Source organism: Prunus dulcis, chromosome 2 (genome assembly GCF_902201215.1).
Source record: "Prunus dulcis chromosome 2, ALMONDv2, whole genome shotgun sequence".
NCBI classification, from domain to species: Eukaryota; Viridiplantae; Streptophyta; class Magnoliopsida; order Rosales; family Rosaceae; genus Prunus; species Prunus dulcis.
The window spans coordinates 10657004-10727116 of NC_047651.1; the positions used below are offsets into that span (position 1 = coordinate 10657004).

General features: G+C 37.5%; 7 protein-coding genes and 1 long non-coding RNA gene across 14 annotated transcripts in view; 5 read left to right on the plus strand and 3 right to left on the minus strand.

Moving 5' to 3' along the window:
- LOC117617758 (NAC domain containing protein 50-like) overlaps positions 1–4529 on the plus strand; it is a 6033-nt gene extending 1504 nt beyond the window's left edge. The window contains exons 3-4 of the mRNA XM_034347282.1: positions 1–587; positions 3621–4529. The exon at positions 1–587 is cut by the window's left edge and continues 160 nt beyond it. Of these exons, the coding sequence (XP_034203173.1) occupies positions 1–587; positions 3621–4265 (1232 nt within the window). The 3' untranslated portion in view covers positions 4266–4529. The remainder of the gene's footprint in view (positions 588–3620) is intronic.
- Positions 4530–22725: 18196 nt separating this feature from the next.
- On the plus strand, positions 22726–24753 carry LOC117618096 (uncharacterized protein At1g32220, chloroplastic-like). Its single transcript, XM_034347720.1, has 8 exons — positions 22726–22912; positions 23075–23195; positions 23435–23490; positions 23577–23632; positions 23877–23970; positions 24058–24137; positions 24343–24385; positions 24665–24753. The coding sequence occupies exons 1-8, from the start codon at positions 22726–22728 to the stop codon at positions 24697–24699; spliced, it is 672 nt and encodes a 223-aa protein (XP_034203611.1). The 3' UTR covers positions 24700–24753.
- Positions 24754–26787: 2034 nt separating this feature from the next.
- LOC117617272 lies at positions 26788–27323 on the plus strand. Its single transcript, XR_004584320.1, has 2 exons — positions 26788–26980; positions 27085–27323. It is a non-coding gene; the product is annotated as an uncharacterized LOC117617272 (long non-coding RNA).
- Positions 27324–28124: 801 nt separating this feature from the next.
- Positions 28125–32060, plus strand: LOC117617068 (NAC domain-containing protein 78). 2 transcript variants are annotated; one of them, XM_034346316.1, is made up of 6 exons: positions 28125–28535; positions 28637–28914; positions 29017–29244; positions 30283–30864; positions 30949–31063; positions 31252–32060. In XM_034346316.1, the coding sequence occupies exons 1-6, from the start codon at positions 28379–28381 to the stop codon at positions 31662–31664; spliced, it is 1773 nt and encodes a 590-aa protein (XP_034202207.1). In that variant the 5' UTR covers positions 28125–28378; the 3' UTR covers positions 31665–32060. The 2 variants fall into 2 exon arrangements, with proteins under 2 accessions (XP_034202207.1, XP_034202206.1); XM_034346315.1 differs by having other exon boundaries at positions 28160–28535; positions 30946–31063.
- A 531-nt stretch (positions 32061–32591) lies between these two features.
- Positions 32592–38300, minus strand: LOC117617069 (malate dehydrogenase [NADP], chloroplastic). Its single transcript, XM_034346317.1, has 14 exons — positions 37820–38300; positions 37651–37747; positions 36616–36702; positions 35761–35845; positions 34962–35143; positions 34789–34859; positions 34588–34678; positions 34411–34485; positions 34226–34327; positions 34003–34125; positions 33586–33654; positions 33434–33502; positions 33025–33078; positions 32592–32938 (listed from the first exon to the last, which is right to left on the minus strand). The coding sequence occupies exons 1-14, from the start codon at positions 38200–38202 to the stop codon at positions 32885–32887; spliced, it is 1542 nt and encodes a 513-aa protein (XP_034202208.1). The 5' UTR covers positions 38203–38300; the 3' UTR covers positions 32592–32884.
- Positions 38301–44117: 5817 nt separating this feature from the next.
- Positions 44118–46499, plus strand: LOC117619233 (4-coumarate--CoA ligase-like 5). Its single transcript, XM_034349142.1, has 4 exons — positions 44118–45524; positions 45798–45865; positions 45950–46055; positions 46142–46499. Exons 1-4 carry the CDS (start codon positions 44118–44120, stop codon positions 46268–46270), a joined length of 1710 nt encoding a protein of 569 aa, XP_034205033.1. The 3' UTR covers positions 46271–46499.
- On the minus strand, positions 45564–50036 carry LOC117619232 (protein ROOT PRIMORDIUM DEFECTIVE 1). 5 transcript variants are annotated; one of them, XM_034349140.1, is made up of 3 exons: positions 46948–50036; positions 46510–46860; positions 45564–46381 (listed from the first exon to the last, which is right to left on the minus strand). In XM_034349140.1, the coding sequence occupies exon 1, from the start codon at positions 49671–49673 to the stop codon at positions 48411–48413; it is 1263 nt and encodes a 420-aa protein (XP_034205031.1). In that variant the 5' UTR covers positions 49674–50036; the 3' UTR covers positions 45564–46381; positions 46510–46860; positions 46948–48410. The 5 variants fall into 5 exon arrangements, with proteins under 5 accessions (XP_034205031.1, XP_034205030.1, XP_034205032.1 ...); XM_034349139.1 differs by having other exon boundaries at positions 45564–46149; positions 46239–46860; XM_034349141.1 differs by lacking the exon at positions 46510–46860 and having other exon boundaries at positions 48260–50036.
- A 641-nt stretch (positions 50037–50677) lies between these two features.
- Positions 50678–58760, minus strand: LOC117619805 (acyl-CoA-binding domain-containing protein 4). Of its 2 annotated transcripts, XM_034349842.1 has the most exons (15): positions 58544–58760; positions 57522–57567; positions 56894–57019; positions 56521–56598; positions 56330–56443; positions 56140–56206; positions 55956–56017; positions 55429–55568; positions 55217–55343; positions 54393–54507; positions 54167–54255; positions 53326–53409; positions 51591–51908; positions 51456–51515; positions 50678–51334 (listed from the first exon to the last, which is right to left on the minus strand). In XM_034349842.1, exons 2-15 carry the CDS (start codon positions 57525–57527, stop codon positions 51152–51154), a joined length of 1569 nt encoding a protein of 522 aa, XP_034205733.1. In that variant the 5' UTR covers positions 57528–57567; positions 58544–58760; the 3' UTR covers positions 50678–51151. The 2 variants fall into 2 exon arrangements, with proteins under 2 accessions (XP_034205733.1, XP_034205734.1); XM_034349843.1 differs by lacking the exon at positions 57522–57567.
- Positions 58761–70113: the final 11353 nt, after the last annotated feature.

Sequence of the window (70113 nt, forward strand, 5' to 3'; positions counted from 1 at the left end):
CATTTATTATAGGAAATGGTCATGCTGCATGTAGTGAACAAAATGCTCATGCTGCATGTAGTGAACAAAATGTTCATGCTGCACGTAGTGAACAAAGTGGTCATGCTGCACGTAGGGAACAAAATGGTCATGCTGCATGCATTGAAGGAAATGATCATGCTGCATGTAATGGAGAAAATGGTCATGGCACATCCGTCCAAGGAAATGGTCATGGCACATCCATCCAAGGAAATGGTCATGGCACTTCCGCCCAAGAAAATGGTCATGGCACTTCCGTCCAAGGTAATGGTCATGGAACTTCCGTCAAAGGAAATGGTCATGCAACTTCATTCGTAGGAAATGATCATGGAACTTCAGTCGAAGGAAATGGTCATGACACTTCTGTCAAAGGAAATGGCCACGGCACTTCTGTCAAAGAAAATGGCCACGGCACTTCTGTCAAAGAAAATGGTCATGTTACTTCTGTTGAAGGAAATGGCCATGGCACTATAATTGGAGATGATCATGGAACCATTAATAAGGGTAACAGTCTGGAAATGGTGGAATATGGTCCTGATGTGCACAATGCAGGAAATAATTTTGAGCAGGTTTGTGCTTTTCAGTTTATTTCTGTTTTCCTAAGTTTATTCACATAAATATTGGTGCTCTTTTATCGTCTAGGCTGAGTTTGCCCATCTGTTATGCAAATAGTGATTTCTCCACTTTATCATTAGTGTATCATGATGATTGTGATTGATAACAAGACAAACAACTATTCATTAGAACAACTCAATCAAAGCATGCAATCAACCAAATGAAGCATGCATATTGTTTTTGTTTTTGTTTTTGACAAACATGCACCTTGTTTTGATTGAAGGTCCTTAATTTAGGCAATATGGGATATTTAATCATTTGTAGGTATTAGAAATTTCAATGAAACATGCAAAATAATAAAATGAGGATTATACTGTATGCTTAGAAATGGGAGTAAACATCCAATATGCTGCACCAAAAGAAAGGATGTTACTACATACTCGGAAATGAGAATTTTTATTTATTTATTATTTGTTCCGTGGACTGAATTCACGGATTGCTAATTCAACTTCTCAATCTTCTTGTGGATTGAAATTTTCTAAACTGAATCATTTATGTTTTCTTCTATGTATTTGTTCTTTCCTTGAAGAGGTTTTTCACAAAATACTGACTAATTTATTTAGATGATAACCTATGGCCCCCTTGTTTCTATGCCATCTCTAGATTTATCATTTTAAAGGTGTCATCATGATATCATTACAAACTGGAATTGTTACATAATTTTGAAATGGAAGTTTGGAAGACAATTTATGGAGGCTTCCTTATGTGGAAAAAGCTGCAATGACTGCTTGATGAAATTGTAATTAGTCTGACAAGGTACTCTTTGAAGGATGGAGTATTCTATGTGTCCCTGGTTTGGAATTAGAACATGTGGTTTGTGAGAACTTCCTATGATTATGTGGCTAGGGTTTTCTGTATTATTTGCCCTTGATTTAGGGTAACTATATTTTATGTTCCAATAATCAGCAACTGTTTTGACCGTGGTCTCTAAATGAATTGCTCTTCAGATATGGCTTATAATGTTGTATCTCCTATCGTGCTAGAATTTGGCAGTTTGAACTTTGAAGTCTTGGAGAGTTCTCTTCCGAAAAAGAAGAAGAAAGTCTTGGAATATTATTCTGTTTTATGGATCTGTGGCCTAAAATTGGTTTTTTGAGGATAAGTAAAATAGGATGGTACTTTAGATTAGGGATTGCTGTAAAATAAGTAAAGTACCTTGAGAGAAAGATATCAGAAGGTGGTATAGTTAAAAACTCAGTAGGCTGTTGATTTTGTTGGATTTTATGTGAGTTAGGGATAAAGGGCAAGGATGTTGCTTGTTCTGTAGAGGAGCATATGCATAATTGGAAGGTTTATAGGTTAAAGTTTGAGATCAAGTTGTAGAAAGAAGTTGACAGCATTTCTTGCCGAAGGTGATAACAAAACGATGATTCTATTGACATAGACTGTAGCTTGTTGGAATTTTTGAAAGACCAGGTGGTGAGGAAGAACTCTTAGAGCATCGAAATGGTAACTACGATTTAGGTTCTGATCCGATGACTGTGGTGTTTGTTAACGATCTTTTAGCATAGGTGCTGGATTTATGAGGCTTTTGCACAACAATCTATCTTCTTGATACCTAAGCAGGCCAAATGGTGAACATTCAAGTTTTGCAGTTCCCAAGATTTTTTAGTATGCCAAACAATTATTCTAGTTAATACCTAAGTCAACTTATGGATGGTACACCGAAGGAACTTAAGCTTAACCAGGCGATTGTTCAAGTCACTGGTTTACTAGTTCAGCCTGCATTCCTCTCTCCCCCTCTCTCCCCCTTATATCCTTATATCCTTATATCAGCAGGTGCCTGAAGCTTTGTTTTGCTGTAGATTGTGTTTCCATGTGTAGAGTCTTGATTTGGGAAACTATATCATGGCATATATGACTCGCCAGTCTATTTGTTTTCCACATGAAAAAGGTTGTGTTTTTAAAAATCAGAAATATGGTTAAACTAAGGTATTGCCATACCCTGAAGAAAAGCCTGGGATGGTGACTATATGTCCATCATTTGTGCTCTCCTTTTCTTTTTTTGCAGAACTTTTGGCTTTCTTAAAGTTAATTAATAGATCCTTCTGCTTTTTAATCAGATTTTGACGGTCTTAATTAGCCCATTATGGTGAGTAGAAACATAAGGATCTCCATTGAACTCCAAGTATTAACTATGATGTCCTTACATGGCTCTAGATAAAAATATTAGATAGAACTGAAGAAAAACAAAGAAAATTATTAGAAGGTAATTTTTACCACATGTTAAATGTTCTTTTGAGTTTTGTTTTATTGCATTGGTCTGTAGAAATTTATGTCACATACAGCTGGAAATCATTAAATCCTAGCCTTAGAATAATATGAAACCAATTTTTATTTTTATATTTTTATATAAGTATTTTTAAACTAAAACCACTACTTAGATTGTTCATAATGCTACTTTCTGGCACTGACACCACAGTATCAGCTACTGTAAGTTGTCTCTTTTTGACCTGTATATAGAAATCATGGATGCAAAAAACTGAATGAAAGATACATATGCCTTTCAAAGAACCATACTACCCGACCATATTTCTGAGTATTGCAACTGTATTTCAAGACTCTTGAATCATTATAAATCTCTCAATTTATTTTTTTAACTCTATCTTTAAACTCTAATCTTTTGTTGAAACTATCCTTGCTTGTGCAATTTAGATTTAGATTTACAGGTTATCATCTATTATTGTTGCTGTGTTGTGTGCATCATATCAAAAGTTATCATGTGAGTGAATATACACCAAAAGAAGTAGATAATGACATGCTATTATAAGCAACCAAAGTTGATATCATGTTATTTTGTGTACAACCAACCTGACCTGTTTGAAACATTCCCATTAATATTGTTCTTTTTTACCGTATATCTGGGTTGTACCGCATATATGTATTGGACTTGTTTGTTCATTGTATTTGACTTGAAACTTTCCTTTGTATTTTGCAATTCACCATATATCCACAATTTGCTTGTCTATCTTGGTTGCTCATTTCAGGATATTCAGCCCATCGGCAATGCTCTTGTGACTGATGCTGAACTTCCAACAGAGAATGAAAATGATTTACCGCTTTGCAAGACAGAGAGAATGGATGATTATCCCATGACATGTGTGGTTAATCGGGAAGAGAGATTGGATGATTATCCATCACCAGGTCCTGATGATGCACAACCCCTGCTGTCTTTGTTTAATCGACATCCTGGGCAACTACGCCAGTATAAAAGAAGGCGGCATAATGATTCAAATTCTAACCATTCAAATGCTTCTGACATTTCAAGTGGGATGACACATGACCCTTGCTCATCCACAACAACAACAGCGTCAACTGAGGCATCGATGACCACGACAACAAGAAATTTTCTGTCTGCACTGGTGGAGTATCAGCTGTTAGAATCCCTTGAACCCAAAGATACTACTCCACCACCACCGCCTGAATTCAGTGCTGCTTTGCTTCATTCATCTGTGCCTCCTAGCTGCTTGAAATATGTAGAGACTCTGCAAAATGAAATCCACAAGATCTCTATTGAGAGGGAGACATTGAAATTTGAAATGATGAGTGCCCAAGCCATGATTAACATTCTTCAAGCACGAATCGATCTTCTAAACAAGGAGAATGAGGATTTGAAGAGGAACAATGTCTGAGTCGCCTAGTGGTTCGTAGTCGTATGTACTCGTAGTGTTCTTTGTATGAGTTAACGGCCCCGTATGGGCCGTGTTGAACTATCTACAGTGAGTATGTTTTCCTTAATAGAGTCGGTAACTGTCTGTTGTTAATTGAACGATGTTGTAAACTGTAGCAAGCTTGTTGTACCAGTAGCAAGCTGAACTATGTTGTATCTTTATGGGCTTGGATTAGCCTGTCATCGAAATCGGCAGTTTAGACCTGAATTATGTTAAATTTCAACCTTTTTGCCTTTGTTAGATAACCAAAGTATTTGTTTAGTCAGTGCATAGTTGAATGTGGCAAGTACCACTCTTAGCTAATACCTCAGTTTTGCATAAGAATGACTTCGCAGTCTCTGTGCTTTACAATTAAATTGGGAGCAAGAGATTATCTGGATTGTGGTTGATGGTATTATTCTGTCTAGAATGCTTTAGGGTCTGTTTGCATAACAATCAATATTGATAAACACTACATTATTATACAAACGATTGATTACTAATTGATTTGACAATTTCTATTTGCTGTGAGTAAATAAGATCTAAATTCGAACGAGAGAGGAAACAAATGAAACAACTTTCAAAAATTAAATGCTGAAAACTGACTCACGCTCGCACACAGTGGAGTTCAACCCCTCTCCACTCCGAAATCAGAAGCCACTTAACCACCATGTTGGTCATAACTTTGTGATTATAAACTATGAAATCTAGTATATATAATACTTACGAGCTGTTTTTCAAAATAGAAATTAACAAAATTACTTATTATTTTATATTGTTGATCAGTTACTTAATTACTTAATATAATTTATTTCTTTTCTATTTAACCCATTTAATGTTATTGATTATTTTATTATTCATTATAAGTACTTACATTACTAAATTCTCCTTCAAATTGTTGCTTAATTACTTAAATCTCTATAATCATTTTCATTATTTACTATTTAATTCTTCCTTGGATAAATTTATTTATGTTCTTCGTTAATTTTCAATCTTCACTATTATTTTTTAAGCATGGTAAAGTGCTTAATTTTCATGAAAAATCAAATTGGTTTACATCTTTAATTATTTTTCAATTTTTGATAAACAATAAATATAAGAACGCGTACCATGTCCAGTAAATAACGTGAAATAAATTGTTGCTTAAGCCCTTAAATCTCTATAATCATTTTCTTTATTTCCTATTTAATTCTTCCTTAGATAAATTTATTTATGTTCTTAGTTAATTTTCAATCTTCACTATTATTTTTTAAGCATGGTAGAGTGCCTAATTTTCACGACAAATCAAGTTGGTTTACATGTTTAATTATTTTTCAATTTTTGATAAAATAATAAATATAACAATGTGTACCATGTCCAGTGAATAACGTGAAATAAGGTTACTCATGTATCTTATCATGCAATTTATAAAGTGTAAAATATTTTACTAAAAAATGATAAATAAATTACTAAGGGATGTTTAATTCTCTTTCATTAATTACTCCAAATTTTCTAAGTCACAGAGTTTGTCAGCTCGCAATATAATAAACTTAAATCACTCAAACCCACTATGCAATGCATTTTCTTCCAATTTCTTTGTGTCAAAATAATAGATGATTGACTAAATAAACTTCTTCTAAAGTTTCATTAAAATTTTCCATGTATTTATCACAATTTCCGTGGTTTTTATCCAATTTTTATCGATATCGATATTTTCCCGATATTTCCATTGATATTTCCGTGTTTTTGAACTACCGATATTTCCAAAACTATCGATATTTAAGACCTTCGTCAGCTCCAAAAGATATATTTCGCAAGCAAGATCAGGGCTTGAGAGCTATTGTGTGGAGAGATGCTTGTGATAGAAGCCTTGGGTAGAATTAGTGCAAACTGCGATTTAGAATTCCTATACTAGCTCAAGAACTATTTTGAAAGAAAAAAAAAAAAGGTGCAAAGCTCGCGTAATTTCTTGGGTTGCTTGGATTCTATTAGGGATGAAATTTTTTTTCCCCAGGTTAGGGTTTTCGAGAGGCTTTGCCCCTAACAGGTCAAGTATGAAAGAAATCGAACGTCGCGGTGAGGCAAGGAGGGTATTCGAATCCCCGATCCAAATCCTTCCCATTTAGAATAATGTTATTTATTTTTCATATGAATATATTGTATATTAGATTAAATTGGATTATATTACATTATGTATTAAATAATACATTAAAAAAATTACGAGTGTATGTTGTCATAGTTGAATAATTTCTAACTTTTGTTATAGGGTTGGGGGAACTTATTCCCGAATGAAGGTGGGAATGGAGAATTCTCAATTTGAATATTGTAGATGGAGATAGAAACGTCATGCCTAGCTCCAATTCACCACGTTCCTATGCCTACACCCTATGGGAAAATCAGATATATATAACTTGGACAAACACAAGGAGGCTTTATATATATCTTAATGAATCTGGCCACGCCCCTAGGGCTGAATATTCTATTGAAATTTTTTACCGTGGGTTTGAAAAGAAAACCTCAAACCCTAAACCAAAAATTCATGTCTATGCGAATAATTGTGCATCAAATACATTCCCAAATCATGATAGAAAAATTCCAAAGGTGGCTAAAGGTATGAGATTCCCTCATATGAGGGTTTGACAAATCCATGTGGCAGGTTTCATATTCCAATCACTCGTTTTATCTAACATGGGAATAGTTTCACACAACCTTTCTCAAGACTTCTAATCAGAAAACCAAAGGGAAAATATGTTTTCCCTTTAGCATGTAAACACAAAAACAAAGAAGAAAAAAAAATGCACGTTTTGGCCAAAATTAGGCATAATGTATTTTCTTTACCATTGAGAAATGCTGTTTTGACACGCGTATCAATTTGAAGTTCAAATCATATGCTATTTCATTAGAATCTACGTACTCCTTCAATATGAGTACATCCTTGAGCTACTAAACTTGTTTTATTTCTTTGAATTTAACCTTGATCAACATTTTTATTCTTGGATACGCGTTTAGTACTGATGGCATTATTATCTGCCGGTCTTGGAACTACATCCCAAAGTTCATTTATGGTAAACTAATTCAGTTCATAGTCTCATCTAATCCGATTTGAATCTTGAACGTTGGCTTTCTTAATAGCAAAATTTGTGAGCAATGTGTCCCAAGACTATTTTCTATAATTCTGTATGTTTTACTGATCAAATATAACCACTAATACCAAACCAAATAAATGTATCTCAGCTTGGAAACTAAACCCTTTAAGCGCACCAGGGATGGCAATTTGTTCCCATTTCCTGCTAAACTTGCGGGGGCATGCCTTACTGCCTAGGGATGGGAATACGATCTTCGTCCTCGCCTTGCTTTCAGGTTTAAGTTCATGAATATATATATTTTATATATATATATCAGTCCTGATCTCTTGGACCCCTGTAGTCCAAGAGATTTATGGTCACTCACCGTTGGATGTAAATTCAACGGTTGACTTGAATCGGGTAATAATCATTTATGTCATATTGCATTTATATATATCATTTTGAACCATTGGATTAATATCCAACGGTGGGTGACCACAATCTCTTGGACTCCTGTGGTCCAAGAGATCGGGACTGATATATATATATGTATATATATATATGTATATATATGTATATGTATATGTATAATATATATATTTTTTCTAGCTAATTCACAATTTTAAGTTTTAATTTGTGTTTATAATTTTACGTGTAGTTACTTAGTAGCATGATTGTAGAATCCTGGTATATAAAATCGTATTTGTTAGCATCTTTATGCACTACATTATGAGATTTTATTATTTTATTGGAGAAATAATTTAATAAGAAAGTAACCGGGGCTCCAAATCCCGTGGTAATGGCATCCTAGGTTCCAACCCTCCTAGTTACCATCCCTAATGCACGCCTATACTTGGTGATAGGAAGAGAGAATGTAATGCCCAAATTTTGGTATTTTGTAGTGTAATACTAACACCAACACACTGTTCACCCGTTTTTGGTTTTAATCCTGTGAAGGTAGGATGAAATTTCCTATTGACTCGAAAACCATTGACTGGTCAACAAGCCAACTTTCTTTTGTGTATGAGCGTGCAACTGCAAGCAATAAAAACCCTAGTAGACTTTGAAAACAGATAACTTGCTCCCCAAGTTACTGATTCTAAACAAACGATGTGAATTTGGGTAGGGAATATCTCCCAAGTAAGTTCTTTTTCTGCCTCAGGCTGGTGAGGACTTTCACAATTTTTCACAGTACAAAAACTGGTAATTCTGGCTAGAATAAATGATAAGAAAGTGAATTGTTTTAGGCATAACTCCCTTTTATAAAGCTTAGAAAGGGAAAGACCAATTCTAAAAAGGACAAAAGAGCGTTGAACTCCATTTTCTGCCTGGATAGCTGCTTTTGATCCAGACTGAAATGGGTATGTCTGTGCTGGATTGGACCATCAACACCTTCAACTGTAAATCGATATCAATGTTCGAGTTTGACAAAGCTTTAATCTATTTCAAGCCCTGGAAGGCTTTTTAAACAGGTAGAATTGGAGCCTCTTCAGTCTAAAAGGGGCAGAAGTGGCTGGATTTGATAATTACTGAGCTGGAACTGCACTATAGTACCTGTTCTGCTTGATCAGGGCTTTCCATAAATTTGTTGAGGTTTTCATATTTGTACCCGGACTCTGCTTGATTTGGCTTATGCTTAACCAAATTTGTAACAAAATTAATCTCGCTTTGTAGAACTATTTCTCTGAACTGAATTGAAATAAGAGACTTTTGGTTATAGCTGACTTGTTTCTTGTGGCTCAATAAGCTTTGGTTGCTTCAATGTTTGAAGGCTTTTGAGATTAAGTGATCATTTTGAGTTTGTCATTTGTGACCTTGAGAGTTTTTGTTTTGATGTCTTTATCTGTTCATCATCTCTCTTATTTTATAGGAAATGCTGGAATGAGGTTTTTAATCTTTGAATAATGCGCGGCAAATATTTTCAAAAGGTCTTTCTTTTTAAAGGCCACAAAAATGGGAAGTTATCGATTCTGGCAGAGAAGAACCATCAACAGTCAATTGCCATGGTGGTCTTTTCCTTGCTTTTCTCAAAAAAGAAAATCAACCCCTTTTGCTCTCTGTTTGTTCCTTTGTGAAGAAGGAAAGACACAATCTGTTATGATGGTCAGTTTGCTTTTTCTGTTTGAACAACCCCCTTACTTCCTACTTATCTTTTGAGATTGTAGTCTGCTTATCTCTTGGAAAGGTCACCTGCTATTGTGCAGAATTTCTCTGTATATAAAAAGGGATTTTGATCTTTTTTGGTTGCAGAAATTTGGAGAAGTCTTCCTTTTATATCCAACTTCATTAACTCTCTATCAACTCCTCTGTGATAGTTGAAATTTTTGACTTTTTCAAAGTCAGGTAGTCATGTGGGGTCTTCTGGGAAAACCATTTTTTTAGTAAGAAAAGATCTGCTGACTTGCTTTTGAGATCAAGTGGTGAGAATTCTTCAAAAGCTGAGCCTAATCCAATTTTTTTAGAGGTTTTTGTCCTGCTTGGTGATGAATTGCCATTTAATTGGCAATTGATTTATTTTACTTTTTTTATATTTATATTCTTAAACTTCTGCCATTTTTGAAAAAAGATGTGGGCCTCTAATATTGATTGGGTTGCTTTCCTTTTCTTCAAAGCCTAAGACTGTTTATTTATCATGGGTTTGATAAATTCTAGGCTGGGCTCGCAGAATTTTAAGAAATTAGTCTGGTCTTTCTCTAATTTGGGCTGCTCTTTAGCTTCTTTTAAATATCAAGCCCAGGCTGTGCTCCATGCTTGTGGGCTGCATAAATAGGCCGGGCTCCAAGAATTTAGGCCCAAACACACACAATCTCTCTTATAAAAGTTTATTTATTTATTTACAATGTTTTAGAATGCTTCATAGATAAATTTTTAATTTTTAATCTTCATGGCACCGGATTAAAGAAATTATGAGTCTCACATGCGCGCAAATTACGAACGAAAATGTTAATGTAATTGATGTCTTCGACTCAATGTTACCTATGTTTCAAATTTTTTTATTTTTTTTTTGGTGAATAAGGGAGGGGTAAGAACCCCCAACAACCAAAGAAACTAAACAACACAAATCATACGAGGTTTGGACAACCCCAGCACGTCATCCACCAACACAGAGCCAAGCCAATCAGGAGCCTCATCAAGCATATACAAACCCAAATCCAGGTTATGATGTAATAACCCAAACCCAAAATTCATAATTAAATGAGTAATTTATTATGGAAAAAGACAATTTTGCCCTTGGAATATTTTATTAAGGAAAAGTTGACTTTTTGATGGAAATGAATTTGACCATTCCACAGACACCTTGCGTAGAGCACGGTGAAATGAGTTCATAGACACGTAGTGGGCCCGAATCGGAGTTGTAACGAGAGAGTTATGGTCAAAAGAAACTCAGTGGCACAATCGTAAATATTTTGAAAAGGGATTTTATAAAATCAGATCTCTCTCTCTCTCTCTCTCTCTCTCTCTCTCTCTCTCTCCTCCCGCGAGTTCTCTCTCTCTCCGCGACGACTCACTATCTCTCCTTCGGAACTCCGGCCACCGGCCACGGGTGTGGACGGGGCCAATACCAAAACGACCGGGACGACGTCCTCTTCCAGCCCCGGCCAGCTCCCGCCTCCAGCCTCCGCGGTTTCGCCTGAATTTGGAGGAGAAGCGGCTGACGTCCCCCGATCTTCACAGCTGCCGATCTCCCTCCTCCGGCCACCGTTTCAGTCGAGCCAGGTATGAATTTTGAACCTCTCGAGCTGTTCTAGCTACCTGTTGGGTAGGAATTGATCGATTCTTAGTGTAGCTATTGGATTTTTGAACTTGACAATTTTGCCGAGTTTCGACCTCCGTGATTGGCCACTTTCGGTTAGTTTTTGGGGTAGGTCCAAGAACAAAAGTGTTTCCAAATGTGGTGTTATACCTAGGGTAGGAGTTTGGAGCCGTAGTTTTGAGTTTTTCTGGCGAGGTGTAATCACTTTGGACACCCATCGCTGCCGACGCGTGCGGCGGCGCGTGGGTGAGGATAGGTAGTGGCACTGTGTCTTGTTGCGATCCTTAGGTTGTCACGAGCGCGTAGGAATTCGCGGATCTCAATTTGGATACCGTTTGAGCCTCGAAAGGATTTTCCATATTGTGCGATTTCCTGGTTCAATATTGTTGAGCCGTTGGATCGTACTCAATTTCAGATATGTTGTTCTAGATAGTTTCAGAATCGTGTAGGATTCGACGGATTATGAATCAAAGTTTCGGATACTCCGAAATCGCGAACCCTGGGGCTAGGGTTTAGAAATTATACGATTACACGATCGTGGTCAATCCGATCGTCCGTTTCAAACCAGACTTGCAGGACATGGTTATTTAAATGTGAGGAACCTATAGGAACTCTCAGATTGGTAATTGGAGGTCGTGGACCCCACGAGGTCCGTATTGACCAATATGAAAATTTATCGCTTAGTGAAGTCTCGGGTCCTTTCAGACAGTTCTAAACATCTGAAATGCTTAAGTGGGCATAAGAATGACTTTAAAGTTAGTGTACGCACTTCTAGGAGCCGAGGGTCAGGGTTTTAATTAAATATTTATACCGAGTAGTTTTATTAATTAAATATTCATAGTGGTTTAACCAGGTACCTGGGGCCAGACAGACCCGCATGAGGGACCTTTAGAAGGTCTAGCTAGCTCGGACCAGGAGTGAGTGGACTTTTCTTTTATAAATGATTGTACGCAAATGAATTTCATTATTTGATCTTGAATAAGTTTTACTGAGTATGAAGTTCCTAGCATGTTTTGTTGAATTTAAATATCTTTATTTATATGTTACCTAGATAAATTGCTAAAGAGTTATAGAAAGCAGAGTTTGAGCTTTATATCAGATAAAATGGCAGCAGAGTTCTAGATTGAATAAAGATTCAGTTATTCATCAGATCTTTTAGAAATATTATTATATTTATATATTATATTTTCTCAGAAGTTTTATATTTTCTTAAACCGTCGTGGGTACCCAGTTACAGAAACAGGTTGCCTTCAGTATATGTTGCCTTTGGATATAATGATGTCCACGGACATCCAGTTTACCTTCAGTTTGTTAGTGCACTTGACATTTGCCTCATGAGTTTCGGGGACGCCCAGACCGTGAGAGCCAGGAATGCGGATCAGGCTGGCTACGGTCCCTTGAATCCTGCCAGTTTGCGGCTCGGGTTGACTTTGTGTCACCGAGATCCACCACCGGGCCATTTCTCCGTCTTCCACGCCTTTCTTTTGTTTTACAGAAGTTTTGTTTCGTAAAAAGATTAACTCATATGTAAACTATTAGAATTACTCTGATATTTGCCCTAGATTGAGAACTGAACTATTGAATTGTATATTTACGTATACTGGCAGTTGGTTGCTTAAAAATACTTGCTCGTTTTGACAGGTATAATTTTTGGGATTGAATAAATTACAGGGGAGACTCTGCTGAATTTTCAGTAGAAGTCGAGATTAAATTGAAAATCAGTTTTATTTGGAAGGGCAAATAGGTCAAGTGCACCAGACAATCACCAAGTGTCGGACACGCACAGGGTCCGACTCAAATTCCAAAGCAGAATTTGGATCGGGTCCTGTCAATTTGGTATCAGAGCAAGATTCCACTTCCTGTAGACTTTGCACCTTGTGCATTCTCGTTTTTTTTTGAAAATTCGTTTCTCGTGACAGTACAGTTGGGCCCTAAGGGTGGTGGTGTCCGTAGGGGGACTAGGCAGGAACTGCACCGGTATCTGAACTGGTAGAGTAGTCTGTTGTTAAAGGCTCGTCAGGAGCCGTACCTGCTGTGCCTATTATGCAGGGAGATCCTAACTTCTAGTAGACTTTGGAGTTGTTGGCTCAGGCTTTAGCCAGGATGGGCAGCCTAGAGATCCCTCCGTGAGATATGAGGATCAAGTAAAGAGGATTGGGGGGCCACTGATTTTGATGGTGATGGTACCCCAACAGGATGGAGCAGATCATGGAGGTCATGGCTGTTCCGCAGGACAGTAGGGTTACTCTGGTCACCTTCTTTTTGATCAGAAATGACAGACATTGGTGGGACTCGGTTAAGAAGAGATACCGGGATCCTTTAACTATTACGTGGCTCCACAAGCCTACCAGAATGTGAAGATGCAAGAGTTTTTACAGCTGGACAAGGGATAATGACTGTATCAGAGTACGAGAAAAAGTTTCATCTGTCTAAGTATTGTATTCCACTGGTGGGGAGAAAAGCAAGACGTACCACCTTTTCACGATGGGGTTAAAGGCTCCATCCGAGGTATTGTGATCAGTCAGTGGTTGATTAACTTTGGTGATGTGGTGATGTCGGCCTCAGCCAGATAATGGTCAGACCACGGGGTGAACTCCGTAGGCAGCAGTTTCACATAGGTGGTCCTAGTGAGGTATCATCGGATCATCTAAGTGAGGCGGTTACAGTTCTGGATCATCGAGTAGTCACAATTAAGGAGGCTACCGACCTGGATTTAGTTCCAGCGGAGACTCCAACCAAAGTAGCAGTTCTGGAAACCGCTCTTGGGTTAGTGCAGCTAGAGGTACTGGAAGACAGTTGTTGTCAGGATCTGGCAGGAGGAGTCGCCCCTAATGTGCCAGGTGTGGTAGGTACCATTCTGGACCTTGCCAGTAGGGCACTACTGGATGCTATTATTATGGACAGTCTGGACATTTTCTAAAAGGATTGCCCGCTGTTCCTTCAGAATAGAGAGACCACAGCTGTATCAACTCCAGAGACAGGTATGCAGTTTAGATCACAGGAGATACCACAGTCTGTGGAGGCTTTGTCCAGTGGTGGAGCCAAGACTAATGTAGCCAGTCGAGGCAGCAGTCAGCCAAGGGGACGTAGTGGAAGTTCTAGGGCCACAAGCAGAGTGTATAACATATCCCAGCAGGAAGCACATGCATCACCTGATGTAATTACAGATTTAATCCCCTTCGGCATGGTTGACTTGGATGTCATCTTAGGGTTGGATTGGTTGGCCAGACATCGTGCCTCAGTAGATTACGCAGAAAAGGGTACTCAGGATACATAGCACATGCAATTGATATCCGAGATAATGAGCTGAGATTGGAAGATATTCTAGTCGTACATGAATTTCCAGATGTTTTCCTCGAGGATCTTCTTGGATTACCTCCTCATCGGGAGATCGAGTTCATTATTAAGTTCGCCCCAGGAACAGAGCCTATTTCTCGGGCACCGTACAGAATGGCACCAGCAAAGTTGCGGGAGTTAAAGACTCAGTTACAAGAGTTGGTAGATAAGGGATTCATTCAGCCTAGTTTCTCTCCTAGGGGTGCTTCAGTGTTATTTGTTAAGAAAAAAGATGTCACCATGAGGTTATGCATTGATTCCAGACAGCTGAACGAGATCGTAGTGCAGAACCGATATTCATTGCCTCGCATTGATGAATTGTTTAATCAGCTGATAGCTGACCCTAGCTCTTATCACCTCGATGAGAAAACTCCGACCCTATTTTCAAGCTCATACGATCACTGTCCTAACCAACCAACCGCTTCGGCAGGTGTTCTAGAAACCTGAAACATCTGGCCGATTGGTCAAATGGGAGATCAAGCTGGGGGTGTTTGATGTACAATTCAAACCCAGACCAGCCCAGCAGAGCTAGGGCGTGGCTGAACTAATGCCCTCGACAGGATCAGCAGACCCTGATATAGATAGGTTGTGCCTACTGAATGCCAAACGCTTCAACCAATCAATCCCAGTTTGGATCCTGCATGTAGATGGTTCAGCGAATCAGCAAGGATGCGGAGCCGGCCTAGTATTGACTGCTCCTGATTGAGTCAAAATGGAATATGCCCTCCGATTCAACTTCAGAACATCCAATAACGAAGCAGAATATGAAGCCCTTTTGGCAGGCCTTCGGGTAGCCAAAGGCATGGGCGCCATACAGATCAACATCAATAATGACTTCCAGCTCATCATGAACCAGGTGACTGCCGATTTCTCAGCCAATGATGTATCCATGTCAGCCTACCTATCAACGGCTTATTAATTACTTCAGAAATTCTTGGCCTACGAGATTCGACAAATATCCAGAACAAAAAACAGTCATGCCTACGCACTCACTAGATTAGCTTCGGCCATCAATGACAAAGTCGGCCTAAGGGTTCCTGTGGAGATTTTGTCTCAACCGAGTACGGCAACCTCTGAAGTATGTGCCGTACGATATGAGAACACATGGATGTCTCCAATACACGCTTACTTGACGAACGGTACTCTGCCCGTTGACAAGTTCCAAGCTCAAAAGCTGCGTTACCGGGCCTTGAGATACACCATCATCAATGATATCCTTTACAAACATGGGGGAATATGTCCTTCGGGAGATCCACGGTGGAGACTGTGGCTATCATTCTGGATCCTAGTCGCTAGCACACAAGGCTTTTCGGCAGGGATATTACTGGCCAACCATGCATCAAGATGCAGTTACACTTGTGAAGAAGTGTGACAAATGCCAACGATTCAGTAACGTACCCTATATCCCTGCAGAGCCATTGACGCCGATCGTAAGTCCATGGACTTCTGCCTAGTGGGGACTCGATCTAATTGGCTCAATGCTTCAAGGTAAAGGCCAAGTAAAGTACGTTGTGGTAGCCGTTGACTACTTCACCAAATGGGTCTAGGCCGAAGCCCTGGCGAAGATTAAGGTAGCAAGAGTAGGAGACTTTGTCTGGACCTACATCTGTTGTTGATTTGGTATTCTCTATGCATCCATAATTGACAACGGCATGCAGTTTGATTCGGACCTCTTCAGATAGTTCTGCACTCGCCTCAAAATCAACTTGTTCTTCGCTTCACCAGTTCACCCACAATCAAACGGCCAGGTAAAAGCCATAAATAAAATTATCAAGGGTGCCTGACTGGATAAGCTTTTCGAAGCATTTTGGACCATCCGGACATCCTTCTAAACGTCTGCAGAAGAGACTCCCTTTTCTCTAGCTTTTGGATTGGAGGCTGTTGTCTTAGTAGAAATGAGTGAGCCATCGTACCGAATGGAAAGTTTCGCGGCCAATATGAACGAGGAAGTGCTCGCACTGAACCTCGATTTGATTGATGAACACCGAGCACAAACCAACATTCGGAATGAAGCTTACAAGCAGCGTGTGTCTCGGTACTATGACTTGAGGGTAAGGCCGCGCTATTTCAGAATCGGCGACTAGGTCATGTACAAGGTCCAACTACAAATCCAACGGAAGGAACCCTCGGACCTTCCTAGAAATGACCCTATGAGGTTATCGGCATCCTCCGATCTAGAACGTACCGACTGAGAGACAACAATGGTAAAACCCTCGGTCATCCATAGAATGTCGAACATTTCAAGTACTATTTCAAGTAAGTCTCCTAGCCAACGACAGGTTAAAATTGTAAAACGATGAACTACAATACGTATCTTAGCCTTCGGCAACATTTAAATGAAAAGGTCCACTAAGACAATTGCTATCTTAAATATTTATTTAGCCTTTGATGATTAAAATAATACGGCAAAGACCATCTATCGACGGTTATATTACTTGGCAAGATTCTTAAACAGAAAACAAAACATTCGAAAGATCATTTTCGATTATTTATTCTGCCTTCGGCAACTAAAATAATATGGTAGAGACACCCATTAGTTATTTACCGTTGGTCAGATTACTATAGTCATTTTCTCGGCCTTCGGTGATTAAAACATTTACCAATAGAAGTTTCACTTGAAATATTCACCTTTTATCTTAAGCCCTCAGCAATATGATAATTAGTATAAGCTTTAGGTATATTCATGTCATTAGAATTATGTCTTATTTCCTTTTTATCAAGACCCGACCCTTGTTAACCTTCGGCAATAAAGAGAAGATCGGTAAGATTCATTCAAAACCACAAATGAAAAATATTAGCAACATCGAAAAGTTAAAACGGTAAATAAAAGAGGTCATCGGAATCAAGATGTTCAAAACAAACTGCCTTATGGCAGTTATAGATCCAAATAAAATAAAAAACTACTACAAAGACAGAGAAGTAATCAGGCTTCAGCATCTACGGTGCCCAGAACATCACGACCTTCGGCATTGGGTTCGGCTTCGGGACCCGTTTCAGCAGGACCCTTATACTCCTCGATCATTTCCTTCGTAAGCCCTTCCGGTAGAGGAGAGGGATCGACAGCAAAGTTGAGGTTGAGTTTTTGGCCCGGGTTGAAGTGCTTGAATCGGTAGATCAAGTCCATCATCTCCAAACTCACCTCCTTGTCTAAAAGAATAGTGAATTCTTCAGATGATCGGTACAGATCGATCGCCTGACAAACGGTGGCCTTGGAGCTTTCAGTTTCTTCTAGAACCACCCTAACCGCCTCCTTGGTCGTCTCAACCTCCTTTGCCGCATTCACCGAGGCCTCCAAGGCACCCTTCATTTCGGCTAGCTTATCCTCTAAAGCCTTTAGTTACCGTTCGAGGGCTTCCTTGTCTTTGAGAAGGTTGGCATGATCTTGTAGCACCTTGTCGACCTCGACAACCTTGGAGCGACCATTATCATAAGCCTTTTTGGCACGTTCTGTAGCGTTGACGGCTCTTCTCATGCACAGCCACATGTCCATGGACACCTACCACAAGTCATGCAGTTAGGAATGAAGGTAAATTGTGAAGTGCAGAGGAAAAGTAAGAACAAAACTTACCGATGCCTGCAAACAAAAGGCGCGACCTGCTTCCTCCCGAAGGCCTCTCTTCAGTAGCTCATCGATCTTAGATAAGTCCATTTGCGAACCTATAATCATGTGGTTCACAAATTGAACTGTCTTCCAAGGACATGCAATGGTAACCGGATCTGCTGCCTAGTTGTCTTTGTCTTCGACGCTGAAGACAACCCTACCATGAGCCGGCACCCGAGCCCTCTTCGGCCCAGCAGGAGCATCCAGCTCAATCACTAAGGGCCGCTTACTGGTAATATCTTGATGAGCCTTAGATGTGGCGACCAAGTTTTCAGAACGACGGTTCTGTCCGTCCAACTGCCGAAGCCTTTTCGCCAGAATTTGATTCCCCATGTCGGCCTCTGTCAGTTCTAGAGCAACGACTCTTTGAGCCGAGGAGCCTTTTCTCTGTTGCTGCTGCCGTTGCTGTTTTTTCGTCTTGGCTTCCAGCAAGAGGCACCTCCTCGAAACCTCAGATTACTTCCTAGCATCAATCACTGAGAAAGAACACTTATGATCGGTCAGTAAGATTGTATGTAAAGAGAACCTATGCCGAACGGTAATGGATTGAAGACTTACTTTTAACTGGGTTGACGAGGTGAGCTTTTACCAGGTTGATGGTAAAGAGGAATTCTGAATAAATTTGATCAACAGCCGGTACCTTGCTCTTTATTCTCTCCACCTTCTGTATGTCCGCTCTGGTGGGAACAAGCTGTTTCAACTTAGCTGCAAAAATAGGTACATATAAGAAACGGAAGAAGATATACATAAAATGTGCCGAATAAGAACCTAAAAACCTACCTGCCTTTTGAAATGTGGCGGGTAATTGGAAGCGGACGAGTCTGTCTGAAGGTGACTCCCAGTCACCTGACAGAAGAACCCTCCAATTCCTCTAGGACTTCTGTGAGGTGGGCACTGCCCTCATGAAGTGGCCCCGTTTGGACGCTTGCAAGCAGTTCGCTTGGACCCAACCTCCATGCCCAGTGCACTTTGACTTCGTGATGCTGTAGAGGTATGAGAACTGCTCATATGTTGGCTCACCTTCCTCGGCAAGGCCGAACGCCACAGTTACACCCATCAAGGCCACCCATAAATTGGGGTTGTATTGACCGGGGGCATAGCCTAGATTGGCCAGTATCCGTTTAACAGAAGGCTGCAGATGCAAACAGAAGCCTTGCTTCAAGACATCCGTGAAGAAGACAACCTCATCGTCTTTGGGGTTGCTTACAGATTTAGTAGGCCCAAGGATCCTCAAAATTTGGCTAGCTCGACTTCGGTGATCAAATTATGCCCTAAATAATCTACACCGAACAGAAGCTCCTTAGGTTGACCTAACGGTACTCTAGGGTTTCCCTATAGAGCTATAGTCACTACAGGGTGAGATGAAGACTCGGCGGGGATGTCGCCTCGGGCAGAGGTAGAGGTCTCTGAATGATAGCTGACATGCCGATCTGGCAACTGCATATCCCTTGTCAGAAATTCGCAGTATTGGCTTGTGCTGGTACAAACCTCTCCGCACGGCACCACAGCCAACGGAACCACCTCGTTCGATTGCACAACTTTTCCCCTGCCAAAGGACGGCACGACCTTAATTCTCTCACTGACAAGCTCCACTTCGTCTTCCTCGCTATCGGCACTGTCGAAGCTCAATGCCACGCTACCAGATTCTCTTTGATCATCCGAGGACTCGCCGTCGAAAGCATTAGGTTTGGTATCGTATGCAGAAGGACATCTACAAACAAGAAAAGGAAAACTAAATGCCATGCAAAAAGATAAATCTAAGATTTCCTATGGCCATCACTACCTACGACAGCTAGACTACCGAACGTTCTTCGTGTTCATGCATGTTCATAATCTAGATCAAGCCATAAGGACACTTTTTAATTGAAAAATATATAAAGGGAACATAAATACCTTGTTGCTACGGTGTCGGAAGTTGTCGGAAATTGCTCCACCACAAAGAAATTGCAGGAAATCGCCTTAGTTGCAGAATGAATCTCGTCAGAAATCGCCTTTAGAGAATGCTCTCAAGTCGCTCTCACAACACAAGTGAGTCCTTCATCCGGAGTCACTCTTATTTATAGGAGAAGGAATCAAACGGTGCACCTTGAAAAACCAACCGGCGCCATGATGGCACTGCCTCGCGTGCGCACTCTGACACATGGCACCAATCACATGCGAGAACAGACTGCGTGCTAGGCACAGAAGACTAAGTGTCATTCTGTCCAAAACGGTTCCGCTTCTCCGATGAGGATACATCCGGAAGCTCAAGCGACGACAAATCTTCCGGAATTTACATAAAACAACGAGCCAGGCTCTATTGATCGGAAGGGCATGTTTACCGAACGGTGCAATGAGATTTGGTGACCCTTGGGATGCCTGGAGAGGGCCTTGTGCGGAGAGATCATACCCCCAAAAGATACCCCGGCTCCTCAGCTCCATAGATGCGCCGAACGACACCATACAAGCAAACTGAATGTTCAACATTTTCCCGATGACTCATGGGTATCGAAGACAAAAGCAAGTCCTTACTGAGAATCCTTCTCAATTAGGAACTTGGGGAACTCTTGTTTATACCAGAATCAATAGCCAATAAGTGCAAGACACGTGCACAAAGATAGCATCAGCAGGGAAGCCCTCGGCACCCAGGTTTGCCGATCACTCGATTAGGGCAAAATCATCCTTTGGACACGTGGAGCATCCACAGTGAATGTCAACGGTCCCACATCGAAATTCTACACAACATGCACACCTCTCAAGGCTTATAAAAAAGAGCACAAGTCCCAAAATAGAGATAACTGGAACTTTTGGCATTCTAGCCATAGCTCTATCCAGATTACTTACAAATTCATACTTACTTAAGCATCAGAGAGCCTTCGGTCGGTACCACACCGGTGCCCTAGGTCTTACTGAGCATTTCTTATCTTGCATATCAGGCGCTCTTGCTGAGGCCCAGAGCATTCCGAAGGCCTGGACATCACCAAGTTGGTCCCAAAAGTGCCGAACCACTTTTTCGCATCAACAACGTCAAGTTGACTTGATGAAGCACTTATGGGCACTGAAAGGCAATGACGATCAATGAAGTCAAGTTTAATGCTTAGTTTTTAATTATGCTTTGTGTTGCTGTATGCTCTGTTTGAATTATGATTTGTTTCTGTTTTGTTTTAAATTATGCTTTGGTTGTGTTTTGTAATGTATTATGCGTTCTTTGTATTTTGAATTGAATTATGCTTTGTTTGATGTATGCAATGTGTTACATAAATAGTTATATTATTGAATGCTTTCTTTATTCCATAGAAGACAAGCAATAAAACTAATTAAATAAAAGATAAGCAATACAACCTAATGGTTTTCATCATTTAACCAATCCGTGTTGCTAGGTCCATCATCACAGAAAAGTCTTCTTCTCATAACATCCCTTTGTTCTAGCTTCTAAAATGACTTTGTTTCAAGGGACATATGGCTCGTATCCATGGCCATGGTTTCCTGATCCTTCTTCTCCTTGTCTTGTTTGCTTGCATACTCCATTTCTCTTGCAAATGTTTCATATCTTGCCTTCTAATCCGCATCTCTTTTCATGTCTCTCTCAATTATTATTGTGCTGTTTAGAGCAATTTGCTCCAAAAAAATTTGTAGCATCATTGGTGGAATTACTCTGTCTCTAGGCCTTTGCCGCCTTTCTCCCAATAGGCCTCGACTCCCTTTGGATTGGTGAGTCTTGATTCATCAGGGAATACAATGGCGAATTTGACGTCGTTGAATCATGGAGTGACGTCTCATTCAACACAATGGTTGGATCCGTGGAAATAATTTTGAATGTCGAACAATTTTTCACCAAACATTGGTGATTGTTGAAAGATTTTTTGCCTTGGCCAATGACACCAAACCACATTTGTGCTTGCATAATTTTTATATAAAAAAATAAAAATGCAAGAAAATTTCAAAAAAATAGTACATTAAATTTAATAAAACAACAATTACAAATATTTTACCTTGTTGCCAAGATTTTCGCCGTTTCCAATGTTGTCCCTCGCTTTCGCCAGCACATCTCTTTATTTCCTCAACTCTTTATTCAAAATTTTCTACTACTAGCCAAGGCTATTTCTGTACAAACCGAACCCGATCTTTCACAAAATTCGAAATTAATTTTTCTCCACATATGAGAGAACTTCATCTCATTGTCCGTGATCGGGCAATGACCAACTTGGACCTACTCACACAACAAAACATCTTCCATGGTTGTCCACGACCCTCCGGCTTCAATGGGAAGATGCCATTTGTATTTTTTTACACAAATGAAATTTGAAAAACTGAAGAAAATTTGGTGTGGAAAGTGAAGAATATTGGGAGATATTTATAGAAAAAAATTTCAGAATTTTTTGGTATATTTTAAAATTTGTTTTGAATTTTTTAAACAAAAAAATGGCAGTCATTGGATTGGACGACAAATGATGATCGGACAGCCTAGGACAAGCCATGCGGCTTCTAGCCATTGGCCAAAATCAGGGCTGACACCAGCTGGCGTCATCGTTGACGTCACATGTCCTTGGGCAAGACCTTGTGCTCGTTTTGTCTTTGGGCTTGCCTGAGTTGGTGGCCTCCACCTGTTGCCGGGGCTGTTGAAACCCACTAGAACCTAGAAACTGAGCTTGGGCCCCCTCATGACTGGGTTGGCCTTGCGCCCTCAAAGTGCTCTAAGAAACACCAAATAAAAACAAATGAACATAAATGTTTGGGTGGGCATATGAACCGAAAAATCGGAAAACAGAACCGGACCAGATGAAAAAATCGGAAAAAACCGAGTTGACTAAAAAGTCAACAAAATCGGACCGAATCGGACCGGACCGGTTCAAATCGATTCCGGTTTCGATTTTACACAAGACAACACCGGACCGGATCTTACCAGACCGGTCCAGTATTAAATATATATATTTTAATATATTATATATAATATACAATATAAAAAATATTATTTTATTAGGCCAGTTCTATTTTGTTAGAATAGAACTGGCCATATCTGATTACAAAGAAACAGGCCCACTTTAGTTTACACAAATTAGGTTTTCTTTTCCCTCAGTCTCGACCAAGCTGCCGCTCCTCTTCTCCGTCTCTCTCTGTGTCTGCTTCTCTTCTCTCAGACCAAGCTGCTGCTCCTCTTCTCCGTCTCTCTCTGGATTGTCCGTTGCTAGCCTTAGCAGGTATGTATTTTCTCTATACAATTGTTAAGCTGCGTCACCTATTGATGCTTAGGAATTATTCATCAGCGTTGATCAGTTGGCTTGTATCCGATCTGAATGCTTCCTATATCAGAAGGGAATAATAATTCTGTAGCTGCCTATTTACTAAGAGGAAAATACTACACTTCCATCTCCATATATTTGATTATTCTGTTTGATTGAATATCATCCTATTTGATTATTCTTGTTTTCCTTCTCAGGTCTGGTAGGTCATCATTACATGATCCATGGGCCAACAATGTGACCTGGCATAAAGGTTTGCTTTCTTGTGTAGTCTTTTCTTGATGACCTCACTTTTTTTTGGGTAGCAGTTTCTTAAATAAAAAAAAATTCATTTTCCAGGAAACCTTCTATCACCTGAGTCATTGAAGGATGCTCTCGATGGTGTCACGTCTGTTGTATGCATTCTCTTCATGCTCTGTTTTATTTGACTGTCATTAGCCAATACGTAGCAAAGACACATGCACACACTGACACTTTCTCTATCCATGTAATGTATTGTTCCCCCCTTCCATTTGTAGTTCAAAATGTGCTTATTGTATGGATTATAGAATGAAACTCTCTCTTACTTATCCTGCCACTTAGCTTTCTTTCCTGGGTGATATGTTTGATTTGTCTTCCTAATGAGTTTTCTTGTCCTAGATATCCTGTGTTGGTGGGTTTGGCTCCAATTCTTACATGTATAAGATTAATAGGACTGCTAATATAAATGCAATTAGAGCTGCTTCTGAACAAGGTATATATTCATATATGTTTCAAATTTCATTTTTCTATTGGCAACTTCCTTAGTACCTCTATTAAACTATTGCCATTGATCCTGCAGGTGTGAAACGATTTGTGTATGTCTCTACCGCTGATTTTGGTGTGGTAAATTACTTACTGCGAGGATATTATAAGGGGAAGGTACCATACTGAATGATAGCACCTATTTGCTTTGTTTAAGTTTTACTTGTACGAGACATTTTAATGCTGGGACTCTTTTCTTAATAAACGTTTGTCTTTTACTCGTACCCATTTCACCATGCTCTAGTATTTTTGCTAGGAACAATTTTTAATGTTTTTAATGTTATCTGACACAAATTCCTTTGCTGCATCTTGTTCAATCTAGAGAGCTGCAGAAACAGAGCTACTAACCAAATTCCCTTATGGAGGTGAGCTTTCTTACTATGTCAGATGAACATCTTATACCTAGCTGTTCATTTATCAGATAAATGGCTAAGATCTGAGAGATTAATAAACTTTCCTGGAAATTTAACAAGTTGTTACATATCCTGTCCCTCTAATTTCAATCAATATCTTCTTTAAAATATTAATTTACTATGTTTCTTGAAACTAATAACGAGTGACTAGAGTATTAGTTATAAGGACCGTTTTTGTTTTGTATAATAATGGAATCTTCTATTACATGAAATTTTACTTGTGCTTTTCAGGAGTGATTTTGAGGCATGGATTGATAAATAATTAGGTGCTGATTTTTAAATATTAAAAGAGGGATGGACCAATGTGAACAGTTGCCTAGTAATAGCAATGAAGTATGCTCTTCTTCTGCATCTGCGTCCGCTTCCGCATCATCCCCATCACCTACTATACCAATAACCCAACATCAAGCCCAAACACCTCCTCAACATAGTGGTCTTCCACCATTACCTCCTTTAGAGACTAGAAAATCATCAAGAGAAAAATCGGAGGTGTGGGATCACTTCGAAAAATATGATGATGTGGTTGAGACCGTGAAGAAGGATGGTAGCAAATCTTTGACATGTAAAAAGAGAGCTAGGTGCAAGTATTGCTTTACTAGTTATGCCACGGACCCCAATTTGAATGGGATGTCAAGTTTGAAGAAGCATATTGAGTCTACATGTAAGAAATATCCTGGGGTGTTGGAAAGGATAAAAGGCAAAAGACTTTGTCGTTTGACCAAGCACTTGGTGGTTTATCAACAACCGGGCATACTAAAGAAGATTGGTTAAGGTCTTGTGTAGAAATGGTAGTGATGGATGAGTTGCCTTTTAGTGTGGTTGAAGGTAAAGGGTTTAAGAGATTTTGTGAATCATTGAACCCTCATTTCCAAGTGCCATCTCGTAGGACACTTGTAAGGCATTTTATGGTTATGTATGAAGAGATGAAACAAAAGTTGAAAGGAGAATTAGCATCACATAGAGTGTGTCTCACAACGGACACTTGGACAAGTGTTCAAAACGTAAATTACATGGTGATCACAGCACACTTTATAGACGGTGAATGGAATTTGCACAAAAGAATTTTGAACTTTTGTGTCATTGCTAACCACAAGGGGAACTCAATTGGTAAACTCCTCGAGACTTGTTTGCTTCATTGGGATTTGAAGAAGATACTCACAATCACGGCCGATAATGCTTCTTCAAACACGAAGGCAATAGATTACTTGAAGTCAAAGATGGGTCATTGGAAGAATGGTAGTCTTGTATTGGAAGGAAAGTATATGCATGTGAGGTGTTGTGCTCACATTGTCAATTTGATTGTTCGAGATGGCTTGAAAAAACTAGAGAAAAGCATATTGGCAATAAGGAATGCGGTTAGGTATGTAAGATCCTCTCCACAAAGGTTAGAGGAATTTAAAACATGTGTTTTGAAGGAGCAAATTGAATGCAAAGGGCTTGTGGTGTTAGATGTTCCAACTAGGTGGAATTCAACATATTTGATGTTGGATGCCGCTTTGAAGTTTGAAAAAGCCTTTGTAAGAATGGGAGAAGATGATGATGCCCCATTTGCGTCTTGGTTTGGTGAAGATGAACCGGTTGGGGAAGATGAGGGTGTGGTTGTATCTCATAGGCCTAAAAAGAGGGTAGGGCCACCAACTAAGGAAGATTGGAGCAATGCTCTTACCTTTGTCAATTTTTTAAAGGTATTTTATGATATGACATTGAAGATGAGTGTTTCTTTGCATCCGGCTTCTCACACCACCTTTCATAATTTGATTGCAATTGAGGGTGAAATTGGTGATTTGTTCTTTGGAGAGCAATTACCAAGTGAAACTCACACCTCCACGGTTTTGAAAGATATGGCATGTAGCATGAAGGTGAAATTTGAAAAGTATTGGGGTGACCTTGATAAAGTGAACCAACTTTTGATGGTAGCACTTGTTCTTGATCCTCGGTACAAGTTGGGGAATTTGGAGTTTGTATTAAAGAGGAGGTTTGAAAACCCGCAAGATGCTACTAAGAAGAAAAATGAAGTGAAAGAGCTTTTAATGAAGCTTTATGAGGAGTATGCTATCCCACCACCTCCTACTCAATGCACTAGTGCTAATGGTAATACTAGTTCTACTAGTAGTATTACTTTAACAAGTTCTAACAAAAAAGGAGGAGGAAAGCACCTTTGGGAAATGGAAGAAGGTTGGATAAAAGAATCTCAAGCAAGTAACACCATGATATTGGAGCATGAAGTTGATAGGTACTTAACCGACCCAATTGAAAAAATGGTTCCCAACTTCGATATTTTGAAGTGGTGGAAATTGAATGGGGTTAAATATCCGAGTTTGTCACTTATTGCAAAGGATGTGCTTTCTATTCCCGTATCAACCGTGGCTTCGGAATCATGCTTTAGCACGAGTGGTCGAGTGATTAATTCATTCCGTGCTTCTTTAACTCCTAAGATTGTGGAGGCCTTAATTTGTTCTCAAAATTGGTTAAGGTCCGACGACATCTCCGTTATACAATATGAGCCAACCATTCAAGAAATGGAGTTTTATGAATCCATTGAGTCAGGTATTTGTTTTTAGTTTTATGTAATTTAATTATGTATACTATTACTATATATGTAGTTTGCATGTTTGCCTAATGTTTTAATACGTTTATATTTTTATTTGTAGATCTTACAAATTTGCCGGCACCAACCAACTCAAGTCCTTCTACGTTCCAATGATCATTTAATATGTGAAGCCTTCATTGGTGTTATGTTTTAATTTTTGGCTTATGTTTCGAACTTCTAATTTGGTTTGTAATTTAATTATCAATTTTTACATTGGGTTGTATAATTCTTAAGATTGTATGTTTGGATTGGATAACCATGTTTTGTATGTTTGGATTGGATAACCATGTTCTGTATGTTTGGATTGGATGACCACATTTTGTATTTGGAAGTTAAAATGCACATGTTTGGGATGTAGAAATTATTTAAGTTTATGCCAAATTTGTACAGGAATCTGAAACAGGGGCTTATATCTACTAAAGCCCAACACAAACAGACCTTAAAAAAAATAAAAAATAAAAAATAATAAAAACCGGCCAAAACCAGAAAATCGGACCGGACCGGACGGTTCGGTTTTGGTCCAATTTTCCCCCTGTTTTTTCTAAGAATCGAACCAGACCGGACCGGATGAACAGTGCCGATTTTGGTTCCAGTTCGAGCTCTAAACCAGACCGAACCGGACCATGCCCAACCCTATTTCAAGTAAAAGAGTATGGGTGTAAACTATCATTTCCATTTCTTTCAAGCAAATTAAAATTTTTTTCTTTAACACATCCAATTTTGAAAAAATGGTTCTGGATTTACATCTATTCAAAAACTCATCTTAATTTCGAAATCTCCCAACACTAGTGTGTGAGTAAAACCCCATCTCTTTTATAAATATTTTTTTTTTAAAAAAAAAGACTATTTCCTATAGAAAAAGAATTGTTTTTTTAATCTTGTAATTAAAAACTAATAATTATCTCATATTTCCTACATATCCATTTTTCAAGTGTCGTTGTGGGTAACTAGACGGATGTAATTACATCAGCCGTATTGTAATCAAACATCCATGCCACTTGGAACCTAAACAGCACCACCACATCAGTCAAATATTGATGTCGGTGAGAGAATCATAAAATTACTGCCTGTGACGAAGCAAAATCACCGGCAATTCTTCGCGGACTGCTTCTCTCTTAAGCAAGAATCACTATATTTACCAAAAGCTCGAGTTTGGTCGCACTCTCGCGCACCTACCCAATGGACTCTTCAACTCTCCTCCGTCGTTCCCAACTTTCAACCTTCTGATTTCGATACAATCCAAACCCTAATCTAACCCTAATTCCCAATTATTGAAATTTCTTTGTCTTTCGTAAACCCTACTTTCCTTGAGTTCTTCGACACAATTTTTCATTTTTACTGGATTTGATTCATTCATGGGCCGTAACTCCCTCGCTCCCGGGTTCCGATTCCACCCGACCGATGAAGAACTGGTCTGGTACTATCTGAAGCGTAAGGTGTCTGGGAAAAACTTCCGATTTGATCCCATCTCCGTCATCGATATCTACAAGACAGAGCCCTGGGACCTACCTGGTCAAAATCTTTTTTTTTCCTCTAAGCTTCCCATATATGTGCATATAGGTGTCCTGCGTCTATATTTTTTTTATGGGTTTTTGTTTTTTGCGTCTTAATAGGCAAGTCGAAGCTGAAGACGGGGGATTTGGAGTGGTACTTCTTCAGTTTTTTGGATAAGAAGTATGGAAATTCGTCGAGGACGAATCGGGCAACTGAAAAAGGGTACTGGAAGACTACTGGTAAGGACCGCCCGGTTCTACACAATTCCCGGAATGTCGGGATGAAGAAAACCCTTGTTTTCCATAGCGGGAGGGCCCCAAAAGGTGCCAGAACTAATTGGGTTATGCATGAGTATCGCCTTTCAAATGAGGAGCTGGAGAAATCTGGAATTCAGCAGGTTTGGGTTTGTTGTTGTTGTTGTCTATGTGTTCTTTGCATTTTTTGATGTTATTGAATTGGGATTGATTTTTGGGTTTGTGGTGGTGGTGGTTGGATCCAGAAAGATCCGTATGTGCTTTGTAGGATATTCCAGAAGAGTGGAACGGGACCGAAGAATGGGGAGCAGTATGGTGCTCCTATTGCTGAGGAGGAATGGGACGATGATGATGTGACTTGTGTACCTGGTGAACTGGCGGCTGATAATGTAGTGGTAGTCAGCGGAGGGCCATATGTTGAGACAAATGATGTCAGCAATGGGGCATATGTTGAAGCGTTTGACAATGATCAGGTTGTTAATTCACTTCAGCTTTTACATTTCATGTTTGGTAGGTGAATTGTGTCATATGGGGATAGATAGATTTTGCTAGAATTACTGAACTAAAATATAAACAGAACACGTGGGAAACCCCCTGATGTGTTGTGGTAAGTGAAAAGGTTATATCTTGATTGTGTCCAGCTATTGGAGTTTAAATATGGTAGAGAGCGCTGCATGAATAATCATGGAGGGCTATGCTCTAGTTGTTAGGTCAAATGATTGTAACTCGAATCCGACTATGCTTTACATAACTATGTAGAAAGGTCTCCATTGTAATCTAACTTGAAGGTAGTGAAAATACAAATACTTTAAAAGAGTGTAAAGTTCCGGAAGTATAGTATGCACATGCATGTATGAGTTAACCAATGTCGGCAAATGAACTTGTGCAGAGGAATAACTAAAACAGCCCACTAAGTTACTTAAATAGAATTTGAACTTCGTATTGCTGCTGCTGCTCTTCTTTTGTTATGGAGAGCAATTTATTCAGAAGAACTATCTCATTAGTTATTGTAGTGTGTTTTTCACCTGATTATATATGCTCAAGCTTTGGCGATCATCTTTTATTTATTTATTTTTTAGAATCAGATTATTGATGATCCTTTCTTTGACTTATGAAAATTGCTCCCAGTTAAGGCTGAAACTGGGCATTACTTTACTATATACAGCACTTTTGGATGACTTGCACTGTTAATTTATATCTTATTTGAATTCTTACATTTGTTTGGAGTGAGAATGTGATTGAATTACTAAATAACCTTAATTTTTGCATGTGTTATCCAACTTATTTAATTTGGAAAGGGCACAGTTGAAATTTTACCCTCTTTTGAGGGTTCCTCTTAAATTATGAGTATGGATATGAATTAGTTCCATAATACATATAATTTTCCAGGTGCCTGCTTTTTCTGCCAGGTTTTCTTGTTTAGCGTATTCATGATTAACCTCTGTACTGCCTGTGTTATGTAGGTTTTTATGCTTAGATGCTGTACATTTATAAATGGTTTCTTTTTTCAGAATTTTGACACAGGCATTCCATCTGAATGTCCTCCATTGAACTTTTATTATGGGGAGACGAGCAACTATGTTGAGCATTCTGGGGAGTTTGTTGATGATGGTACAACGGCCGTGATAGGCACTGGGGAAACTACGGAATACCATGAAGACCAGAAGTTCTTTGACTTACCAGTGGATTATGAGATGGGTGGAAAGACAGTGAAAGATGAATATTTAACTTCAGAAAATTGTGATGACTTGAAATTCTTTGACGTACCAGAGCACTATGAGGCAGATGCAAAACTAGTCAAAGATGAATGTTTCATTGAACCAAGCAATGATACGAATCCTGCTGATGTCAATTACCCACTTAATGAACCTTATTTTAACACTACTGAAAATCCACCAGTTGGTGATGGGCTATTCCTTGAAACTAATGATCTTTCAAATCCAGTGGAGTCAACTGCAGGCTTTGACATGCTTGATGAGTACCTTACATACTTTGATGCTGATGATGACATTTCTCAGTATATTGATTTTGATTCCTGTGGAATGATGGGGGTTGAAAATTCTGTCCCTGACCAATCTCCAGTTGACCAGAAGGTAGAAGTTTACTTAGAGGTTCTACCTCCTGTTATTTTGAATTTTTAAGTAGCATCTTTCAATTAACAAACTGTTCTATAGCAGCTTGGGAATGGCGAAACTGAACAACCACCAATGGGAGTTGAACATCTTGCACAAGCAGAGGATACCAATGATGCATCTTCATCGAAGCAAAAGCCAGAGTTCAAGCTTGAATCAGGTATAACATCTTAATTTGAGCAAGCAGGCGAGCATCATTCGCTCGTTTAGTAACTTATATATGTATATTAAAGAGTATTGAAAGCTTATGTTTGGTACATGATATTTTAAGAACTTTCTATATTCTGTCAATGGTCTTCTTCTCCTCACTTTCTGGGCTCATTCTTGTGTGCCTTTATTGTGGTCCAGACGTTAACTATCCCTTCATCAAAAAGGCCAGTCACATGATGTTGGGCAACATACCCGCTCCACCTGCATTTGCTTCAGAATTCCCTGCTAAAGATGCAATTCTTCGGCTAAATTCTGGTGCAGCATCTTCCAGTTCAGTTCATGTTACTGCTGGCATGATCAGAATTAGAGACATAACTTCAAGTGACAACAGGATGGACTGGTCTTTTGGCAAGGATGGGGTTGTCAACCTTGTCTTTTCTGTTCAGCTGTCGCAGAATGACGGCAATTCTGGCAATCTGGTGCCAATGGATGGCTCTCTCTCTGGAAAGACAGGATGTGTGGTGATGCGGGGCTGGTTTTTGTTTATGTTCTTCTGGGTCCTATTTCTCTCAATGAGTTTCAAAATTGGTAGCTATGTCTATACCAGGTGATGCTTCTCCAGTAAGGGTGAGTTTTCGACGGAACAGGTGGGACTATCTGGTAGTGAATATCCCGAGTCTCACTGGGGGAAAGCATGTTCTTGCAGATTCGATATTTTAGTTTAATTTGTATACCGTATACTAACTTCCGTACCTAGTTATTTATACAAACCATTTGCATAAGATGGTATCACGACTGTGTTCTATTTTGAATAGTTATATACTGAACGAATGCAAGACGGAAGTGTTGTTTTATGTAATGCTTCATTGTAATTTTTTGTTTTATGTACTATTTCATTGTAATTGAAGCCTAGAAAAACTATAATGTAGGGTGTGCTTTTACAACTATTTTGCTTATTTTTGTGAACCGTGATGTAGACCAACTCTTTGAAAGCAAGTGCGGTACACGTAATAGTTTTACCTTGGCAGAGAAGGGAGCAAATGCATTACTCATTACCACTTCAATGGTTCTCTACATCATCGCAAGATGCCACTCTGCAGGAGTTCAAATGCTTATGAAAGTTAAAATCTGTCATGCTTTCAATATGCCGGATCCCGTAGCATCGGGACAAGTACAGCATGTAGAAAATAATCTCTTGTTTTTGGTTTTTGGTACATAATAGCAATAACGTCGATTTTGAGAAAAACGTTTGTGAGCGTTTGTTGATGTCCCATTTTTCTTCAATCCTCCTATGTACTAAGTGCATAGGCAAATGTCACCATTGGATTCAATTCATCCAACGGCTGAGATTTGGTCAATCGTTTTGAGAAAAACGTTTGTGAGCTTTTGTGGATGTACATATTTTCAGCCCTCTGTAGTTTCGCTTAAACCTCTAATCCAAATCAATTTTGTCGATTGATGGTGCTTGTGGGTGCCCACATACAATCGGAGGTGCACCTTCTGAGTTTATTACTGTAAGAGAAGCCCAAAGTAGGCACTTGGGGTAATCAGCTTATACAATGGATGATGAATAACAGAGGCATTTCTGAATATACAGTTATTTGCCACTACTTGCATTACATCTAGGCTAAAACTCAACAAGCAGAAGTAGGCATCAATGTTCAAGATCCAGGCTCCACAACAGAAACTTCTTACAATCACAAAATTTAATGAGTTACATTATTATTCCCTCTGATTTATTCTCATGCTTACACTACATAAATAATTTTTGTATAATTTGCCTCATCTGCTCAATTAAATGTTCTTGAGACGTAGAGGTATCTGCTTAGGATTACATCTCTCCAGGAAGCATCGTATCCTCGGGTAAATCACAAACAGGAATACCCTGGAAAGCAGCAAACATGGGAACTAAGATGACTGATGGTATCAACAATACAGAAGGTATCAAAAGTGTAACAATTAAAAACATACCTGCCCAGTAAGGTGACCGACACATCTTTTCTCAGCTAGTAACTCAGCTTCAGTCTGCAAAAATTATAGCGTCAAACGACACAATTATTCCAAACTCTGAAAATTACTAGCTGGGGATGAATTGAAGAAGACTCTCTCTCTCTCTCTCTCTCTCTCATATGAACCAACTTTCATTTCTGCAGCACATTATTTCTAGTCTAGATTGAATACTGCGTCCCTAATGATACCAAATTGATGTTAATCAATTAGTTAAATCAGTTATCCTAGTCATTGTTATCAATCTACTATGATATCTGCTTGTTCACGCAACTGCATTTATAGAGCATAAATTTCTTATTTCCATGCTTCCAGAGTACTTTATTAAGTCAATAGTGCATAGAAGCCTTGAACGGATGAGGAGAGGGCATACCTTCTTTATTCGCTTGAGAAGATAGTCATCAAATTGTATGTCCTTCACAAGTTCATAATCACCGTCTCCCTGGAGAGTTATAATAACTTATTGGAAGTGCCTACATTATAATCATAAACAGTAGGAAAGGAAAATCTCCTACATAAACTTACTTTAGATCTGCATGGCATACTGAATACTATATCCTCTGCTATACCATAGGGATTTCCGGTGGTGTAAACCTACAAGAGAATGGCAGACAAGAATTAGACATTAAAATAACCATGAACTAGTGTGCCATTGAAGAAAACCTAAATAATTAAGTTCATTGGAGTATATACACAAGCAGACTTTTTTTGGCAACCAAAATGTAGAGAGCGAAAATGTGAGGAAATGGAGAAGACATTTAAATTTAATTGCTTCTGCTTCTCATAGAGTTGGGGGCATCAAAGTACTCTGTCTCTCCACCATCACTTATGAAGTAGGTTCTGATCATATGGTTGGTCAAGAATGGTCTGGTTCTTACAGAAGGTAGACAGTATCTATAGGCTTACATGATGTGCATTCATATCAAACAAGCATGAACTTACTCCAGATGAAAACCAATCGCCCTCTGGGGTAGGAGTAATCAAAGACTTTATAGCATCTGCAATTGACACGGCAGTTGATGCGGCTGAAGATCTTCCCCATTTTTGGATGAGCACACCTCCTCTCTGCAAATTGAATAAGTCTTCAGGTTTTGAGGATGAGAGGTAGATACGGTCTAATAACAGACAATGTTGAATCATGGAAATATATGTTCCAGAGTCTCACCTTCTGGATGCTTTCAGTAAACTCCTCCTCCAACCATTTTTGATCCTTGATGACCTCTTTGACAGGCAAGCCATTAATTCTAGCATTTAAGAAGTCTGGAACCTGATAAGAATTACACAATTCTTCTTAAAAAAGAGAAGGTAGAGAAGATTATCCACATTTTAATAACGGTGTGTTTAAATAACCTGAGTGGTTGAGTGATTTCCCCAGATGGTCATGTTTGACACTTTATCATAGAAGACACCTGCTTTGAGGGCTAGCTGAATAAATCATAAGCCAAATATGTTATTATTCCTGCTGGTCATGATATCCTAAATTGAGTATCACCTATGTTACTTAATGCCTGTGAGGTATATTTTTACCTGACATTTGGCTCTGTTTTCATCCAGCCGTGTCAAAGCATGAAAATTTTTTGCAGGTATGTTTGGAGCATTTTTTAAACAAATGAGTGCACTGCATAAGGAAGAAATATAATTAGCAGTGATAGGCATATTACATTTCTCCACTACCTGTGCATCCCTCTGCCCCAAAGAAGTTAAAAGAGAAGGAAAATAATAACTTACTTTGTGTTACAAGGGTTGCCAACTACTATCACCTTGACATTACGTGATGCTACGGCATTAAGAGCTTTTCCCTGTTTTTAGAAATAAAAAATATATAAGCAGAAACTACAGAACCACTTGTGTTACTGTCTACGCAAGAGAGGTGCATGTGAGATATGAAAATCTAATGGAACCTGCTCGACGAAAATCTGCCCATTTAGATCCAACAAGCCAGCTCTTTCCATTCCAGGACCTCGAGGTTTTGCCCCTATTAAAAGTGCCCATCCTGCATCTTGGAACACCTCATATGGATCAATGCCTATGCTGACCTCCCTCAACAACGGAAATAGTGAATCTTCCAATTCCATTGCAACTCCTGCACACACAAACTGTCCTCTTAATCAGCCATATACATACCAACCATAATTCAGGAGAGTTCAAGTTTAGTGATGCTGAAGAAAGATACCTAATCAGAACGCATTAACTTACTGAATTCGAAACTTGTGCAAGTCATTCCAATAGATCAATAATTTTATCTTTCACTGTAATTCTAGCTGACTGCCTTTCTAACATCACTAAATGCATGTTACTTAATTTTCTCACTGCCGAAACACAGGCACACCCTCAAGTAAGGGGTATCCAGGTATCTGACACAGTAGTCAAACACCTTGAACTCAATCCAGAGATAGTACGCATTGACATACTTTAATTCAATATTGTGCTTACTTGAATTGTATCAATAACTTGATTACAATTATATGCACACATAAGCTCATAGCTCATCCTGTCTGCATGTGTTTGTTTGCTTCCTCACAACTATAAGGGTGGAAACCAATCATAAGTGGTTGCACAGATATCTATGTTTACTCATTCTATTATGTGTGTAATTTCAGGTATGGTTCTAGATCACACTGCAGACAATAAATAAATGCTACTTTGCAGTGCACATTTATGTGAATCTATAATCAAACAATGTCTATTTCAGAACCGTACCTTCAAGAGCTTGTAACGACCTTTCAGATCCCAATAGCTTCAATGCAATAGGTTGGTCTGGCCCAAAAACCTCACCGGATGCAAGCTGGTTAAGAAGAAAATCATGTTGCAAATATTGAACGCTGTTAAATTCTAAAAATAAAAAGAAGAAGTAATATTTCAATAGTGAATATAATTTACTGTGAAAATAGACAGACGAAATTCTTTTTCTCTTTAATAAAAGAGGCTGAACTTTCATTTTACAATTTAAAATAGATTAGTCAAAAGCTTGGACCTTAACCATTTCCTACAAACTAAAGATTATCATTTGGAAATCACCCTTGAATCTCTAGTGTGGAGTCCTACAGCAGAAAAGGCCAGAAAGAGCCATCAAAATAACAGATGGGAACAAATTAAATGTCATTTCATGATGTTTTTATGCTCACGCTACAATATGTCAAGGCTCCATCCTGCAATGGTTTGAATTACCAGATGCTAGTTGGGAACTGAATGGAGATACATCCGAATGCTCAGTAGTAAATAAAAGTAAAATCCAATTTCTTGTCAGTTCAGAACTTCAGATACTACATGCTATATGCCCTATTTTCCAGTTTAACCCTAATTAGTTTAGACTGCTTCTTAGACTAAACAGGTTATCGAAAAGATTGTAGTCTAAAACTAAGATAAACATGCAGGGATGGTTGCATGCTTCAATGGCAATAAAACTCATAATGATAGAAATAGTAATATAATGTTTGTGTTAAATTAATAGGACCAAATTGCAAGCTTAACTGATAAGTTTCAGAAAGAATTACTCATCAAGACCTCCACAATTTACGAAAAAGAGCCAGAGGCTTGGATGCAAGAAATACTTACTTTAAAGAGTAAATGATTAGATATCATCCCAGCTGCACCTGATACTGCAATATTAATTAATTTCTTCCAGGATTTTGTTTCTTCTTCCTGTGAGCATTGGACCACAGTTATCAGATAGACAACATTGATAAATAAAAGATTGATCTCAAGAGCCCATCTTTGCATAGGAACGAAACTGTAAGTAAATATTCAGATATGCTCTCTCTCTCTCTCTCTCTCTCTCTCTCTCTCTCTCTCTCTCTCTCTAACCTACCAAAAACTAGGAGCATGACTGAGAGAGAGAGAGAGAGAGAGAGAGAGAGAGAGAGAGAGAGAGAGCAAAAACTAGGAGCTTCAGTTTGTTATATAAGTATTCAGAATGAACTAAGAAAAAAAAAATCCAAACACCAATTAGTGTAAATCAGATCAAGTTCTTAATAGAGGCACCAATCCAAACATATGCAAAACTTATCAATTGCTGAAGAGCATTGGCCATGGCATGCATCATGATTCTGCTAAAATTGGTATCCAAAAGCTGAGAACAGCTCATATACGTGACACATTATAAGGCTTATGTGTGGAAAACCTTCAAGGGTTAGATATTATAGAATCACAGGATTCAAGAGGACTTCCACAACCGTATCAATTTCAAATATAACCTCAAAGCCATGCGAAAAGGCATATTTTAAATTAAAAACCCCAATTTAGATATCTTTGAACTGCATGGTTTTTGTTTCAACAGAAAGAAAAATTGGCAGATAAAAAGTTTGTTTTGTCTGATTCACGATTAAAAAGTAAAAATTGATTCAAATATAAAACAAATAGGTCTCATAGAATCACTACTAAGGGAAGCAGAGCCAATTTTATTCTACTAGTTGGTAAAGAGAGTCTGAATATGCATGGCAATTCGACTACACAAACTGACCGACGAAAAACCGGCCCTTATATAAACTGAAGCTCCAGGCCTACTAAGAAACGGTCAAAACCCCATAATAAATCTATAAGAAAATCCATTGAATCAGCATAAATCCGGATAATAACAGGAAGACAGCTTACAGCTTTGAGATCATAGGTGAGGCAGAAGACGCCAAAGCACTCAGCCTTGTTCTTCGGGTCCACGGTTTGTGGCGGAGCAGCAGGAGCTTGAACTTGACTGAGATCAAGAATGAGAATTACTACTAGCAGAAGAAAAGAACGGTGGAATATATAATGTTAAAAAGCTTACTTGGGTGCAACAGAGCAAGATATTCTGGCATTTTTAGCCTGAGGGAGCGGTCGAAAAGCGACACGCCTGTGACTGCGGAGATGGGTCGAGGAGAATGAGAGCTGGGATGAGTGAACAAGGCGGGTCTTTGTGTATAAAGGTGTTGATAGCTCTGCGACTGCCATGGTAACAGAGACAGGGAGCTTCACAGAGAGAGAGAGAGAGAGAGAGAGAGAGAGAGAGAGACTGTGTACAAAGATAGGTGAAGAGATGGTCTGTTTTGAGAGAGACTGATTTGGAGGGAGAAGGAGAGAGGGAGATAGGAAGAGAGTGGAAGATGATGAGAAAGGGAGGAGGCAGTGTGTGTTGAAAAAGGATGATTTGAAATTTTCGTATAAGGCCATGCAAATGACACTTGTCAACTCTGCCTCATCCACAAAAATCTATTCTCCTTTTCTCTTTTCGATTTAGGCTCTGCGGAATATGAAAATTAACATGGGAGAAGAGAAGGAAAACGTTTTCTTTTTCATTTTTTCTAGGTCATTTTTTGGTGAATAATAATACTAAGCTTCTTCAAACAAAAGTTCTTGCTTTGTCACCATGTGGTTGATTACCAAGGAAAAGAACTTCCAGTTTGTGATCAAAATATTTATGCTGCACCATGGTTGGTGTCTTCTTCAGCAAGATGGTTTGAATTTTTAGTGAAAGTTATGTCCTCCTACAAAATTTAACAAAAATTTGTTGTAAGCCTATCCTATATCTTATAATGAGTTCTCAGTTGGTTAGGCCGGATAGAATTATCGAGATGACACACAATTCTATAAGAGCAACCAACTTAGTCATACCAGGCAATTATAATAAGAAAAATTAGGTTTTAGACATAATTAACTGTATTAATTAGTTTGTAAGATATTGGATATTTTGGTTTTAGTTTTAATACCTAGGAAAAAACTACTATTTTGGATTAGCCCAAAGAGAGGCCCAGATTCGTTGGGCCAGGTAAAAAATAACAACTGATAAGACAATTCTACCCTTCTGATAAGACAATTCTACCCTTCTGGTACAATTCTACAATGGCACATGTAGTAATTTTAGGGTTGTTGGATGTCCTTTTGGTAAAATTAGGTGGCTTTGGTTTTATATTAATTAAGCAAAATTAATTATCTTTCTTCCAAATTAGTTAATTTTTTTATGAGTTAAAACTAAAGAGCCCATTATAAGGGGCTCTTAGATCTAGGTCCAAAACGATTAGTTGTCATTTAGTCCACGCCCTTTTTGTTTTAGATGTAGGTCCTTTGACTTTTATTACTTTTTTTATTGTGTCGATTTTACCCTTTGAGGTAAATAAGGAAAACATTGAAAATATAAATTTAATAAATTATTTACCTGTAATTAAATTTCAGAATTTAAATTTGGAATTCTTTCATTGATAATATTTACCTAATATATGGGTAAAATACAAATTAATCAATGAAAGTAACATACAAGTAAATAGACAGATAAAATTGTATGTTACCTATAAAAAAAAATGTACATAAAATACTATTATTCATTGTCTAAAATATGAAAAAATACATATATACTTACACCATAAGATAATTTATCTACAAAAGTATATATTATGCCTCTACCATAGGGTGAACAAAAATAAAAATAATTACCTACAACTTTTCGAAGAAAACGAAAAGGGAAAGGAATCTTGTAATATGGAATGCCATGATCTTGGGTCACATTCAAAATGATTAGCATGAGGAGGCTTTAGAATTATATGTGGCAATGTACAGATTGTCAATTGATCGTACAAGATCAACATTCTCTACCATAGGATATATATATATATATATATATATATATATAAATGAAGAAAAGAAGATGGAGAACGAAGAAGAAATGGAGAAAGAAGAAGATAGAGATGAAGAACACAAGAAAGAAAAACATGCATTTGGTTAATAAGCTAAATTCAAGGAGAAATTGTATCTCCAAAAGAATAAATAATCCTAAAAGTATGTGCAATAATAAAATCCACGTTAAATAGGAATTTGAGTCAAGGAAAAAAAAAAAATGAAAGTTCAACATTTACATTCAAAATGTAATTATTTGTTTAATTGTACATGATCAAATCTAATAATTAATGGCATATAAATTCTCATCTTACTCATTTTAGACAATAGGGATATAATAGGAAGAAAAAATTTAAATTCAAATCAATTAAATACAAAAGTTTGAATCAACATGTCAAAAATGGAATGTAATTTACGTGGCAAACTAGTCAAAGAACTTGCATCAACAAACAATAATTCGAGGACTAGACCCAACTATTGATTGGATTTTTGGACTTCTATCAACTTTGAGTAGGTAGGGGAAAGCGAGCAAGGAGCCAACGACAACTAGGCAAAGTAGTGTGCGAACTCAATCTCACACACCAAGAAGAAGAAGTCGTGGATTCACCATTTGGATCAACAATATATAAAGTTAAGTAGACTCTTTATGTTTGGAATAAGTTGCAGAGACTCTTTAGGTTCTCTATGTAGTTTTCACCTCTCCTTTTGTGAGAGTTTTTCATTTCTCCTTTGTGAGAGTTTTTCATCTCTCCTTGGTGAGAGTTTTATTTGTATTGTTATAGCTTAGTTTTTTCAAGCTTTATCTCTTTTTTATTATTCTAAGTTTGCAATCTTAGTTGGGATACCTATGCCAGAGTTTCTTCGATCTTGCATGATCGTTAGTGGAGAGTTTTTCATCTCTCCGTTATTGTAATGGCCCTTTTGTGGCTAGTTTGTATCGACCTTTTGTGGCTAGTGGCTTTTTTGGCTGAATTATGAATGCAATTATAGAATTTCTCAAAAAAAATAAAGTAGACATTCTATGGAACTCTAATGGAGAGAAGCTATGCCAATATTATTATCTTTAGAGATAGGCAGACCCACCTTGTTGGTAGTAATTAAGTAGTGTCTCTCCTATTGTTATACAAAAACGTTGTTAATAACAGACGTTTTTACCTAGCGTATAAACCATTGGACTATATTGATGTCATACAATTAGGAGGTTCAATCATAAGCGATTATTATGGGATGACAATGTATTGTAACTTAACCAAGTTTAAGAAACTTTCGTCTTTATTATTGAGAAATTAAATTGGTTATGTATTTATAAGGTACTTGGGAGTTTTCATATTCCATCATTCTGACCCTTGCAAGAAACCTTATAAATAACGAATACTTAAAAACCGACTCTATCCAAGAGTTATTTCTATTTCCTAGAGAAAATAGAAACTAACTCGATACTACAAAGCACTATGGGCGCACTAAATATGTATCAGTTATTGGTGTGTCCATATGGAATGATTTTTGGAATTCCAACCTTAGAGGTATCAAATTCGAAGACTCTGGATAAATATAAAAAAAATATATCTCCATTAAGTGCGCTCGCTAAGTCGGTGGCAGTGTTTTCGAAGGTATGACTAGTGTAACTAATGGTTGTTGCCATGATCTAGTGTATGTAGGCAAAACATGCCATGATCGATTCTTCCACACTACTTTGGCAAAGAGTATGCAAGTTTGGAACCGATATGATTGAAATTACAATTTCCCTTGTACCTTCTATCTCAGTTCAAACCTCAAAGACATCAAATTCGAAGATCTTGGATGAATATAAAAAACATATCTCGATTAAGTGCGTTCGTGAGGTAATATTTTCGAAAGTGGGTGGGACTGGTGTAAATTAATGGTTATTTTCATGATCTTGTCCATGTAGGCAAAACATGTCATGATCTCTTCTTCAACTATGTTCTTGCGTCTAAACCCAATGTTGACAAATCTAGAACTTTGGTGTTATTAACCGTTCAACCATTTCCTCATATAAGGACTCAACTAATTGGAATATCAAAGCATCAATGCAAACCTTTATTAAGGTACTGTATGTAAAAACGTCAGGCTGGCAATGAGGGAGGGTCTTCATCTGGTTGAGAATAGAAAATGCCTCATCAATTAGATTTAGGCATACAATATATGCTGGTCTTCATTGTAGTTCAAAATTTTATTATAAGAATATTATAAAGATAAATATATGATTCATCTATATTAAAGTTCCAATATTCGAATTCAATAATAGTGACTCAAAATATTTTATGAATATATTCCTCTGAAAAAAAAAAAATATAAATATATAGAGATTCTGCAGTAGCATTCCAACAGCCAAAGTCCAAGACTTTGACATCGTCTAGTTCTGTGGTTCCTACAAGTTGTTTTAGTTGCAAAAAATGCCAAACAGCTAGCTAGTCCTTGAATCTATGGGCAGAATTTCATGAACATAAACCAAGTGCACAAAAATTTAACCTAAAAGGGCCTATCTTTCTACACATACATCTCTATCTCTATCTCCTTTTAGTGCCCACCACTAGACTATATGCCACTACATATTCGCTTAAGTTTCCAATTCAACAAGCCAAACCAAAAGAGGACAAATGTTTTGTCCGTTTACGTTGAAAAAAGCAAGTTCCAACAAAAACATTATTGGAGGTGTTGAATTTATAGAATAAAAATAATGAATTGTTGGTGCGAAAATGTAGACAGATTTTTGTAACTATTTTACATTGTGGTTGAGCCCTCCAGAATAACATTCTAATTTGGGTGATAAAATTCTCTAGGATCCACTTTGATGGTCTCCTTTGGGCTGGAGTTCCCTGTGGGAGATTAAATAAAGGCCCAAGGCCTCACTTCACCACTTATTTAATCTAGGGAAAAAATTTCTTATGGTCCATGTAGTTTGCGGCCGGATTTCCCCTTTGGTTCTTATAGTTTCAATTTTGACTTGACCCCTGTAATTTGATATCCATCGTAATTTAAGGATACGTCTAAATTTCTGTTCAATTTTGTGACAAAATAAGCAAGTATCCCTCATGTGGAGGTGTATCATGAAATTGAACGGAAATTTGGACATGTCCTTGAATTGCAATGGATATCAAACTACATGAATCAAATTAGAATTGAAACCACAAGAACAAAAATAGAAAATCCGGAAAACTACATTGACAAAAAATGACCTTTTTGCCTTTAATCTACCACGAAAGCACTTGTAAAGTTGTAATACTTGCATCCCTTTGTGAAAACTCAGCCTCATTTTTTTGTTTTTTATATAAGCAATATTGGTTGAGAGGAGAATCAAAAACACAATCTCAAGTAAATGCGTAAATGCTCTTACCTATTTGAGCTACAAGTCCCCTGCAACTTAGCCCTCAAGTAAAGGCGTAAATGCTCTTACCTATTTGAACTACAAGTCCCTTGCAACTTAGCCTCCATTTTCTCTAGTATGCCAAACTTTTAATCTTGTTTTAAGGCCTTGAGTAACAAGACCAGCATCAGATGTAATATGATTCGCATTAATGATGCTGCTACTCAAGATTTCCAATTTAAAAGGGTGGTTAGGTTCAAATTCTCTTTCTGGGAGGCCTCATTATGTAAGAAAGTTGAAAATCACCAGACAACCTTGGAGACTACTTGCACTTGGGAATAAATTACAACAGCTTTTCCAGATGAAAAAGGCTTTCTGTGCACAATGCCAGTTGAAAAATGAATTGACATATTTTGCTTCTGCCTAATTGGGGACCATTGAGTTTCTGAGAACTTGTTTACTAATTCAAGCTCTACGCAAATGCTATAACATTTATAGTAACAAATAAACATGATGTAAAACTCAAATGAGCTCATCAAATCCCATCTAATTTCAACCATAAATGATTTTTTTTTAATTTTTTTTTTAACTCTTGTTTATGCCTCAGAGTATGCACTAGTCTATATGCTATTGGACACTGCTTGCCTCCTACCCTCGAAACAGACATTCATAATTCCTGTAAATCACAGTTTGATAATTAAGCAATTCATTAAAACACAAAAAGAAAAATTTATGCACACATGTAAAGTTATGATTAGCAAGAAAGAGTTCCTACTTCGAGAGGAAGGAGACAAGTATTTTGATATACCATTTTCCTTCTTGTTTCTTCTGTACGGCTGGTATATGACACAGGTATTTCTGTCAAGCTAATTGGCATTAGTGCATGTCTTATTACGTTATTATCAACCATATTACGTATCGCTCAAGGCATAATCATAAAACATAAATGAATATTCGTTGAACTGGTCGGCCGGCTGCTAACATATATATATATGTTTTAAGCAATTAACTATAATTATAAACTTTGATGGACGTTTTTAACAAAGCTAAACCTCGACCTTGTCATACTCAGACAACAATAATATAAGCCAACATACTGTGCTATTTATTTGCTCCATGTTACACTAAATTTTAGTGTACCACATTTGCAACAATGTCTACTGAAGAATTCTCCGGCGATGATCAGCTCTATACTGACGGAAGTATGAATGGTTTTGATGCCAAAACCGGAATATATCATGCCCTGCCCAACCTCGGTCACCGTCACAAAATCCCCACCAGGCCTGACCTTGACACTGCCACATTTGTACTGTCACAGTTCCCACCCCATCACCAGGCCAAGTCACGAGTTGCACTCATTGACTCAGCCACCAACCAGCGTGTCACCTATGCACAGCTTCATCACTCAATTCAGTGTCTTGCCTCAGGCTTGTACCAGGGACTTGGGGTTAGAAAAGGGGATGTGGTTTTTCTCTTGTCCCCAAACTCACTTCTGTACCCAACAATATGCCTGGCAGTGCTATCCATTGGTGCAGTTTTAACCACTGCCAATCCGCTCAACACCAAGTCAGAAATCGGTAAGCAAGTTCGTGACTCGGGTGCCAAGCTTGCTATTTCAGCTCCTGAGGAGCTTCACAAGTTGGCCCCAACTGGGGTGCCTACAATTTTAACATCGAGGCCATTGTTGAGTGGAGACAACTCTCTGTGCATTGAAGAATTGATTGAAGGCTGTGATCCAATTCCAACCGAGTTAATACAAGCCCGCCCAACTCAGTCGGACACTGCTGCTATTTTGTACTCTTCAGGGACTACTGGGACAAGCAAAGGTGTAGTTCTAACACATGCAAATTTCATTGCCGTTATGACAACGCTTAGATGGACTGTAGACGGGACATCAGCTCAAGATGATGTGTTTCTGTGCTTCATTCCTATGTTCCACATCTACGGGCTCGCTTTCTTTGGTCTTGGATTGTTTTGCTCAGGAATCACCACTGTTTTGATGCAAAAGTTTGAGTTCAATACCATGTTGGATGCTATAAAAACTCACAAGGTGAGTAACATACCTGCCGTGCCGCCAGTGATTCTTGGACTAGTAAAGCATGCAAGCAAAGCTGCGTGTGACTTGTCGTCGTTGAGGAGGGTAAGTTCAGGAGCTGCACCATTGAGCAAAGAAGTAGTTGATGAGTTCAGAGAGAGGTTTCCTTGGGTCCAGATGAGGCCAGGCTATGGCCTAACAGAAAGCTGTGGTGCAGCAACGTTTTTCATTTCGGATGAACAGGCTAGGGGTCACCCTGCCTCTTGTGGGTTGTTGCTGCCAAGCTTTTGTGCTAAGATAGTTGACATTGAGACTGGAGAGGCCTTGCCACCATATAAGGAAGGGGAGCTGTGGATGAAAAGCCCTACTATTATGAAGGAGTATTTGGGGAATGTGGAAGCAACAGCTGCAACAATTGATTCAGATGGGTGGCTGAAAACTGGGGATCTTTGTTATTTTGATGAGAATGGGCTTCTTTACATTGTTGATCGGATCAAGGAGCTCATCAAGCATAATGGATATCAGGTAAAACTCATCTTATCACCAATACTTTACTTGACTGGATACTTGAACCAATATTTCACATTACGACTGATGTTTGTATAATTAATCAAACAATAATGTTAGATGATCACATTTTGAGACCGGATTAGCTACCGCATGTGTAACAATTGATGTTTATTCACTGCCTCATCAAGTGGTCAGCAAGTATGGCCAAAATGTGATCTCTCTAGTAGTTTTCCAAATGTCAAGAACCAGACACAAGCTCCAAATTAAACTGTTTGAATCATTGTGCAGGTTGCTCCAGCAGAATTGGAGGCAATACTTTTGAGTCATCCTCAAATTCTTGATGCAGCCGTTATACCGTGCGCCACTTAGCTCTCTCTCCCTGTCACTCTCTATTTCTATCTATATCTGTTTCTTTCCATAATACAAAAAACAAACTGCAGGGTTGAAGATGAAGAAGCAGGACAAATACCAATGGCATATGTGGTGAGAGCAGCTAGTCCAGATGGACTCACTGAAGACCAAGTCATTCAATTTGTTGCCGGCCAGGTCACTCCTTGTAATTTTGCCTCTTTTTTCTGTAGCCATCAGTCTAAGAAACACTGTTTTTTAACTTTTCTATTCGGAAATTTCAGGTGGCCCCCTACAAAAAAGTAAGAAGAGTTGGGTTTATCTCTGCCATTCCGAGGTCACCTGCAAGTAAAATCTTAAGGAAGGAACTGGTTAATTTACAAAGCAAACAGCAAATTGTCTCCAGATTGTGATGTTTTCTTCCTTCGCCATTCCGAGGTCATCTGCAGGCCCAACTCCCTTTACAAAATTCCAGGAGAAGCTAGAAATCTGGAGGACCTTTAGAAAGTCAAACGTGTGATGGCCTGCTAATGCATGAGCGAACATAATTAGTACCCTGTTTAAATATATAGAGGGTAATGGAGTTATAAAAATACAGATTAAGGTGGAAAGAGTTAGATTGCAAAGCATCTGATTGTCATTTGAATCATACAATTGAGTTTTTTTACATTTGAAGAACCAATCCATGTTCTCCACTTTAAGAACCAATCCAATTCTCCTCTCGCTTAATTAATATCGCCAACACATATTGCTCACTAATCAAATGTTTGAGTTGAAGCAATTCAATGAGAGGTCCTGAAGACTAATGACCCGAATGAGCCACTGAATCTGTGGTGCTTTTGGTTGTAAAAGAATATCAAATTGGAAAAAGCTATAGAGTGCTCCAAAATGTTATAGACCCATATATTTTAAGACAAGCAGATTTCTTGTGTAACTCATATCCAGTCCTCCAGAAACTAGCCTTGTCATGTTGTTCTTAGAGCATAGAAAAATAGAGTTATGCCTGTACAACAGATGACAGATCAGTCAGTAACCGATTCAGACAAGGCAAGTCACAAAGAGAAGGAAAAACCAAGTACCAGAAACACACCCCAACAAGATACTGGGAAATGTCCAAGTCGTATTCCTAGAACACAAGAAGTAGTTGCTGTTATCTCCTATACTCCTTACATACCATTTTGGATGTACATTACAAGGAAATAAATCATTTTTGGCATATATGAGGCCCTTAGAATAATGATAAAATTTATACATGAAGACATGAATTACATAGAGTCTGCAATACCAACATAAAAAGCATCAACCAGAACATCTTGGAACTCTTGTATGATCTCTTTCCAACCTAGGAGTTCCCTTGAATACGATATCTGAGAATTTGTCTTTCCAACTGATTTAGCTAGACGGACATGTTAATTGCTTAATGTTGAAACGAAAACAACTAAACTCATCTGGAGAATGAGTCCTCCATGTGCTCTACATTCCAATTTACTTTGACAACCACCAAATAAGAGAGATACTAGGGAACTGGTTGATTACTCCAGCATAAAGTCTTTAATTTCCTTATTTTATTTTTCGGAACCAGGAATAATAAGTTTTCTAAAAACTACCCAATTCTGCCATTAGAATTACAAACAAAGAACAGAAGAGGAATCAGGTCATAATTGGCGACTGCAACTTTATGAAAAAATATAGTTGGAGCATGGGATTGCATGTGCCTACATGGAAATGTTATTATTTCTACAAATCTTATTGAAGAAGTTTCTTCCTTGTTCTGATCTACAGGTATTTTAAAGACACTATTAAGCAGAAGCAATTGTGTACCACCACAGAAGGTTCCTAAATTAATTGATAACCCCTCTCAAATCCGCCATTAAATGAACTCCTAGCCTCTTTTTCTCACTCTCCATCTTTAGTTTGGACCAACAACATAAATCAGCTAGGAGATATGAAACCCCATGAAACAAATAAAAGGTAATATGGCATGTGCAAGTTTTCAAGACTTTCTTAGAGTTGAGACTAGCTCAGAGATTTTCATGTTCTAACATAATCCCGGTTTCAGCACTAGATGAATTATGAGATGGATAATTAATATGGCATAAATAATCCTACAAAAGTGATATCACTGACTAGCTAGCTATTATTAGAACAGAATTAAGCCTGTGAATGCTTGGGTCAATAGTTAATGAGTAAAATCACGGGTTATAAACATAGACAAGCATGATCTATTTTCAAACACATACTAAATGATTTTGTATAAAAACAAACAGAAGGCTGCAATGATGCAGCCTCGTAAACTACAGAGTAAAATTTCACAGATCAAGTAAGAGATCCTTTTTCCAACCACAAAATCATACATGTTAACGATATTAAAAGGGATATCTTAATTGGGAACTACAAATTACCGCATTGTGGTTAGGGCACACATTCTTGACTGAAGGGCTCAACTCAAGTTATTTAAGAGATGAAACATGTTTCATACAAGGATAACCCAGTCTCCATCCATAATTCCATCCCTAAATCTGACTGTATTCCTGAAACCTTGAATTACCAATTTCAACTTCCATTCTCCAAGTTCTCTAACATTGGGATAACCCAGTCTCCATCCATTATACCATCCCCATCTACTTTGAACTCCTTGATTTCCTTTTGAGCTGGCATTTCTCTAGTATTTCGACTCCCTAGGAAAACAAGGTCCAACATTTTCCTCCGAACATCATATATCTGATTAGACTGAATGAGGCACCCTTTACTATATGCCTCTCTAAGAAAAACAGTTAAACTATTACGTCTGGTTGATATGTAAAAAATTCCAGGGTGCTTCAAGATAAGCTCACGCACATTAACATCCATAGCGAAATCCCTCCGAAAATGAGCTAACCTTTCAACCTCAACCATCTTCTCTGTTGTCAAACTCAAGAACTCATGAAGAATACCAACCGCCCGTTTCTCATACCTCTCAATCCCTCCACAAGTACGAATGCGGACAGACTCTTTCCTGTCATAAGGCTTCACATAAGGAAGTCTTTGCCAATTCTTCAACTTATCTCTAAACCCAGCCTGGATTTCAAACCCCGTTGGGAAATTGATCGGGAATGCATACTTTGTCTCGAACTCACTCAACCACTTCTCTCTAAATTCCTTCTCTCTCCATTTCTCAATTTCAGCCACGTCCAAATTTTCATCTCTACTAATCAATTCTACAACCTCTAAATCAACCAACTTAAAATCCTTCGAATATTTACCAAGAATGGATTCCCTGAAATCCACAGGCAACCCCAATTCTCTCCTAACCAACCTCAAAGCATGGAGATGAAGAGTGCCACTCACAGACATCATCAATAACTTCTTTACCCGACGGACAACTTCCAGCTCCAATTGTTTCATAGCATCTGCTTCTTCCTCTATTAAACCCATCATTTTCTTGCTTATCCTACAACACAAATTGCGCCGTACCGGATGTGTAAACACCTCAAAAACATGTGGGTATTTGTGAACAAAGGCGCCAATGCCGACATTAAGCCCCACGAGGTTCCTCCATCGGGACATTAGCTGTAAGGACACAAATGGTCCGCGCTTCCGACTGGACATGAGGACATGGAGTTTTAAGATGATATCGAGTTTCTTGAGGTGGGTTGTGAGCTTGTCTAGGTTTGAGTCCCTGGTTCGATCTTCTAAGCGTGTTTGGGCGGAAATTATAGGCTTTCTCCACCTCTTTTGCACAAATGAATTGAAGGGGCCAAACGGGGTCACTTGTGAGCTTAATAAGCAAGCTTTGAATTTGAAGAGGCTGAATTTGGAGCTTTCTAACAGCCTCATGGGGTCTGATTTCTCGTGGGTTGAGCTCCAAAACTTGAAAAGTTTTAAACTTTCTTCAGCTCAAGGCCCACAAGAACCAAACTCTTTGAATCAAACAAAATTTGAGAAAAGGAAAACGAAGCAAACTTTTTTTTTCTTTCATACAGAGTGAGCTAGCAAGAGACAAAGAGAAGGCTGACCGGTTGTCGGAGGGCTGATCAGTGATCGTCAATATGAGCTTGGAAAACCAAGGCTTATGCATTTACAGAGTAAAGAGAACCTTTGCAAACTGATGAATCGATGTTTGAAATTGCAACGACGAAGAACCAGAGGAGGAGCAACAAACCTTTCAGCGCCCTTTCCAATTCCACGCCAGGAGAGAGATGTATGGTAAATGGTACGGTAGTTGTCACTTTAACTATTGTAATTTCAATTTTTTCAATTTTACCTTTTAGTTACTTTCATTACCCTCTTGTCAAATATATACATATTGTTTTTCCACTGATTGGAGAGTTTTATATTGGGTTGTCTCCTACGTGAATTTAATTGGATGCACTTGAGAAAATTTTGTGACTAAAATTTTAATTTTTTTTTTTTTATAATGGTGCCACCCCATATACACTTGTTAAATATTTAATTTTCATCAATTTATGTAAACACCGTCCATGTGAACGTCACAACTCACATGCACTAGTAATAGTGTTATAAAATTTAATAATTGTATTGAAATTAGACTTGATTACAATGAAAAATTATACCTAAATCTGAAAGCGGAAGAACTCTGTTCGGAACGAAGAATTACCAACTCATGCTAAATTATACTGCTTGCGAAGATTCTCGAAGAAAACCTCAAACTACTCTAATTCATATTTGATTCGTTAAATTAGATTTATTAAGTTAACCAGTCAATTCTCATTGTAATCAAATAGATTTCAGATTTGAAATCTCAATCCTTCTAGTAATTCAATTTGCGACAGTTTTTGTAAATTTGTAACACACAAAACCTGACTGACTTTAATCAAAGATTAGTGTAATGACGAGTTGGATTGGCCAAAAGAATTAAATATCACAAACCTTTACCGAGGCCGTGAGAATAAAAACACTTCGAACAACTGTATCTCACAAATCCTTACTCACGATCACTTCAGACAAGAATAGAAATCTGAAGATATAAAAAAATGATCAAATGACTGATTATGGAATCCAAACAACAATGCTTTTATAGAAACATATTCCTATCTTAGACTGTATTTTTCATCCTTATACTATCTTAATACGAAAATCTTACTGTAGGGTCATCACTTTGAGATTTTCCATTCCGATGAAATGCAAATAGTTTCACATATTCTTCCGCTGGCCACTGCTGAGATCTGCCTGAGCTTCTTGTGAGAGCTGTCACAGATAACAGTCATAGGTGCTCCTCCCCAATTCAATATTTTGGAACCGACTTCCATTTTTTCCCCTTTTTCTCAGGACTTCATGCACTGCCCTTACAATTTTTATGCATCGCCGCCGCCACCCCCAGCAATCCACCGCCAAACCCCGCCAGAACCTTGTCTCTGACCAGATGAGGCAAGCTCCATATCTTGTTCCAATGCAGATTTTTGTCCCCGAAGTGCCTGTACTTCATCCTCAATGGACTGCACCGATTCCAGTTTCTTTTGTAGTTCACTGATTTGAGCCTACAAATAGAATATTGAAAAAGAATCAGCCACCATGTAAAACACATTCCATCTGTTAAAGGGCACGTCAATAATTGACCCCAGCCAAATAAGAAAAAAAACAAATGATGGAAGGAGAAACCTCCAATTTAAAGCATCTTGATCTCTCAGCTATTAGTTGCCCTTGGACTGAATGAAGTTCCTGAAAGGGAAAGTTGAAAGGATGAAAAACTCTAAAACATGATAATCACCTTGCTAGTGTATCTAAGGAGCATACCTTGGACAACTCAGTATGAGTATTGTTGACTTCTTCAATCTCCTGCCCGAGCCTAGAATTTTCTGTCTTGACTTGTGAAAGCGACAATTCCAGCACGCTTTTCTCCTCTGTAAGGGTTTCTAGGTCAATTGTGAAATCTTGTTCATAATGATGGTTTTCAGCCCCCTTGGAGTTCAATTCTGCTGTCTTGAAATCTAATTTGTCTATTTTAGTTAAGGCATATGCAGCAGTGACAGAAGCTGCTGCTGCAGCTGCTGCTGGTGACTGGAATATCTTTGGTTGTAATGAGTCCCTCGGTTTGGGCATCATTACAAAAACCTGTAAGAAAAGAAGAGGAAATAAACCAAATAAGAGAACAAATTACATTGACAAACTACAAAGAAAATTCATGGAAAAACAGCTGTCTGCAAACTCAGAAGAGAGAACATTAGGCATCGAATTTTATTTTTTTTGGTCAAACATTAGGCATCGATTAGGCTGTAAGATTCGGCATCAAGTATTAGAGTACTACGCAGGAAGTTAACAAATAACCAAGTTATCACTCTAAATGGTAATTGTCCAGCATAAAGAGCGTATAAAACATTATGCACTAAGTTCTAATTTCCTTGTCTAGCATCTCTTACTACCTCTTTATATATGATATATATATATATATATATGATATATGATATATGATATATATATATATATATATAAAATTGTGCGCTCAGTTCTAATTTTCTTATTTATGTCAAATGCACCCATGTTCCATTTCATGGCTAAGACACCAGAATGGACTATTTTTCAACCTTCTAATTACAAAAGAATACAAGACAAAGATCAGATAATAGGATTGGGGCTCAATCTTTAGTGTAATAAATACCCTTTTGGCACTACAGAGGGCAAGTGCATGCCCATCAACATCAAGATAGCAGCTTCTTTTTGGAGGGGAGGTTCCACTCATTCCTTACCCTTTTAGAGGGAGGTATTCATCTTTGATAGAAACCCTACCACAAAGTTGGTTCTAGGATTGGTGATCATAAACTATCATTTTTCTCTTTCTTAGTTTTTATTATGTTCTTTTCTGTAACCATTATGCATCACCATATGCACAGTAACTGCACAACTCTGGGAGATCTTTTGTTTCAGGAAGTGTATCTTTGTCCTATTCTCTTCTTTAGCTACAAACCTTGGAGAACTAGTACAACAATAATAGAGCCTTTTGAGATAGCACAGACAACTAGCAAATAAATGCACATAAAGACAATTTATTTAACCAGTCGAACGCACAAATTTGACCATGTTGCACTATACTACCGGAGATTTTTCTTTTCTAAAAGGTGCCATTCTCAAACAAACTTGGATGGAGGTACAACTTTTACATAAACAAGCTCCAAGAAAACTTTAAGCCTGACTCAAATTATTTTTATCCTGACTTGTTTTAGGGTGGTACTACAAATCATCATGTCCACTTTCCCATTGCTACCTCAAGATGAGTATCAGTGTATCACATGAGTACATGAACCCTTTCACTTTGCTTTCATCTAGATGTTGATCGCCATGGCCCATGTATCTCAAGTAGACACCATATCCACATATCAGATTAGACAACTTCAATTATGAGTCATGTGGAAGTTACTGGTCACAAAACTAACATTACTGCATTTTAAATATGCAAAATATAATGCACTTGATAACTTGTATTCATACAATATAGACTTCTGAGTAATGAACATGAAATCTGTCATTAACATACCTCATTGCTATAGTTCCCATTATAGCCACCAAAGGCAACCAAATGCTTATTTCCATCAATAGTCACTGAGCAGACACTGAGTCCCTGTTTCCAAACCATATTCTTAAGTGCAAACCGATATAATAGAATTTCATGTTTACTCATATTAGAGTATTGACACTCAACCCTAACAGATACAGACTATACGAAAACGAACATAGACTTTTTTTGATGACGTACATGACTAAGTAACAGGCACAGACAAAACACAAGCAGAAAGAAATATAAAATAAAGAATTGGACCTTTAACCAAATTCTATATTCTTAAGGGGCTTTTTTGAAAGAGGGGAGCTTTGTTTTCCACAAGTACTAAGATCTCATCAATATTCTATCACATTCTATTTCTCCTTTATTTTTCTTAACATTTTCTCTCTCACTTCACATGTTTATTCCTGTTTCCTTTACCTTTATGTATATTTTACAGTTTCAGAAATGTTTCAGAACGCATTTAATTTCTTTATAGCACTCCATATTTTCTTATGGAATTATTGCTTAAGAATATTTGCATTGTCATCACTAGCATAGTTTGTGTAAAGGGTGAACCGCTTTTTTCTTTTCCTTTTGAGGATTGAAAGAATGAGCCGCTGAATGAGAAGAATTTAAAAGGTATAAAATCTAGCCAATTATGCAGGTATGAATGGCATATGTATCCTTTCCATCCCGTATATTACTAACTATGATCACTGCCATGTTCCTGAAGTATTTTTATGGAACTGTATCTCAACCCATGTAGTCATCCAACTTTCTTTTAAAACTGAAACTTGTAGAAGAAACATATATATAATCAAAGAAAGGAACAGACCTCACTTGCAAGTGCATCCCTGTGCTTCACACTGGTTGGCACTGACCACACTAGCTTAGACATATTTAATACCAGAGTTTCTGGGCAACCTGTAACATTTTATAGTTTGTATCATAAAAGCTAGCAAAGGAAATGTATCAACAAATCAGTAAAAGCCACAAGAGTACATATTAAGTGAATAAGTTGTTTCATTATAGATTTCAGTAAAGCATATAATTATGTATACCATTTTTGTTATCTCCACCGCCGACTATATACCAGTTTTCATCAATTGTTATACCAGCATGACCAGCCCTAGGAGTGACAAGTTCACCCTGAACTTGTGGTTGGGACCACTCCATCTGAAAAATAATGACAAATTGTGGGAAAGAAACAAAAAAGATTGATAATACAACAATTAATATGTGCAGCTTAAATAGCATTGAGAATCATATTGTTGATATAGGACGAAGTAATTACATTTTCAAGGTATGAAAGAAAACCTTCAAAACTATGGTCCTCTCAAACTACAGATAATAAGTTCAACAAAAACTCTAACATCCCAGGATGTATGGGATATGGTAGAAGGCAAATGGACAGACTCAGCAATTAGATACTTTGCTCTTCATAATAACCTAATTCTCTTATTGTCCAAAAGCCCGACAAGAACTTCTATTTGATGCATGCAGCCCACTACTGATTTGTATGAAGTTTGAATCTTCTGATCTCAAGAGAGTATACAGATAGAGCAAAAAGAAACACAAGAATCTTCTTTCATTTAATTACAGGGCAGGATAGAAGCAAAAAATTTGAGAAGCTTGTATTCATGCATAGAAAAATAGCTCTTACAATAAATATCAATTTTGGTCTCAAAAGGGTTGGTAGGTAATAGTTGTCTTGCCAGACAACATAATAATTACCAACTAACAACGTTCTACATTCAATTTGAACAAAGACCTCCAATATGCTTCTAGCCCAGAAATCCACTTGTCAACAGAAAAATAACAAATTAAAACATTTTAAAATGCACAGTTTGTAGACTAGTTTTAATGTGATCGGTAAACAACTTACTGTTTGCAAGTCAAGTACATGAAGATCATTGAAGAAAGTATCATGAGAACAACCACCAAAAATTTGAAGGTAGCGTTCTGCATGTACTGCAGCTGTGTGATCGCATCTGGGAGCTGGAGGTGTCTGCCTATCATAACACAAGAAAGTAATGCATAACTCTTCAAAAAGCACGGCATAGAAGTAGTTTCAAATAAAAGTATAAAGATACTTACATTGCTTCAACCACATCCCAGGTCATTGTCTCTAGATCCAGAATATTAACATCATTCCACAATCTTCTACTCCTGTCTTCTCCACCGAACATTATCAGTCTAGAACCAACCAGTGTTGTGGACTGCCCCCCACGAGCTACCTGAAATATAATTGGCATGCGTACCAAACAGTTTCATTTACCACAGAACAAAATCAAATATATTAGAGCAAACAAATTAGAGAAGGAATATCACATATTGAGATCCCATTATATGGTCTATTTTCACTTTGCACCATGTGGGCAAAAATCACTTTGCCATCACAAAATTACTCGGGTGTTACAGCTGAAATGGATATAACATCCATGTGAAATGCACTTGCCTAGGGAAAGTTTATTTTAGGCAACTTGAAAAAAAAATAATATGGCAAAGTGATAGCACAGGGGCAAAAGTATAATTCACCCAACTTTGAAACAAAAATAAATAATAAATAATGAAACAGTTGAAAGCACAAAGCACAAGGAAAAACATGGATTTGATCATCATACCGGAACTTTTCCTGAGGTCTCCACAATGCCACAGAGGTGCGTTTCCAGATCAATGACCCACACTACAAGTCCATTAACATTGCATAAGGATTTAACAATATGGAAATTAAAGTGCACTATCAAATGTCTCAGGACAGATCTACACTATCCATGAACTAACAATATGGCTGTTGAAGTAACAAACCTATTATTTTGTCAGACAATTTCTTCGAATTTCCACCAAGAAGAAGAATTTTGTTTCCCCACTTAACCTATTAAGACAGAAACAAAATTGTTCAACTGCCTACTGAAAACCAAACAAAAGGAGTATAGGGCAAATATAAACAAATAAATACACACAAATGCAAAAGATAATTGTGCACATGAATTTTTACCATATTATGAGCAGAGATGGCTGGAAGAACTTCCTGCAAGCCACTGTCTTCAAATTTATCGGAATTGGGTTTCAGTTTTATATTAGACCATAACAAATTTCTAAAGTCAAAGACCTGCAAGACGAGTCCAATACTACATTACAGCAAAAGAAGGACCTCAAAGTCAAAAAGAAATTGAGCATGTACAATACCTGAACATCGGATAGGTGCCTACCATTACGACTCCCACCAATAATGTATAATTTTTCATCGACTACTACAGCAGCATGCTATAGTGGAAAGAAAAACAGCATGGTAAGTATTTAGTCAACGATTTCTTTTTCTTTTTTTTTCAAAACGAATAAAAAATATATTTGTGATAGATAATGAGTGTATATTTCATTAAAGATACACAAAAAGTTTGATTGTGCACTTACCATCAAAACAAAAGCTTTTTTGTGCACTTACCATCAAAACAAAAGCTTTTAATCTTACAAATCAAGGGGGAGAAAGAAAGTGGACTTCAGAAGATATTTCCCTTTGATTTAATCTTAGAGTTTCTTTAAAGTTGTAATATAGGTGTACCTTGTAGCGAGCCGGTGGTCGTGGACCAGAAACAGGGAGTGCTTTCCACTGGTCATAGGCCAAATCTGTTTGCCAATTGCTGCCATTGACATCTTTCTTAATCTCTTCTGTTCCCATAGAAGCCGTCTGCAGGTGAACCAATTGTTTTGGCTTGCTCAAGATATAGATCAACAAGAGAGTGCAGGACTACTAAAATAAGTTCACAGATGGAACTTCCACAAATTCTTTTCAAAAGAAACATATTCCTATTTGAGAGGATAGGAACAAAAAGCATCACCACTAGTTTCATTTCAGAAGCACTATGATACAGGCCCACTTGAACTTGTAGCCTATAGGAAGGAATCACCTAAAATGTAGCTATTGACATAGCAGAGCAATTTGAAAAGTGAAATACTAGTACTAGATGCATTAAACATTCTCTTGTGTAACACAGAGTATAACATGCGAACAAAGTGACAGAAAGGAAATTATAGTGGTTTGATCATGAGCAACAAATGCCTGTTACTGTTCGCAGGTTTCTGTTTTTTTTTTTTGTTTTTTGTTTTTTGTTGCTATCTTCGCAAATTGGAGGGCTTCTACTTTGCAGGAGGCAGTTTTCTGTCATCATAATGAAAATTTGTACTATTACCTGCATTTATATTTGGCTTCAGTGTCCACCTCGTCCTCTGTAATATCTGATTGCTAATATTAATCAAATTTTGTTTCAAATTATATAAATTAAAACAAAAACAAAAAGACTGTTACTGCAACCAATATGGAGGATGCTGCCTTTAAAATTGAAGACTCCCAAGAAAGAAAAGGTATGTCAAAAAAAATGGGACCACCATGGCAAAATGATTCATGATCTGAGATGATTGATAGTACTCTTATCAGAAAAATGCTAAGTTGGGAAAAATCTCCTTCCTTTCCTTTTTGTTTTCTCAGTTTAGTTCAATTGCACAAGTAGCCTAATGATAATGGTTTTCGAAGGGACTAACAGGAACAGCGATTAAGCTCTGTTTATATGAAATTATGAAATCTACAGTAACCATCAAGCATGCCACAGAAACTAAAGAATTTATGTTATTTCATATTAATTAAAATGACCCAAAACGGTTCTTATTGATCAGGATGATTTATCCAAATACCAAGTCAACATGCTATTAGTTCTTTGCCATGTAATTACACAACTCCCTATCTGACAACATACATTTCATCCATTTTGGCAGAACTCATCGAATAAAATCTTTGTAAACCTTGTTTGATTGACAGACATCATTTGACATGCGTCAACATATATGTTTTGTTGTATTTATTATTAGAATTCGGAATATATGTGTTCAGCAACTTGCAAATTATATAGTGTTTAAGTAAAATTCACTATTTTCCAGCACAGAGCAACAATTAAAGAAGAAAATCAAGTATGAACAAAAATAAAAACTCATTGCACTTTTCAATCTTCCAAAACCAAAACCAACCCATCATAATTCACGTGAAATAAAGCTTAAACTTCCAAATTTCTACATAAAAAATCTCAGAAACCGAAGAAAACTGTCAACATTCATCCATAAATCAACAAGCAGACAATTAAACCAGCGACTAAATAAAAAATTCATCCATGAAACGAGTTCAGATTTGATATGGAAAAAATTAGGGGAGAGGTTTATGCACCTGAAATTGTTAGTGAATACAATCGTTGGGAGGAGATCAGGGTCGAGATGGGCGGCCAGAGAGTTGGATCTGAAGGGCAATGTGAACGAGATCGGACGGTCAAGATTCGCTCATTCAGTTTGAAGGATCCAACACTAACGTTATGACCTCTGCATCAACAGGCGAGCAATTGCTCTGTGAGTATCTGCGTACAGACAATGGAAACAGTAGAAGATTAAAGTCGACGTTTGGACTTGACGCATATTTCTTTTTAGGCCAAAGTTACATTTTCTTCACTTTTCGTCCCTGTAGTTTCAATTTGATCAATTGTGGTTTATAGTTTCAATTTGATCAATTGTGTCTTGTAGTTTCATAATTATACCAATTCAATAACAAGTAGCGAATTCTATCAATTTCTTTCACAGTGTTAAAGGTATTTCCGTCACTATTGATTTTCACAGTCTCAAGGTTATTTCTGTCACTATTGATTTTCACAATGTCAATGTTGTGATGATGAATGCAAGTTTATTTATCTGATTTAGGCTATTTGGATATAAAATTGGAATAAGAAAATTGAGATTAATTTCAAGGATAATCATATTTCTTTTTAGGTAATTATTATTATTATAGAACTAGAAATGGCATAAATAGACAAAAATAACCCTGCTATTGTGAAAGAAATTGATAGAATTCGTAACTTGTGCTTGAATTGCTACAATTATGAAACTACGATGGCACAATTGACCAAATTGAAACTACATGGACGAAAAGAGAAAAAGAGGTCAATTACAAGGATAAAAAATGACTTTTAGCCTTCTTTTTAAGGTTTTTTTTTATAATCACGAATAGTCTTTGAACTTTTCAAAAGTTTTCATTTGAATCCTTCAACTTTATACTCAATCAATTTGGTCCTTAATGTTTTGCTCAACACATCAATATAGTCCATCTCGTAGCATTTTGTCAAAATATTCGTTAAAATTGATCAGATGATCAACTTTAAAGTAGTATTTTCATCAAAACATAGCCTATCTACCCATAACAAAAAGTAAATCTCACGTATTTTGCTCAACGAAGCTATCTGCTCTCATTAATGTAACTAAATGGAGAAAATATGATATTTTGGAGCAAAAAAGTTAGTTTTATGACTAAAATGACCTAAAATTTAAAGACTAAAATGAGGGCCTTTAAAAAGTTCAGAGACTATTTGTGATATAAAAAATCATATGTATAAAGATTTTCTTTTATTAATTCAACAAAAAAGAGTCTAGTTAATAATTCACATACTTTTATATACATACATGTATATACTTTAAGTGGAATGATTAAAATAGTTTGTATTGATATAAATAAGACATATTTTGGAAGTATTTTAATTAATTTCGCTATTTGTTTTTCTAAAAAAAAAGGAGTCTAGTTAAGGGAGCTTCTATAGTGAATGGAAAGTTATAAAGGGTGTTTTTGAGGGGTATGTAAGTGCCGTTGGATTTCATCCAACGGTGAGTTTTTAAAAGAGGGTGCATGTAGAATCGGGTTGAAATCTAAGCCATTAGAAACCCAACTTCAGTTGAAGATCTTTCCCTCTTTCCTTCTCTGTGAAAAACTCAAGAACACAATCCTCTCTTTTTGAATGTAAAGCAAACCCACAATTAGAAGGATCCAAAGCTCCCAAACCCTATAGTCGCTCCATTGTCATCAGCTCCTTGGGAGGCATGCGATCTATGGTATCCTCGGTATGACGATTAATGGCTCTTACCTAGTTGTTGCCCTGTTTTGATTCTATGGCTCAAGTGAAAACCCCTTCTCTTTTTCATTCAGCAGATAAGATTCCAGATGAAAGCAAAGTAGCATATCTCTTTTTGTAGCTAGACGCCGCAGCAGCAGTTGTTCCTCGATTTTGGTAGAGATGGAGTCTCAAATACCAAAGAGTCTTCTCTAATATCCACCACATTCTCTCAAGCTGACTGACTTCGGAGCTCCCGATTAATTTTGAGAGGTAAGTTCACTCTTGCTGGATTGATTTTATTGGGTTTGGTTTGTTTTTTGTGAGGGTGGGAAATTCGTTATTTGTGGCATCAATAATGCGTCATTTGTGGAATCAATAATGTGTCATTTCCTTATGAATATTCAATATACTTAGTTGATTGTGTTTTTGTGGGAGTGGGAATTATGAAATGTAGGTAAAAGATCCTAAACTTAGGCTTAATGACATTAGGAGTAAGCATTTGGAGAGGATATTGGGTGAAGTTCTGTAATTGTTGGCTTGAATTACATTTGTGTTCTTAGTTGAACATGTTGGTTCTAATTTTATTTTTTCCAGATTATTTCACAAGAGATGACGTAACTATTATTAAATTTTGCTTGCGTTTTGTGTAATCGGAATCCAACAAGTTAGGCTATGCGTGTTTTGTGTCAATTTGGGCAATGTTTTCTGTAAGTGGAATGCATTGATATGTTGTGACGCAGTAATGATTGATTATTGAATTAATATTTGCTATCTGCTCTCATTAATGTAACTAAATGGAGAAAATATGATATTTTGGAGCAAAAAAGTTAGTTTTATGACTAAAATGACCTATATTGTAATGAAAATGCCCTTTTAAAGTTGGTGACTTGATGACATGAAATTTTAAAGACTAAAATAAGGGCCTTTAAAAAGTTCAGAGACTATTTGTGATATAAAAAATCATATGTATAAAGATTTCCTTTTATTAATTCAACAAAAAGGAGTCTAGTTAATAATTCACATACTTTTATATACATACATGTATATACTTTAAGTGGAATTATTAAAATAGTTTGTATTGATATAAATAAGACATATTTTGGAAGTATTTTAATTAATTTCTACTATTTGTTTTTCTAAACAAAAAGGAGTCTAGTTAATAAGACAGATTTGTTTCGCAAGTGAAAACCATGTTCCATAATGTGGGCCTGAAAAGGAATCTTAATGGGGAACAAGCTTGCAATTTGGGCTCACCAAGAAAGAAGCACAAAAGCCACAATAAAGCAAATAACCCAGGATTAATCCAGAAAACTGCAGCGGAGAAGGCAACTACCCAAAGCAGCGAAAAATACAAGATAAAGTATTACAAGGCAAGGAAGCAAAATAGTGGAGAGAGCAGTACCACTAGGCGAGCAGAGAACACTTATTTCTGCTTGCTAAGCCATTGCCACATCCTTCTTTCTTTCTAGCTTTTTCTTCAGTCAGCCACAATCGTCATAAATCAACCTTTATTTCAAATGCTTTGCACTTTTATTCATGAGTTTATTATTATCTGTTCTCATTTCTCACAGGCAAATTTAGTAACAAATGAAATAATATTTATTTCAAAAAATATATAAATTCTAGTGCCAGCACTCTGCACTGCTTCAAATGTGGAAGGTTTTGAGGGCTTCCTCCAATTCAACACCATTATCTTATTCATATCATTATTAACATGTTATTGATATGTTATTGACTTGATTTTCATTCGTTTTTTAACATATACCCAAGCAAAAATTAACATGCAAGTGAAGCACAAAGAAGAGATGCCAAATCTAACAACATTGATGGTACAAATTGGGGAAATCCGTTACTCTAACCCTAAACTCAAATTCCATAAATTACTCATCAAATGCTTTGCACTTTTATTCATGAGTTTATTATTATATGTTCTCATTTTTCTCAGGCAAATTTAGTAACAAAGGAAATAATATTTATTTCAAAAAATATATATATTCTAGCGTCAGAGAGATAATCTGCACTATGCACTGCTTCAAATGTGGAAGGTTTTGAGGGCCTCCTCCAATTCAACACCATTATCTTATTCATATCATTATTGACATGTTATTGACTTGTTATTGACTTGATTTTCATTCGTTTTTTTAACATATACCCAAGCAAAAATTAACATGCAAGTGAAGCACAAAGAAGAGATGCCAAATCCAATAACATTGATGGTACAAATTGGGGAAAACCGTTACTCTAACCCTAAACTCAAATTCCATAAATTACTCCCTAAATGCTGGTTATTGAACAATCGCAAAGTGTCTGTGCGGGGTCTTTGTGTGGCTTTGCTCCACAAATGGAACCTATCACTTCCAACGAATACGGCTTCTCTCCTTCCCCTTCCACTGCTTCGCCCCTTCACTGTTTCAGAATCCACACCTTTGCCCCTTCCACTCAAAATAAATACTTTTTCAGGGTCTGGAGAACGGAGTGGCGTTCAACAGTTGCCTTCAACCGTCGTTAACCGTTGCCTTCAACCGTTTCTCAGAGCTATGGGTTTTAGAGCGATGAGTTTTTTCTGTTCAAACTTCGAACTTGCCTCTTCTTCTTTTTTTTGGGACCTGCTGGATATTAAATTCGGGTTTGGGTTTCTCACCTACCCAATTGTAAAACTTTATCCAAATTCTCCCCAGTCCTTGGATTGATCTGATGGCTATAAAGTGAACCCCTTATAACTTTCCACTCATTATAGTCTGAGCGCTCTAGTTAATAAGACAGATTTGTTTCGCAAGTGAAAACCATGTTCCATAATGTGGGCCTGAAAAGGAATCTCAATGGGGAACAAGCTTGCAATTTGGGCTCACCAGGAAAGAAGCACAAAAGCCACAATAAAGCAAATAACCTAGGGTTAATCCAGAAAACTGCAACGGAGAAGGCAACTACCCAAAGCAGCGAAAAATACAAGAGAAAGTATTACAAGGCAAGGAAGCAAAATAGTGGAGAGAGCAGTACCACTAGACAGGCAGAGAACACGAAAAGGGATGTCTTTGTTGAAGCAAATCTCACTGAGGTCCGTATAACTCAAGCAAAAGGCTGGCCTCCAACAGCCGCACAACATCAGTGATCTACTTATTATGGAACTGTCAAGGCATAAGGCCGACCTTAATAGTACGAGCTCTCCAGGGGATCATCCATAAATATCAGCCTACTGTTGTGCTTTTAATGGGGACCAAGGTGAGTAACAACAGTACAAATAAGCTGTGGTTGTCAACATGGGTTCTATGTCCGACCAATCTGAGCAATTGGGGGGGCTCAGTCTGTAATGGAACAACTGTTATGACTTAGAAATAATTGCTTTCTTGAAAAACTTTATTGATACGAGAATGACAAACGGGAGTAGTACCAATATTGTGCTTATTCCAAAAGTCCCGAAACCGAAGAATGTTTCCGAGTACCATCCCATCAGTCTATGCAACTTCTCTCTCAAAATTCTATCAAAAGTCATGGTGAACCGCTTGAAACACTACCTTCCGCAGCTTATATCCGGACTTAGAATGCTTTCGTTCCCAACCGGCAAATTCAAGACAACATCCTTATTGCTTATGAAATCCTCCACCTTTTAAAACTGAGGAAGACCACAAAGAAATATGATTTTGGAATCAAGCTTGATATGAACAAGGCCTACGACTGAGTGGAGTGGAGCTTTCTTGAGGCAGTTATGCTCAAGATGGGGTTTGATCCTCGTTGGGTCAACCTAATTATGAGTCTCATTAGAACTGTGAAGTTTGTTGTCACCATCAATGGAAAACCTGGGAAAGCATTCACACATTCCCTTGGAATTCGACAAGTAGATCCCTCATCCCTGTATTTATTTCTCTTTGTCAGTGAGGTGTTATAAAAAATAATAGTTTTCCTCTTTCCGTAAAGCCAAATACAAAATATTTATATTATAAATAACATATAAACAAATTGGAAAGTTTTGAAGGTATAATGAAATTGAAGAAAACAAATAAATAGGTAAGTAAAAGGAAAATAAATAATAAGTAAAAAGGTGAGTTTGGTACGGTGAAGCACGTCAAAGACGCTGTCCTAAAGCCTTTGTAGCCTCCCTACGTGCAGGTACTGACGGTCTACAAGACTCCAAGATACGACCCCTTGTACACAAACTCAAGATCCGCTATGAGCACATTCACAGACAGATATAGGTATCCAAGTCATATAACCATTGCCCAAAATAATAATAATATAAAGTAGAGAATATATGTAAAAGTAGACAAGGAGAGAATTAGAATGTGTATGTGATATTCTGATAATATATTGTCTGTTATTGTGTGTATTGTGTGTATATGTGTGTATCTGTGTGTTTTTCAAATGTGAAGGAGGAGTGGCCTTTTATAGGCATCCAAAAACATGTAACCTTCACCAACCATAAAAGTCCACCAACCATAAAATTAAGGCATTCACCAACCAGAAATAAAACCTAAATATTAAATATTTATAACCCCCATAATAAATAAAATAAAACAGCCAAAATAATTAAATAAATAAAATGGTTAAATTTTTAAAACCTTTTAAAATTCCAACATGAGGCACTATCCCAATTAAAAAATATGTCATTCTAATTTATTACAGGGGCTGAAAATTGGGAGAAATGGTCCTACTATCTCCCACTTGTTCTTTGAAGATAATGCCCTTCTTTTCTTGAAGGCCAATCTTGTGAACTGCCAAAATGTGAAACAGCTCCTAAATGGTTATTGTCATGCTTCTGGCCAACTCATCAACTTTGATAAGCCATGCATCTTCTTCAGCCTGAATACTCCAATGTTTATGCAAGCAGATCTAAGCAATTGTCTTAGTATGACCCTTGTTGTTCATCCTGGAAAATACTTGGGCAAGGTCCGAGCATGAGGCTTTGACTTTTTAAAGGAAAGTTTGCTGAGGAAAGTTGGCGGTTGGAAACAACACCTCTTGTCTCAAGCGGGCAGAGAGATTCTTATAAGAGCAACTCCACCCATTTGCCTTTAGCCATGGCAAGGGTGGAGCTAGGGCAAGCACTATTCACGTGAATAGTGCTTGCCCTTGCAAATAGTAAATTGTGTCTCCACCCGTTGCCCTAGCTAAGGGCAATTACTATTCATTTATTTGTTTTGTTCACAAATGTTTTAATAAAAATAATTAATTTAGATAATATTTTCGGATAATATTTTTGGGTTCGTACATATCAATATTTATTATAAAATTCATATCTCAATCGGAAAATTTTTTTGGTATTTATAGAAAAAAAAAGAGTATTTTTTTGGTATTTTTTTTTAAAAAAATTCAATTTTTTTCATTTTTTTATTGCACAAAAATTGGCTGCCGTTGGATTGGAAAAAAAAAAATATGATCGGAGAGCTCAGAGTGCGACACGTGGACTTTTAGTGGTACTGTAGTGGGTACTGTAGCGGGGTACTGTAGCACTGCGGGCACTGTAGCAGGCACTGTAGCTAGCTGACGTCAGCAACCGAGTTTTGGACCTGGGGCTGGTTTGGCCTTAGGGCTGGCCCGAGTTGGTGGGTCCCACATAGAGGTGTCAAACGGGCCGTGCCGGGCCGGCCCAACCCATTTAAACTCGTGCCTTTAATGTATTCGTGCCGTGCCGTGCCGGCCCATTTAATTTATCGGGCCGTGCCGTGCTGGCCCATTTAGTAAAATCATTGATCCCAGCCCGGCCCAAAGCCCAAGTCCATATTGAAACGGGCCGTGCCGTGCTTGGGCCGTGCCCGTGCTCGTGCTCGGGCCATACTCGGGCCCAAGAACAAGCCCATTTAATTTGAATTTTTTTTTTCTTGATTTTTTTTTTCCCACTAGATAATTAAAATTATAAACATAAAACATATAACTAGAAGCAAGGAATGATGAACTATTTGAAAACATTAATAATCAAACATCCAAACAATATGAAAAAGGTGGAGGGCAAAAATGTGGCCTCGTTAAAACCTTGCCTTAAAAAACCCCCAAAGGAGGAAAATCCGGTCAAGGAAAAAGAGTACCACTACCCTCCCAAATTACACAAAAAGGAAAATAAAATTAATCTAGGACACTGGGTAAAATATCAGCATTTGTCATCTCACGTTCCTGCATCAGTCAACCGAAAAAAAATTTAATTATTTTCTGGAGTAAAATAAGATACTTAGAGCATCATAAATCTTCAAAAAGACATGCAGTCTGATCATCAACATACAAACCTGTAATTAAAGGTGGATCTGGCCCTCGTGTACTATGCAATATAGCAGTCCCAGATATATTTAAGTAGGTATTTTGTTTGCTTAATAAGTTTGAGTATCAACATACAGCAAAAACAAAGTACCAACCTCAACAAACTTCATTAAGGGAACTTGTGCTGTCATCTTCAAAATATGAGAGATCTTCATCTACAAAACTTTGAGTTCAAAAATCAGCATCTTCCCAATCCTTCAAACACATAAGTGCCTCGCATATTTGAGGAGTAAGCCTCGTCCTCTTTTCGTCCAGCACATGACCACCTGCACTAAAAGCAGACTCCGAAGCTACTGTGGACACCGGAGTTGTTAGTACATCACGTGCCATAATGGAAAGCACATGAAAGTTTTTTTCATGTGCTTTCCACCAATCCAAAATATTGAAATTATTTCTTTCTTCCTCAGTCATAAATTCAACAAATTCAGTATCCAAATACTTAAAAACTTCAGTACGAGAACTTATTACACTCTTTTGTTTTCCTTTGCTAGCAAGCATACCAAAAATAGCTGCAGTACTAGATGAAGATGAACCAAATAAATGAACAGTTGGAGCACTTTGTGTAGCTATTGTACCAACACTATATTTCTTCTCATACAACAAATAAGTATCATTGAATGTCTTCTGAATATTGGATATTGTAAGTGGTAAACTAATTGATAAATTTCTTGAAATTTCAGTCAATATTACTTCCAAACCACTTACTTTAATTCTGGGATCCATTATTGCACCAAAACAAAAAGTATAAGGAATCTCTGTCCAATACTTTTTATATTTAGTTTCCATTTGCTCACAAATATTTGTAAAATTACATGTAGTATCAAATCTGTATTTAGCAAAGGTAGCACTAATTGAAAATAAATCATGAAGTGCAATAGGAGATGTCGGATAATAAACACCAGAACAGTTACACGTAGCATCATAAAAAACTTTGAAAAAGTCCACCAAAGCAAAGCATACATTCCACTCTTCATCCCTCAACAGATTGTCATTCATTTTATTATTGTAATAAAAATTGATGACATTGGTGTAACCTTTACAACTTTTAAGCATGTGATAAGTTGAGTTCCAACGAATACGGATGTCTTTTTTCAATTTTATAGGTTTCAAGCCATGAGACATACAAAGGTGAGCAAAGTCTTGCTGCCTAGAGCTACTAGAAGAAATATAACCAATAGCATCCCTAATCAATTGAAGCTGGGTTTGAATAACTTTTAATCCATCTTGCACCATTAGATTAATTATATGACACACACACCTCATATGAAAAAATTTTCCTCCGTAAGGAGGATGTAAAACATGTTTAAATTGCTCAATAGCAGAAGAATTATTGGAAGCATTGTCAAAAGTAATAGAAAATATTTTATGAGTAATGTTATACTCCTTAAACACATTCATCATAGCATGAAAAATAGAACTACCAGTATGTGGAAATTCAAGAAGACGAAATGCAATAATTCTTTTCTGCAACAACCAATTTTCATCAATATAATGGGCAGTAACACAAATAAAAGGCAAATTATTACCACCATCCCACATGTCAGAAGTCACAGCAATAGAACCCTTTAAATTAGAGAAAACATTTATCAATTTTTTCTTTTCTTCATCATAAAGTTTCACAACATCACTCCTATTAGTATTGCGAGAAACTTTCTTAAATTCTGGTTGCAAAGCCACTTGAACAAATCTTTTGAAACAACGATTTTCAGCAAAACGAAAAGGCAATTCAGCACATGCAATAAATCTAGCTAACTCAACTCTCATTTTAGCTTGAGAGTACTTAAATGAAGAGATTCCAGTATTTGCAGATAGTTGAGACTGCCTAGCATGATTATGACCATTTTTTTTAAGACATGCATTAAAATGCCTATGAAGATGTCCAGTACCATTTGTAGTTTTACAAATCAAAGCATGTTTGCAATAAATACACACAGCCTTTGGAAGAATAGTCCCATCATCAAGTTTTTGGTCACAAACTTTAAAATGTTTCCAAACTTCAGAAGTTTTTTTTCTTTTTTTAACCTCAGTTTGATCAATGTTTTCTTCTTGAGTGTTTGATTCAAGAGGCATATTAGCATGCATAGGTTGCTCCATATCATTAGAGGTTAAGTTATTCTCATTATTATGCATGTCATCAGGATTAAGATGTTCAAAATTATTATCATAATGCTCACCAAAATCAATATAATCTCGAGGATCCATTAACAGAAAAAATAAATAAAAATAAAAATACCTCCCTTGGTGATTACAATAGAATTTCACGCCCTCAAATACTTGTTAAAAATGCACACCTCAGAACGTTGGCTGCATTAAAAATACACGCATCAGCAAAACAAAAACAATATGTTATAGTTCAAGATTTACGATTAAATCAATGATAGCATCCCACAAAACAATATGTTATTGTTCAAGCTTGTTAACATCTAAATCCTTTAAAAGTAGCAACACATTCATAAACAATTGGAACACATAAAGGAAAACAGAAACACACAAGTCCTACTCAACTTTGGTCTGTAATACCAATTTATTTTCTTTTGGAAAAATGACCGTATCAAACATCTAATCTAAGAAAAGCTAAACAAATGCATTTTAGAAAAATGACCAATAAAGCATGTAGTCTTCTGAAAAATAGATGATTAAAAGAACCTCTTAGTGCACTAGGCAAATATTATACGCAATCAGTTATGGTAGCAGGTTTCTTCTCAGTCCAGAACCAGCCAAGCAGTTTCTCAATTACGGGCCTGAAACAACCCATTGTTGAAGACCCCCAAACAAGCTCAAGCCATGAAAAGTTCTGTCCAGGTTTGGCAAGAACTTCTAGATCTCTTATATCATAAGTTAACCTATATTATAAGCACTATAAAACTTTTAAATTTCAAAATAGCATTCCTCTAGCGCTCTCCACAACTTACTATATTTATATGGGAACTTTTCTCTATAGACTGGAAGTTGTGATTAATAAAATTCACATCACAATGGAACTTTGATAAAATAAGAAAAGTATACCTTTTGAACCCGTTCTAGAGGACCACAATCCATTAGAAACCAAATCATCTGGGGATGGAACATCAAACTTGAAAGGAGCTGTATCATCAATGCAATTAAACTTAGAAGTCGCAAGATATATGTCACAGCTATATCTAATGATATTTTTTTTAGAAGCAAGATGGTAGAATGCTTGGATTAAAAAGCATCTCTGAACTGTGAAAATGATGATCTAATTCTACTCCACATCATCTTTTGGAAAAGGGTGCAGACCTATATTAATATGGTGATTGTTATGAATGTTAAACGCATTATAGAATTCATGAATAGGTCCTTGGAAATCCCCAAGCTTGTGGAAATTATTGCCCTCTTCTATCACAAAATCATCTTTCTGCTGATGAAATAGTACAGCCTGTTTGGGTATCTGGCACGGCAATGATCCAAAGGGTGATCTCAAATGAATGTATATAAGAACTCTCTCAAAAAGACTAAGAAAAGAATGTTTGAAAATCCAAACCAGATACTTACCATTCAATTGGACTGAATCTTCCTTCTTGTCTCCCAATTTGAACATAGAAGGTAAAATCTGCAAAACTCACACCAAAAAATCAAAAAATTTAGACTGTTGTCTTTGATAAAT

What these genes read in the sequence shown, in the direction of transcription:
- LOC117617068 (XM_034346315.1), top strand. Translation starts at nt 28,379, where the DNA reads ATGGGCCGTAACTCCCTCGCTCCCGGGTTCCGATTCCACCCGACCGAT. An exon ending in AGAGCCCTGGGACCTACCTG is followed by an intron (nt 28,536 to 28,636) that starts GTCAAAATCTTT and finishes GCGTCTTAATAG; the next exon opens with GCAAGTCGAAGCTGAAGACG. An exon ending in AGAGTTCAAGCTTGAATCAG is followed by an intron (nt 31,064 to 31,251) that starts GTATAACATCTT and finishes ATTGTGGTCCAG; the next exon opens with ACGTTAACTATCCCTTCATC.
- LOC117617069 (XM_034346317.1), bottom strand. Translation starts at nt 38,202, where the DNA reads ATGGCCTTATACGAAAATTTCAAATCATCCTTTTTCAACACACACTGC. An exon ending in TCACCTATGATCTCAAAGCT is followed by an intron (nt 36,703 to 37,650) that starts GTAAGCTGTCTT and finishes CAATGCTCACAG; the next exon opens with GAAGAAGAAACAAAATCCTG. An exon ending in TCGGTCACCTTACTGGGCAG is followed by an intron (nt 32,939 to 33,024) that starts GTATGTTTTTAA and finishes GCTGCTTTCCAG; the next exon opens with GGTATTCCTGTTTGTGATTT.
- LOC117619805 (XM_034349842.1), bottom strand. An exon ending in CCATCTCTGCTCATAATATG is followed by an intron (nt 56,207 to 56,329) that starts GTAAAAATTCAT and finishes CTGTCTTAATAG; the next exon opens with GTTAAGTGGGGAAACAAAAT. An exon ending in ATGGGAACTATAGCAATGAG is followed by an intron (nt 51,909 to 53,325) that starts GTATGTTAATGA and finishes CTTTTCTTACAG; the next exon opens with GTTTTTGTAATGATGCCCAA.
- LOC117619233 (XM_034349142.1), top strand. Translation starts at nt 44,118, where the DNA reads ATGTCTACTGAAGAATTCTCCGGCGATGATCAGCTCTATACTGACGGA. An exon ending in TCAAGCATAATGGATATCAG is followed by an intron (nt 45,525 to 45,797) that starts GTAAAACTCATC and finishes ATCATTGTGCAG; the next exon opens with GTTGCTCCAGCAGAATTGGA. An exon ending in TTCAATTTGTTGCCGGCCAG is followed by an intron (nt 46,056 to 46,141) that starts GTCACTCCTTGT and finishes CGGAAATTTCAG; the next exon opens with GTGGCCCCCTACAAAAAAGT.
- LOC117619232 (XM_034349141.1), bottom strand. Translation starts at nt 49,673, where the DNA reads ATGAGGCTGTTAGAAAGCTCCAAATTCAGCCTCTTCAAATTCAAAGCT.
- LOC117618096 (XM_034347720.1), top strand. Translation starts at nt 22,726, where the DNA reads ATGTTTGGGTGGGCATATGAACCGAAAAATCGGAAAACAGAACCGGAC. An exon ending in GATCTTACCAGACCGGTCCA is followed by an intron (nt 22,913 to 23,074) that starts GTATTAAATATA and finishes CTTTTCCCTCAG; the next exon opens with TCTCGACCAAGCTGCCGCTC. An exon ending in CAATGTGACCTGGCATAAAG is followed by an intron (nt 23,491 to 23,576) that starts GTTTGCTTTCTT and finishes TTCATTTTCCAG; the next exon opens with GAAACCTTCTATCACCTGAG.